At 45.8% G+C, this 71,701-nt stretch overlaps 6 protein-coding genes across 6 annotated transcripts; 1 reads left to right on the top strand and 5 right to left on the bottom strand.

The window, feature by feature from the left end:
- Positions 1-31,881: 31,881 nt before the first annotated feature.
- CLAFUR5_11230 (uncharacterized protein) lies at positions 31,882-32,950 on the bottom strand (the record flags this gene model as incomplete). The annotated part of the gene is made up of 5 exons (XM_047910378.1): positions 31,882-31,949; positions 31,991-32,170; positions 32,223-32,280; positions 32,314-32,522; positions 32,572-32,950. 5 exons carry the CDS (start codon positions 32,948-32,950, stop codon positions 31,882-31,884), a joined length of 894 nt encoding a protein of 297 aa, XP_047765632.1.
- Positions 32,951-33,772: 822 nt separating this feature from the next.
- On the bottom strand, positions 33,773-35,127 carry CLAFUR5_11229 (uncharacterized protein; the record flags this gene model as incomplete). The annotated part of the gene is made up of 4 exons (XM_047910377.1): positions 33,773-34,077; positions 34,149-34,484; positions 34,540-34,713; positions 34,767-35,127. The coding sequence occupies 4 exons, from the start codon at positions 35,125-35,127 to the stop codon at positions 33,773-33,775; spliced, it is 1,176 nt and encodes a 391-aa protein (XP_047765193.1).
- Positions 35,128-35,786: 659 nt separating this feature from the next.
- Positions 35,787-36,110, bottom strand: CLAFUR5_11228 (uncharacterized protein; the record flags this gene model as incomplete). The annotated part of the gene is made up of 1 exon (XM_047910376.1): positions 35,787-36,110. One exon carries the CDS (start codon positions 36,108-36,110, stop codon positions 35,787-35,789), a length of 324 nt encoding a protein of 107 aa, XP_047765192.1.
- Positions 36,111-36,449: 339 nt separating this feature from the next.
- Positions 36,450-37,018, bottom strand: CLAFUR5_11227 (uncharacterized protein; the record flags this gene model as incomplete). The annotated part of the gene is made up of 2 exons (XM_047910375.1): positions 36,450-36,886; positions 36,943-37,018. 2 exons carry the CDS (start codon positions 37,016-37,018, stop codon positions 36,450-36,452), a joined length of 513 nt encoding a protein of 170 aa, XP_047765187.1.
- A 255-nt stretch (positions 37,019-37,273) lies between these two features.
- CLAFUR5_11226 (uncharacterized protein) lies at positions 37,274-38,134 on the bottom strand (the record flags this gene model as incomplete). The annotated part of the gene is made up of 3 exons (XM_047910374.1): positions 37,274-37,761; positions 37,818-38,018; positions 38,074-38,134. 3 exons carry the CDS (start codon positions 38,132-38,134, stop codon positions 37,274-37,276), a joined length of 750 nt encoding a protein of 249 aa, XP_047765186.1.
- Positions 38,135-39,521: 1,387 nt separating this feature from the next.
- Positions 39,522-40,136, top strand: CLAFUR5_11225 (Putative glutathione-dependent formaldehyde-activating enzyme; the record flags this gene model as incomplete). The annotated part of the gene is made up of 2 exons (XM_047910373.1): positions 39,522-40,072; positions 40,130-40,136. The coding sequence occupies 2 exons, from the start codon at positions 39,522-39,524 to the stop codon at positions 40,134-40,136; spliced, it is 558 nt and encodes a 185-aa protein (XP_047765185.1).
- Positions 40,137-71,701: the final 31,565 nt, after the last annotated feature.

The raw sequence follows: 71,701 nt of genomic DNA, 5'->3' as shown, positions 1-71,701 counted from the left end.
GTAGGGACAGAAGAGCCTTAGAGTGCTTAGAAGTCGTTAAGAAGTGAAAGTCTAGCTTAGTGTATAAGCGCTAAGAATCATATGCCCCGTAATAGTTACTACGGGACCTAGCCCTCCAAATTTACTACTCTACCGAACCTTAATAGATTTACTTCGGCTCGTAACTATATGACTTACGGCACTCCCGCGAGTACCCGCGACTACGCTAGACCCTAGAAGAAGTACGTAGAAGACTCGGAACGTAGGGCAGGTTAGAATAAGGTTTTGAGCAAAGCTACTAAGCGCGGCTTCGCACGGGTTAGCCCTATTAATACGGGGACACGTACTCGCGAGGGTCGCGTATAAATATCTAGCCTTCCCTAGGCCTCTCTTACTTTCTTCGTCTTTCGTTTTGTATAGCAATTATACTATACCCTTTATATCTGTACTTCGTACCTATATTCTCGCTTTTACTCTTATATCTTATAGGCTAGGCTCTCGCCCTAACAATAGCCGTTTACGCTATACAAATAGGGTATTAATAGGCCCTACCGGCTGTACCGAGGGCGTAGGCCTTGACTTAGCTCGAGGCTTAGGTGCCCTTCTTCTAAGAGTCTCCTCTAACGCTACCGTTAACTAGCTTCTACTAGCCCTAGAACCGGCGTCTCTAATTATCTCTACCTCCTACTAACCGAGTTCTTCCTACCGGATCTCCTCTTCGAGTTCTTATCGTATAGCTTTAGCGGCCTCGGCTCATTCCCTTAACACCTATATACTAGACCTAGTTCGAGGATTCGGGTTCTTTATAATTCCTACTAGAGCTTTACCTCGAGATTTGTTACTCTAGATTAGGTAGGCCTTAACCTTAACCTCGTCGTAGTTTATAATCCTATACCCTTATAGAGCCGGTTCTTCTTCTTCCTCAAACTAGATCTAGTAACTACTAGCGGCCGTCGGTTACTATCTAGATCTAGTATCATAAGGGCCGTATTCTATAAGGTATCGGTTATTAGGTAGAGGTTTAGAGTAGTTAGGAAGCTTTACGCTTAAGACACTAGTATAATCTCGACCTATCTATTGTTTCTAAAGCGTAGGGATTTTTATGTCCTTATTAAATAGAATCGGGCTATAGTGTTCCTTAAGCTACGGAAGTATAAAAAGGAGCTTCGGTTTACTATAGTCCCGTCGGAAGTTAAACTTAGGGGGATTTCGATCGGTCTTCTTTCCTAGGTACTACTAGTTATTCGTCGCTAAAAAGACATACCCTTATAAGATAAGGAATAGTATCGCGGGGCACCTATTAGCCTAATATTCCGTACTACTATAGTTATAATAGCACCTATTAAGCGCTTTAGACTGCTCGCAGTTCTATAACTACGGGCGCTATATTAAGTAAACCTACGGTTTAGGCACGCGATCGGGGTTCTCTAGTTACATAGACCTTTGATTTTCACTAGGGTTAAAGGATCTAACCTCTACCGCGCGACCTCGTTAGTAAGCCCGAATACTTATTTCTACTATTTTCTAAATAAGGTCATTGTCGATAGTAGCGGAAATAGCTAGTTTGTTAAGTATATTAATCTTAGGGATTAAGCGCGGTATCTGCTTTATAACTAACCGATAGAGCTACGGTAAAGTAAGTAGAAAGTCCGTATATACGGCCTTCTATCCTTCTTTACTATTAGCGATACTTGTCGCCTTGTCTAGTATCTTTTAAAAGCGCCGAAACTTCTTAGGCTACTTCGGATAGAGCCTACATTTCTTATAAACTACCTTAGTAACTAACTCTAGGAGCCCCTAAAGTAGAAGACGGCTACGGGAGCTATTATCGAGGTCTTCGGGATTAATTAGGTTACTAGAGGCTACGAAGAGACGGATAAACTCCTTTATATCCTATTCCTTAGGGCTTTTCCCTTACTCGGCCCGGACTATCTCTTCTAGATATTCTCGACTTCCTAATATCGAATAGGTATCAAATCTCGAAAATTTAGCTAAGAAGGACCTCCTAAAGGTGCTCCGCCTTACTTACTATCCCTCTAACCTTATTCCTAAACGTCGGATAGTAGTCTCGTAGTTACGCTCGAAACGACCCTAGAAGTTGTCTTTCTTAACTAATAGCCTTAGTAGATACTAGTCTATAAGATTATTAAACTTCTCCTAGAACTTAGTAGCGTCCCTACTATTAAAGAGCGGGTTTTCCGGACTCCCTAGAGTAGGGAAGCGAGGTCCTACATTTTCTATAGTAATATATAGATAGATAGATAGATGATTCATTTACCCGTTGTGGTGCCCTTCGGCCTATGCGGGTTTATGTCTATATATATTGCTGCATAAGGTAGGAAACCTGTTCCTAGGTAAAAACCTCCTCTCCTTCTCTAATAGCTTCCTTGCCATGAGTTCTCAGTTTTCCTTCCATTAGGGTGCACTAGTGTCATGGTGGTTAGCCTCTGACTACCTTGTCTGCAACCCTAGAGTTGTCCCCCTCTTCCTGCTCTCCTCCTCCTTCTTTCTCTCTTCAATCCATCTCTCTGTTTCCCTAGTAAGAGAGAACTGCTCCAAAAATCCTTGGTGGATGATCCACCTTGTAATTCTCTGGAGGTCTCCCTTATTGCTGATCATGGCTTAGAAGTTTCTGTTCCTTGCCCTTGCCCTCCATTCACCTCTCCCTGTACTCCATTCTTTGCAAACCAGAAGTCTATGTTCGACATTCTGGGACAGGTAGCCGCATAGGCAACTCTTGTCTTCGATACCTAGGACTTTTCTCTGATGCAGGTATGCCCTGACTCCGATGTGTTCAGAGCGGATTTGTATTGCTATGCTTGCTTCTGACCTGGTCAGGTCTGAGTACAGTAGGTAGTTGTGGCTACCAAACTGTTGGAGTGCCTTTGGGGTTCCTGGCCTCTGTGGGGTTCTTGTCCATTCAGTCTTCCAGAGGAGTCCTGCCATCCTTTCAGCTAGAGACTGTTGCTTCTTCCCTTGGCTGGCTGCTGATCCTCTCCCTTGAGCCCTTCTGTCCTGTTCCTGCTGGGCTAGGTGCAGCTGTTCTGTTAGTTCTTTGAACTTCTGCAGGTCCTGCTGCTTCTGTGGGGCTGGATTGGGTCTTGCTTGTCTGTGCCTTCTTGTGCACTGGCTCCTGATTTTGTTGACTGCCTTCTGGATTACTAGCTAGGCTGGGTATGCAGACGTCTTTCCTGCATACTGGTATCTCAACCCTTGAAGGTAGAGCTTGGCTGGTGGGGAGCCAGACTCCATTTCGACTACCCTTGTTGGAGTTGACTTATATGCTCCAAGCACCTTTTTCAGACAGGAGGCTTGGGCTCTGCTGATAGGATCTGCAATTCTCTTTGGGATCTTGTCTTAGGCTGACCAGATCTGGGCTCCATATAGCATGGCTGGCTTCACAATGGCCTTGTACATAACCTTTGCTTTCGCAAATGTGGCTCCCTATGTGGAGGCTGTAAGCCTGTCAATTGATTGCCTGTTGTTGTCTGCTCTTGCCTGTGCTTTCTTGACCTGTGGTCCCCAGCTAAGCTTTGGATCCAGCCATATTCCTAGCACCCTTAATTCACTTGAGGGTTCTGTTGTGTGTCCCTAAATAGTGATTGGGGCTTGCATATTGTGTCTGTTTCTGGCTCTACTGAAGTGGATGAGTTGATACTTCTCTAGGGCAAATCTGGCTCCATGTTTCCTGGCCTATTCCTCACATTCCTTGTGTTTCTTCTGCAAGATTCTACAGTTCTCTTCTGTGCTGTCTGACCAGGCTAGGATGTTTATGTCATCCACAAACCCTGAGGCTGATGTGTTTCTAGAGTTTAGCTTTGCTGGCAGGTCTGCTATAAAGAGGAGAAACAGGATTAGAGACATTGTTGATCCCTGTGGGATTCCTGTCTCTGTAGGCATGCTGTCAGATTTGTATCTGCCTAGTCTTAGTCTTGTGGTTCTGCCTCTGAGGAAGGACTAGATGAACTGGACTGTCTAGTTGGGGATAGCCTTCTGTTTCAGGATGTGGATCAGCCTCTGGTATAAGACATTGTCAAAGGCTCCTGATATGTCCAGTAAGAGGAGTGTGGCTGCTTTGTTGTTCCCAAAGTGCCACAGGGTCTTGATCTGCTCTGTGATAAGTTCTACAGCTGTTAGTGTTGATCTTTGTTTCCTGCCTCCCATCTGTTCTCTAGGAAGGATTCTATGTTCTTCAGCTAGGTTTGTCAGCTTTTCTGCTATGATCTTTTCCAGGAGTTTGCCTAGTGTATTGAGCAAGGCAATAGGTCTGTATGCCTTTAGCTTTGTGTAGTCCTCTTTCTGTGGTTTTCTCAAGACCACAGTCAGTGACTCCTTAAAGTGTTTAGGGCAGTGTCCTTGGGCCATGCACTGTGAAAAGATGTTTGACAGTGCAGGGGAGATCTAGTCCTTACATGTCTTGATGAACAAGTTTGGAATCCCATCTGGTCCTGGGGCCTTGTTTCCTGAGAGTCTCTTAATGATGCTCTTGATCTCTCCCTCTCCCACTATGCAGGATTGCTCTAGTGGTGTTGGATACACACTGCCCTCTAGATCCTGCAGGTCAGCTTCTACCTGTGTGCCAAAGAAATGTTTCCCCAATGCCTGTGCCTTTCCTAGGAGAGTGTGTTAGATTACTCCTTCCTGGTCTTCAATGTTTGGAAACTGGGGCAGCATGTTTCTGTCCTATGTGGGTTGTCTTGCCCACTTTGCTAGTTTCCACATCTTCTCAGGATTCTGGGTAATGGATCCAACTGTTGACCTCCACTCTAGCATCTTGTCCCTCTTGATCTGGGCCTTCTTGTCTCTGGTTGCCTGGTTGTATCTGTCCCATGCTTCCTGGGAGTGGCTCTGGGTAAGGGCTCTCCTGGCCTGCCTGGCTGCCTTGACCTTCTCTGAGCATTCCTTTGTCCAGAATGGCTTCTGGTACAGTGACTGTTTCTTTTCTCTGGTGTGAGCTGCTGCAGTTTCCTGCATTGTTCTAACCAGTTCTGCCACTGCTTGGTCTATGTCTAAGGCTGTTTCCAGTCTCCTGGTCTCTAGTCCAGCTAGCTTCTGTTCCAGGTCTTGTCTGATCTGTTCCCAGTTGGCTGCCTTATAGGCCAGCTGAGGTTCTAGGTCTCCTTCCTGCTGTGTCTGTGTTTCAAACTCCACCTAAATTGGGAGGTGATCTGATGAGGACTCCAAGTCCTGGTTAACCCAGCATCTGGTGACCTTCTGCTGCAGGTCATGTGATGCAAAGCACAGGTCAATGGTGCTTGAGCTTGCTCTCTGTGACCAGGTAGTTAGGCCCTTTGGGGTAACTAGGTGCATGTTGTTGCTTTGGGTAGTGGAGAGGAGTCTGTTAGCTAGGAAGTGATGGGCAGGTGCAAAGTCTGATCCCCATGTAGGATGGTGCAAGTTGAAGTCTCCCAGCACGATGTGTTGGGAGTCACTCTGCAAGATGTCTGGCAGCTGTTGTAGTGTGCCTAGCTAGGTGCTGCTTCTGGAGCTGGGGGGTGGGTTGTATACACTGTGGATGTGGATGCTGCCTTGGTTAGTGTTGAGTCTGACTGAGGTGATGTCTCCCCCTTCCTGTTGGATTTGTTCCTAGCTGTCTGTTGCCATCTCTTTGCTCATGTACATGCATGTTCTAGGGGTGCCTTGTTTGGCTAGGAGTGTGTGATACCTTGGGTCGTTAGTAGTAGATGGTCTGTTAGATTTGCTGTTGATCAAAGGTTCCTGGACTGCAATGACTAGGTGTTTCTTTGGGTCGAGTGCTTGGAGAAAGCTTCTCTAGACCTTGTGCTGGCTTTTGTTGACATTGTACTGGATAGTGGTAAGATTAGGTGTCTCAATCATGACTCATCCATGCTGGTCTCCTGCTGGTCTTCTCGTGCTTCCTGCTGCTGGCTGCTATTTGGGATTGTGGTAAGGTTGAGCCTGCTTTGTGACGGGTCTCTTCCTGCAACCACAATTGATTTTGGTCTACCCATAGCAGGGTGGCCTTGGGCCTGTGTGGTCTCTTCTGTTCTGCCTCTTTTCAGAGGGTTGTAGACAGTCCTTAGGGGTTCTTGGGTGATTGTCCCTGTCTGGAATCTGATAGGGGTGTTGATCCTGGCTTCTCTTGCCCTCCTCTTTGCCTCAATCCTAGCTGTGCAGTCTTGGGACCAGGAAGGGTGTTTCTTTCCACAGCATGCACATCTGGCTTCACTCTTTGGGGCTGTGCAATTCTGTACTTTGTGGCTACCAGCACAGTGGGAACAAGTGTCCTTTTGGCTTGGGCATCTAGTAGAGATATGACCATACTGTTGGCACTTGAAGCATTGCAGTAGTCTGTGGGTGCTTCTATAGATTTCTGTGTCCATTCTTTCATATTCCCAGAAGATGCCCTTGTCAAGCACGGTGTTTGCCTGTTCTACAGTGCCTATCTAGAGCACTAGAGAAGACTCTCTCTTTGTGTCCTTTGTCTTTCTGTTGACCTATGCTGCTTTTGTGATCTGTAGCCCTGGGCATATAGGCTGGTTCTGGTCCTGTAGCCTCTTAAGGTCTCCTTCAATGTCAAACTTTGTGGTCATCCTATAGGCAATAACCATATTTTGTTGGTGTGAGACCTTAGCCGTCTTGCCTAGTTTGACTGTCCACTCCTTCTGTGTCTCTAGCCTCTTCCTGTCTTGCTCCTGTGCTGTGAACAGCTTAAGGACACCTCCCTTCTCTTTCCTGGCTCCAATGATGCCTTGTATCCCAATCTTCTGTATGATCTCCTTGCCTGACAGGCCCTCAATCTCTTTCTGCTCTTGCTGGTCGGAAATGTAGACCTTGATAGCTGTTTTCTGGGGGGGAGGGTTTTGGGATGCAATTGCTGCCCAGGTTGGTTAGCTTGGTTTCTGGCCTTCCTGTGTCCTCTTCTTTGCTGCTGCTGCTACTGTCCTGTTAATGATCTGTCCTGTTTGGCTCCTTAGTGCCTTTAGCCCTCCAAGGAGCTCCAAAATCATCCCCTTAAGTGCTCTTTCTGGGTGCTCGCCATCTCCTGCCATTGCCATTGTTTCTGCCTTCCTGCAGACCTCCTTCCACTCGTTACTCTCCTGCTCCTGGTCGTTTCCTACGATCGCTATCATCGTGTCCCTTCCGTTTTTATAAATATATAGATAGATAGATAGATAGATAGATTATTCATTCGCCTGTTTTAGTGCCCTATGGCCTATGCAGGTCTCTCGCTATTTAGGTCTATTTGTGTAGGTAGGAAACCCGATTAACGGATGAAAACCTCCTCGTCTTTGCCCTCCTCGTTCTTTCCTGTCTTGTCCTTTCGTTCTCCTTCCTTCAGGGTACGCTAGTGTCATGGTTGTTACCCTATGACTACCTTGCCCGTAACCCTAGTGATGTCCTCCTCTCGATTCCCTTTCTCCCTTCTGTTTCCCCGGCTCTTCTCTCTCTCTCCCTCCTCTCTATCCACCTTTCCGTTTCTACTGCTAGGGAGAATTGCTCTAGGTAGTCCTCGTTAAGGATCCATCTTGTCACTCTCCTTATATCTTGTCTGTCCTGGATGATGGCCTGGTATTGCCTGTCTCTTGCCTTCGCCCTCCACTGGCTTCTCCCTTTTCCCCACTTAGTACAGTTCAGCACTATGTGCTCCGGGTTTTGGGATAGGTAGCCACAGGGGCAACGTTTGGAATCGTATCCTGGGACTCTTCTTTGGTGCAAGTATGCTCTCAGCCCAATGTGCTCAGAGCGAATCTGGATAGCTATGCTTGCTTCCGCCCTCTTCAGGTCTTTATAGATAAGGTAGTTATACCTCCCGAAGGTCCTGGCCGCTGGTGGGGCTCCTGGCCTCACCGGTTTTTGGTTCCAACGCGTTTCCTATAGGTGACCTGCGATCCTTTCTGCTTGGCTTTGCTTCTTTTTCCCTTTGTCCCCTGTGTTAGCTTGCTCCCTCAGAGCTTCTCTCTGTTCAAGGGCTGCTAGGATTTCCTGTGATGTTTTTAGGTCTGCTTCCTTCTGTGGGATCATGTGTGGCCGGTTGGGTCTTCTCCTCCTCTCCCACTAGGTTCTTATCCTTTGAGTAGCTGCTTGGATGGTTCCCTAGGCTGGGTATGCTGATGTCTTCTCTACGTATTGACACCTCATGCCCTAGAGGTACTCCCTAATGGGGGCTGTACCTGATTCCATTTCTATTGTCCTGTGAGGGGTTGACTTGTATGCCCCTAGTACTCTCTTTAGGCAGGCTGCCTGCGCTCTGTTGAGGGGGTCCTCAATTCTCTTCGGGATGTGTTTTTCCGCTGCCCAAATTGCTGCTCCATATAGCATTGCGGGCTTGACAATGGCCTTGTACATAGTCTGGGCCTTTGTGAAGGTCGCCCCCCAGGTTGACGTAGTGAGTCTCTCGATTGATTGTCTGTTGGTGTCCGCTCTCGCTTGCGCCTTCTTCACTTATGGTCCCCAGCTGAGTTTCGGGTCTAGCCATATCCCAAGGACTCTGAGTTCCCTTGTAGGATGGGTCTCGAACCCCTGGATTTTTACTGGTGCTGCCAAGTTGTGTTTTGTCTTTGCCTTACTAAAATGGATAAGTTGGTACTTGTCCGGTGCAAATTTTGCCCCATGCTCTCTTGCCCACTTTTCGCATTGTCTATGTCTCTCCTCTAGGAGTACGCAGTTTTCCTCTGTGGACCCCGACTACGCTAGGATATTTGTGTCATCCACGAACCCCGATGCTAAGGTGTTTGCTGTTTCTAGGAGTGGGGTCAGGTCGGCCATAAAGAGGAGGAACAGAATTGGGGAGAGTGTAGAGCCCTGTGGGATGCCCGTGTTCGCAATTAGGGTCTACGGGGCTTTGAAGGACCCTAGGAGGATCTGGGTTGTTCTGTCCTTAAGGAATGACTGCACAAAGTGTACTATCCAGGCTAGGATGCTTTTCATTCTGAGGATGTGTAGGAGCCTTACGTAGGACACATTGTCGAAAGCCCCTGATATGTCTAGTGAAAGCAGTGAGGCTACCTTATTGTTGCTATAGTGCCAGATGTGTCTGATTTGCTCTGTGATCAGTTCGACTGCTGTGAGGGTAGATCTCTTTTGTCTCCCCCCCATTTGCGTTACCGGGAGGAGGTTGTGTTCTTCTACTATTCCGGTGAGCCTTATAGCTACGACCTTCTCTAGGAGCTTCCCTAGTGTGTTCAGCAACGCAATTGGTCTATATGACTTCAACTTGGTATAGTCTTCCTTTTAGGGTTTCCTTAGGACGTAAGTCAGTGATTGCCTAAAGGCCTTTAGGCAATACCCCTGCTTTATGTACTAGGTAAAGATTGGCGCAAGCACTGGAGTGATAAGGCTACTGCTAGCTTTTAGGTAACAGTTAGGGATCTTGTCTAGGCCTAGGGCTTTGTTGCCCTTCAGTTTCTTAATAATATTTCCGATCTCTATAGCAGACACTTGCCAGTTAGCCTCCCTTAGTAGAGGAATGTGTGTTCCTAGGATGTTGCTTAGGTCTGCCTCTACCTAAGTCCCGAAGAAGTGGTCTACGAATGCTTTCGCTTTCCCTATCGGAGTGGTTTGCGTTTCCCCGTCTTAGTCCTATATTGAGGGAAACTAGGGCGGGGAGTTTCGTTCCTCGTCTAGTTTCCTAGCCCATTCTGCTAGTCTCTAGATTTGTTCCGGGTGTTCTGTGATCATCCCTACAGTTGACCTCCACTCCTACGTCTTGTCTCTTCTGATCTGCGCCTTCTTTGCTTTGTACGCGTTGTTATAGGCTTCCCAGTTTGCTTAGGTACGTCGTTACTCCCATCTCCTTCTTGCTCTCCTTGCCTCCTTGACTTTGGCTATGCACTCTGGTGTCTAGTATAGCTTCTGGTATAGCGACCATCTCTTCTTAGGTATATAGGCCTGGGCTGCCCTTTGTATAGCTTCTATCAGCTGCTCCACTGCTTGGTCAATCCCCTCCGTTATGTGTATGTTGTCAATATTCACCTGTTCTAGTTCGCCTTCTAGCCGCTGCTGTACTAGTGTCCACTCGGCCTGCTTCTAGTAGAGCCTCCTCTTAGGTTCCCTCTCCTCCTTAACTATGAGTTGGATGTCGGTTTGGATTGGATAGTGGTCTAATGAGGACTCTAGTTGGTCATTGACTATGTAGCTTTCTACCCGTCGTGTTAAGGCGTAGGACATAAAGCATAGGTCTAGCGTGCTAGAACTGTTGTTTCTAGCCCAAGTTTCTGTTCCCTTTGGCGTGATCAAGTCCATTTGGGCTGTTTCCATCTGACCAATAAGCCTCCCTGCTAAGAAGTGGTGTACTAGGGTGAAGTCCGATCCCTACTTTAGGTAGTAGAGGTTGAAATCTCCTATCACGATATTGTGGTTTTGTTGGTTCATTGCTTCCGGGAGCCTTCCTAGCGTATGTAGTTGTGTGCTGCTTCTAGACTCTAGAGGTGGGTTGTATACGCTATAGATCAGGACTTGGCCTTAAGTTGTTTTGAGCTGCACTATAGTGATATCCCTGTCGGTACTCGGCCAGGCCTGCTAGTCCTCTGCTAGTACCTTCTTACTGACATAGATACAAGTTCGTGGGACTCCCTCGGTTCTATTTATTACTACGTGGTATCTCGGGTCTCGTATAGTTGATGGAATCCTAGAGTATGGGTTGATCTATAGTTCCTATATTGCTATAATGTAGTGTTCCTCCGGGTCTAAGGCTTGTAGAAAGCTCCTTTAGACCTTGTCTTTGCTTCTGTTCACATTATACTGAATGATTGATAGTCTGTTAGTATAAGGCATTAGGACATGTTTGTGTCTAGGTCCGTTTGGTCTTGCTGTTAGTCTTGCTATTGGTTTTCCCGTCCCTCCTCCTGTTCTTCCCTTTGGGGTTGGCTCCCTATCATTTAGTTGATTCTTATTTGTCTATTGCTCTACGCTGCCTTGTACAAGAACGTTGGTCTCCCTATTGCTAGCACTATTTATGGCTCCTCTTATAGCCGGGGTCTCTTATTCGGGTGGGTGGTTCTCTCTAGTTGTTTCTGTTCACCTACTAGGAACCTAGTTAGTGTTGTTACCCTTGCTTCCCGCGCTCTCCACTAGGCTAATAGTCTAACTAGGTATTGGTTTGACTATGCCGGGTGTTTTCTCCTATATGCTACGCATCTTGTGTCCTCCTTCCGTTTTTGGCACTCTTAGGTCGCGTGATCACCAGCACAGTATGAGCAGACTAGTGTAGCTTTGCTACACTTTGGGGCAATATGTCCGTACTGTTAACAGTTGAAACATTGAAGGATTCTGTGGTTACTCTAATGGATTTCTACATCTAGCCTTTCAAAGTCCTAGTACAACCCTTGGTCTAAGACCTTGTTCGCTTACTCTAGTGTTACAACCTATAAGATCAGCGAGGAGGCCCTCTTGCCCTCCTCTATCTTCTTCTTGACCTACGCTGTCTTTATGATCTATAGTCCTAGTACTGTTACCTAGTTTTGCCTCTAGAGGTTTGGTATATCCCTTTGTGTATCAAAGGTTCGTAGGACCCTATACGCAATTACTATGTACTATTGATGGGAGACTTTCGCTGTGCTCCCGATCTTTAGTGTCCACTCCTTATTTATTTCGAGGGCCTTCTTGTCCTATACGTATGCTATAAACAGCTTGACCCCTTTGTTGTCTACCCTTGCCCCTACTATTCCCTTTACTCCGATCTTCTCGACTATCTCCCTCCCGGTCATCTTTCCTATCTCTTCCTTCTCTTTCTAGTCCGTAATATAGACTCGTAGTACTATGCTTTAAGGGGGGGTAGGTTGGCTCGCGATTATTGCCTAGGTCGTTAGGCCCTAGGTCTGTCTCGGGTCTCTTTAAGGGTTGTTTCTTGCGTTTCGTGTTGCTGCCTCGATTGCTATATTGATCGTAGTGCTTGTTTGTCGTTTAAGCGCCTTTAGTCCCCCGAGCAGTTCGCTTATTACTCCTTTTAGTGCTCTCTCCGGAAACCTCCCTTCTTCTGCCGCTACCATCTCTTCCGCCTTCTTGCAGAGCGTCCTCCACTCGTCTCCCCCTTGCTCTCGGTCGTCTACTGCCGTCGTCGTCGCCATTTTTCAATCCGTTGTCATATACCGAGCTCCCTAATACTTATATAGTTACGAAGTTAGCTTTTATAAATATATAGGTTTGGTGTCTACACTATTAGCATTTAAAGTATTAGAGGACACGAAAGGATAAGGAGTACTTTTCGACTATCTTAAGGCTATATTACTAGATTAGGCCTTGTTCTATTACTAGATCCGCCGCTTTCGCGTCTTATAGCTATATAATTAGCGCCGAGGCCTTCTTACCTTCTAGCCATTTCCTATAGAGCCAAGTCGCCTTCTAGATTAGAGAGTTAAGAGTGACCGGGTTGTCCTCTTAGAGAGCCCGTAGGTCACCTTAGTTAGTTAGGTCGAACTCCTTAGGCATGTCGTAGACTAGGATCGTGAATTGCTTCGTTAAGACCTTCGCTAATACCGTAACCTTAGATGTCTACTATAGCTATGCCTCTAGGTACCTCCTAGTAGTAGTAGAGCTAGTATAGATCTATAGAGTACCGTTAGACTATTAGTTCACTACGACTACCCCTAGTTAATTAATCGCTAGGCGAGCTCCTTCTTTAATAGCTTCGTAACTTCGGCCAAGTCTTCCTTTACTATAATACGGATCGTAACTATATCGTGCGTTAGGTAGGGGCCTAGTATCGATACCGCGACCGATACCTAGCTATAGAGGTATTGATTCCGGGTGGCCTTATTAATTACCTAAGACGTCGTCCTTATTTCTTATTACCCTCGGTAATACGATAATACTAGCGCTGTACGTAGCTAAGTAATTATTACCTATAGAGACCGGTTTAGGAGCTAATCGTTAGTTTCTATACTTTTTACGTCCTCTATAAGTTGCTACTAGTTGTCTTAGGGGAGCTTCGCCTATAGAGCCGTAGGCGCCGGTAGTACCGTAGTCTAGGCTAATATTACCTAGGAGTTACCTAATATAGCTAGGTACCTCCGCGGCGTTTAGAGCTAAAGAAATAGGGTAAAGAGAACTTTAAGCTATCTAAATCAAATAACGTAGAACTTCCTTAAATCTAGGGGTAATAGCCTCCTTTAAAGATCGTTAGAATAGCCTTAATAAGGGCTTTTATTACAAATATAGGTCAGTAGGCATATCGTACGGTACTAAGACTAACTTAGTATACACTAAGCTAGTCGAGACAATAGTACGGTAATACTACCGAGACACCGTACAAATAGTAGAAGCGACTTAGAGGACCTAAAGTCGCTTAGCTAGTTAGTATAAGACTGTCGGAGGAACTGCCGTCGTAGGATAAGATATAGGTAAAACCGATAAGGCGTAGTGAAACAGAACTAGGACTAGAGCAATATCCTTCTATATAGGTATAAGAGACGTAGTCTCTATACTAATAGTAGAGACACCTTTAGTACTAAATACCGTTCTACTATATACCTTCGTATACTATATTAGTCCTTCCTCCTTCCCTATTACGCGTCCTGACTTCCGTATATATATATACTATACCTATTTAACAGGTTATAAGCCCGAGTTTACTTAATAGGATATCGATATACTAAGGAAGTACGACGTAGGATACTATACCCTATACCCGGAATTTATACGGTAACGTACTAATAGACTCGGGGAGTCTAAGCTTATTTTAACCACCGTAGTCAAGTAGAGCTTACTATATATCTAAGGGATACTAGCGGTAGAGCACTCTTTCGGGTACTAGGACGAGGACCATTCAATCGATAGCCCTTATCAAGACGAGCAATCTACTCAAGCAGTAGCGACCCGCCTGCGCTGGCGGCGGCGCAATTGTGATACAAAAAAAAACCCCAAAACCGAGGTCCCCTTCCCCTGAAGGCAGACCCTAGAATTGCGGAGTTGCGGAGGACAACTGCCCAATTAGGAAGCGCGACCCCGAACAACAGCGAAGGATGGCAACCAACGAGAGCCATAGCCTTGCGAACATTCTGCACCAAGAGTCAAACCGGGGAACAAACCAAGAAAAAACCCAGGGCACAAGCCAAGGCCCACTATACAGAAAGCAGAGGCCAACGACAAACAACATAGCGTGGACGACCCTATATACGGAGGCGGAGAACTTACTAGGGGATGACGAACACCCAGCCCGGGCATATAAGAACACCATAGCACAGCTACTAGGAGCGCTAAAAGCGCTATCATACCAAATCCCGAAGACAATCCAACAAGTAACACAGAAGGCAGCCCAGAAACCAACTACATAGGCAACAGTAGCAGCAGGCAAGAATCAACCCCCTCCGAAGGAAAGTAAGGCGGTACGCCTATACATTACTGATCCGGCGGAGAAACAAGAAATCGCAGCCCTAACAAGCAAGGAGATTGTCGACAGAATCGGCCAAAAGGAGGTAGTTGGGGCGAGGGTAGAAGCAACAGGCGTAGTAAGACTCTTTACCGCACAAGAGTCTGATAGACGAAAGCTGGAGACCTATAAGGAGTGGACTACTAAAGTCGCGAAGTCGGCACGAGTCTCCCACCAACAGTATACCGTCATCGCCCACGGGGTCCCTAGGACATTCAAGGTCGAAGACCTTCCCCACCTCCAAGTACAGAACCAGAACACCTCCCCAGGAGTACGACTAACGAAGGCGGCATGGCTGCACAAGACAGTAGACCGAGAAAAGACGCATTCATCGCTTATTATTTGGGTAGAGACAGCGGAACAAGCTAACCAGATATTAGACAATGGGCTATTCTGGAACTGCGAGAGAATGGACACGGAGATCCATCAGAGCAGCCACAGGGTACTACAATGCTTCCAATGCCAACAGTACGGTCACATAGCCTCAAAATGCGGGGAGAAGACCCCAAGGTGTCCTCACTGCGCAGGCCCACACCAGGGAAGGGAATGCCCAAAAAAGGAGAGCAGGTGCGCATGCTGCGGCAGAAGGCACCCAGCGTATTCAAGCCAATGCCCGGCTAGAATAGCAGCACAAGAACGAGCGAGACAAGCAAGGATCTCTACACCAGCTAGGTACCCCCAACGACAACAGGAGGGACCTACCGTGTACAAGGGCTTCGAGCCGAGCAAAAGGAAGAGGGCAGAAGAGACGAACAAGGGAACCCAACCGCAAACGCATCCACCTCCCGGTCGGCCTCGACACCTTAACCGGGCAGCCAACGAACTAGGCCAAATGCGAATCTTTGGGGCGCCCCAGCGGCCCCAGGGCCAGCCGGACAGCGAGATACAGGCTCAGGAGACACAGCAGGTCAGCACGGAAATGGACCTCACGGATAACGAATGATACTATACGACGACATCACTATCGTACAGTACAACGTAAACAAAAGTAGGGACAAGGTCCAGCGCCACTTTCTACAAGAGCTAGACCCGCTACGGCACCACGTTATTGCGGTACAGGAACCATGGATCAACCCCTACGTAGGACTCCCAGCCACTTGTAATGACCGGAGATACCACACCGTAATCGCGGGCCAACGAGGCGTCATCCCGAGGACATGTATATACGTAAGCAAGACTATAGACCTTGAGTCGTGGAAGGTTATACTACCGCAGCAGGGCAACCTAGGAGACATAACATCAATCCAGATCGACACGACACAAGGCCCTATCCAGATCCATAACGTTTACAACCCGCCACCGCGGGGTCGGACGAGTAGGGAACTAGGAACCCTCGCCCACCTAGAGCGGACCCTAAGCCAAGACACGAAGCAAGTACTCCTCGGCGACTTCAACCTCTACCACCCACAGTGGGGACTCGAATTCACTCCCCCGCACGCATTTCTAGGGGGGAAGCTACTGGACATAACCGCACGCTACGGAATGGCCTTAGTAACACCAAAGGGAACAGAGACGTGGAAGGCCCGTACTAGTACAAGCACGATCGACCTATGCTTTCTATCACGAGAACTTGAAGAGAGACTAGTCCAATGCCGACCGAACTACGCGCTAGAAGCCTCCTCAGACCATATCCCTATCCAAACGACGCTAGGGGTGAAGGCGATAGAGGAGCCAGCAAACGAACCACGCCGTAACTGGAAGAAGGCACGCTGGGACGACATAAGAGGCTTCCTAATAGCGAACCTACCACAGCATAGAGAACTCGAGACGACAGCTCAGCTAGATCAAGCAGCGGAACAGATTACCTCGGTCATATGGCAAGCAGCGGAACAATACACGCCGTTACTCCGGCCCTCAACGCAGCAGAAGGCCTTCTGGACCCCTGAATGCTCTACGAAGGTAAGGGAGGCTAGAAGGGCAAGGCGACAGTGGACGAAGGAGCACACCCAAGAGACGTGGGAGCAATACTGCCACGCGACACAAGAGAAGAAGGCACAGATAAGACGCGATAAGCTGCAGGACTGGAGAGCGACGATCGGGCTCGTTACAGAAAACCCGGAACAGATGTGGAGACTTGCTAAATAGGCACGACTACCTGAAGAGCAACAAGCCCCTCACTTCCCCCCAATCGTCGACCGCGAAGGGATTGCCCAGGCTACGCCCCGGGGCAAGGCAAAAGCGTTAGCCGACCATTTCTTTTCGACGCAAGTAGAGGCAGACCTTACGGACATCGACCCGAGCACATACCCGGAACCCCTGGACATGGATTGGGCGGTTAGCCCTAACACAGTAACAGGAGTCATAAGTAAGCTAAAGGGACGAAAAGCCCCAGGCCCAGACAGGATACCAAACGTACTGCTAAAAGAGTGTAGAGAAGAGATCGCGCCGAGCCTTGCAAACCTATTTACCGCGTGCCTACGGCTAGGGTATCACCCGAAGCCGTACAGAGAGTCTATGACAGTAGTGCTACGCAAGCCACAGAAGGAAGACTATACTCAGCCCAAGTCGTACAGACCAATAGCACTTCTAAATACGATAGGGAAGGTCCTAGAAAAGATAGTAGCCCAGAGACTTACGCAGCTTGCCGAGGACAACCACGTACTCCCAGCAACACAGATGGGGGGAAGAAGCCAGCGATCGACACTAACAGCAATGGAGCTAATTACGGAGCAAATCCAGACCCTCTGGCACTACGGCAGGAACCGAGCGGCGTCCTTACTATCCCTCGACATCGCAGGGGCCTTCGACAACGTCTCACACCAAAGGCTAATACATATCCTACAGCAGAAAGGCATCCCCCAGTGGGCAACGTCGTTCGTCTTCTCCTTTCTCCAGGAACGGACGACATACCTAGTCCTAGGAAGGTACACGTCCGACCCGGTGAAGGCAGAGACTGGAATACCTCAGGGATCTACTCTCTCCCCTATCCTGTTTCTAATATTAATGTCGGATCTAATCCCCCTACTCACCTCTCCGCAAACCTCAGCATCGGGGTTCGTAGACGATACAAACATCCTAGCCTGGTCAGACTCGACAGAAGAGAACTGTCGCCTCCTTGAAGATAGGCACAAGAAATGCGAGGAGTGGGCAAAGAAGCATGGTGCCCGGTTCGCCCCTGAAAAGTACCAACTTATACACTTCAGTAAAGCGAGAACACACCATAATATGAAGGCGGCGGTAAGAATCCAAGGCTACGAGACCAAGCCATCAGCGGAGCTACGAGTACTAGGGATCTGGCTCGACCCGAAGCTAAGCTAGAATGTACAGATTAAGAAAGCCCAGAGTCGAGCGCAAGTCAATGAAGCCTCGATAAAGAGGCTTACGGCATCTACATAGGGAGCAACATTCGACAAGGCAAGAGTAATGTATAAGGCGATCGTCAGACCAGCTATGTTGTACGGGGCACAGATTTGGGGAACAGGAGGCGCAGGCAAGCCGATCCCGAAACGGATAGAGCAACCCCTAAACAGGACACAGGCAGGCAACCTACGTAGGGTACTAGGCGCATACAAGACAACGTCAACAAGCACGGTAGAAATGGAGACAGGAATACCACCAATCGGCCAGTACATCCGGGGAATGAGAATTCAATACGCGGCAAAGACGACAGGTTACCTAGCACAAACCACGATCCAGGAGGCAAAGAATAAGATAGAAAGCCGCTACCGGAGAGGGGCAGGATATAGGACAAGCAAAAAAGAGGATGACCTTACGACCTTTACGGCCGTACAGACAAGCACCGAATGGCTAGCACGAAAGGAGGAGGAGCGTAGGACTCGCCAGGCCGGCGGGAGCAAGGCTAAGACCCAAAACCTAGCGGAACAGATAGCGAGCTGCCTATGGGAGCAGGACTGGAAAAGGAAGCCCCCTAAGACAACAGGCCCGATAGCGCTCCGAGCCTTCCAGAGACACAATTACCAGCTATATAGGGACCTGACAAGGGCCGAAGCAAGCATAGCGATCCAAATCAGGTCCGAACACATTGGATTAAGGGCCTACCTGTTCAGAAGACGCGCACTAGACATCTATAGCCCAGCCTGCCAGTGTGGCTACCCATCGCAAAACCCAGAACATATGCTACTACGATGCCCGCAGTGGGCGAGAGGCAGGGGAAATTGGAGGCACCAAGCGGGAAGGAGAGACTACAAGTCAATTATTAGGGACAAAGGCAACATTCGCCGAATCTCTCGGTGGATACTACAGCAGGGATACCTCCAGCAGTTTAGCCTCGCGAGCGAGACGGAGGAGTGGATAGACAAGAGGCGGAAGCGAGGGGGGTTGCAGATAGGGTAGTCATCAGGGCAGGCCCATGACACTAGCGTACCCCTAACAAGGGAAATTTAAGACGACAACGAGGAGGAAAAGACAGGCGGGAAGGAGGAGGGGTTTTCACCAACACGGTTTCCCCTCTATATATACAAAAACAAGATAGCATAGCTGCATAGGCCAAAGGGCACTACAACAGCTTAATGAAATATCTATCTATCTATATATCTAAGGCTACCTTTGCTATAGAAGACTTAACGAGTTACGAGGGCCCCTAGAAGGTCGGCCCTACCCTTACTCGTAAGAACTAGAAGCGCTAGTTTGTTATACTACGAGACTATCTCGAAAGCCGGGAGGTATTCTTAGTTATTAACGACTCGTTAGCTAATCTCCTAGAATCTGTTACGCCTAAGATCACTTCGAAGGCGAACGGTATAGCGAGATATACTATCTTAGTATATTTGTCTAAGGAGAACAACTAAGAAATCTTAGATATACGAGATACGAAAGAGATCTAGAAACTTCTATAGAAGAAGTATAGTAAGGTCTATAAGGTATACGTAGTAGCGCTTATAAAATAGCTAGTATTGTTTAAGCTACCCGACGATTAGACAATTAGATAAGGGTAGATATATCTAGGTAACTAATCTATATAGATTACCAAAACAGATAGTAAAGAGACCTACTATAAGGACCCTATCCGGAGGTTTAAGCACCTACTAAGTAGCCTCCCGGACGTCTACGCTAGTACTAGGGACACTATCCTAGCCTAGCTAATACTAGGCTAAGAATCCGCTATAACCTTGCTTAAATCCTACGAATTACGGATCTAAGAGAGTAAGAGCGAGACCGCTCTATACTCCTAGAGGCAAGGGGGCAAGAGCGGCTACTTTATCTACGATAGTAACTACCTCGTTATATCGTGCCCGGAACTAGATTCCGTAAAGGAGTTTATTAAAAAGAAGAATACCTAGAAGTAACCGGAGAAGAAGTCCTACGAAGAGCTAGTCCGGGATCTAGAGAAGGCCTAAAACGCCCTTAAGAAGTCTAGGAAATAGTAGAAGGATAGGAGAAGCCAATCCGATAATAAGACAAAGGTAAAGGCGATACGAGCCTATACCTTACGAGAAAGCGATACCGAGGAAATATACGACGACGAAGTCGTCTATTCTACTACCGAAGTAAAAGGTAAGTTTCCTACCTCCGAATAGTTACTAGACTCCTATACCTCCTTATATATAACTGATAATAAGTCTCTATTTAGATCGCTTAGGAAACTAGCGAGAAGGAAAGTAAATAAAGTTGGTAGGGGGTACCTAGATATATTCTATAAAGGAATAGTAACTATAGGAGGCCTAACGGGGAAACAAATTACGCTAGAGAAAGTCTTATTTGTTCCTAACCTCGGAGTTAATCTAGTTTTATAGAGGTAGTTTAGTAAGTAATTCGATATCGAACCTCTAAACTTTATACTTAAGTATAATAGCGGAAAGCCTATCGTACGAACAGTACTACGAGGGGGGGTACCGGTAGTATCTTTAATATCCGACTCCCTAAACTAGATAGATAATAGACCCCCGGAGATGCTATACGAGGAAGCTCTAGCCGCGGTAACTACCGAGGATTAGTAGGAGCTTTAGTATAGAAGGATCGTATACCTAGGTAAAGGATTACTCCGGAACGTCTATAGGGTAAGTAATAAGAAGGACCCGATTCCTATCCCGGACGAGTATAACTATAAGGTATACTCTATCGCGAAAATATAGAAGTTTAAAGGCGCTATCGTAGAACGAAAGAACGAAAGACTTACGCTTATATCTATCGATATCTACGGACCCTTCGAAAATGCGACATCTAGGCTAGGTTTTAAATACTAGCTAGAGATCGTAGATAACTTCTTTAGAAAGAAGTAGGTATTCCCGCTTAAGAACAAATCCGACGTACCGTAAGTACTACGATAATAGCGGCTTACTATAGAGAAAGTATCCAAATACTACGTAAGAGTAGTATAGAGTAACAATATACCTAAGCTACTAATAGTTCTAAAGAATAGGAGAAAGAATCGGGTATTTAGTACGATACGACGGATACTTATTACTCTATACAAAACGGAGTAGTAGAAAGGTCAATCTAGGTATCGGAGAACGCGATCCGCGTAATACTCGAGGAATCGGGGATGCCGGTAGAATTCTAGCCTAAAGCGCTAGAGGTATAGGCGGTTATATATAACCTACTACCGAACGGACCGTTACTTAACGGCGTCTAACTTTTGCCGGAAGAAGTATTTACTAGCAAAGTACCGACGGTAGATTACCTAAGAGTATAGGGTTATAGGGCAGTAGTTTACGTAGAACCAAAATTATATCTAAAAGAGCTACGATAGAATAAGTTAATAAACCGGGGTAAGGAAGCTATTTTTATTAGATATAGTCAATCGACTAAGTAATAGTTGTTCTAGGAGCTAGATATACGAGCTATTAGGCAGTATAGCTAAGTAGATTAGTTCGAAAACGAAAAGGGGGGAGATCTAGACTTAGGTGTCTCCTTTATAAACTAACCTAGTAGGGTACCTAAACGAAGGCTAGTCGGTCGACTACCGGCGGTCTCGCGACTACTACTAGTTCAGTAACTAGCGGATGCCCCGATAGCAATCTTACGATCCTCGGGTAGTATAATACCCTAACTTTCTACTACTAAAGTAGCCGAGTCCTCTATAGAAGAACCGACCTAGCTAATCCCCGCTCCCTACGTAGAGACCGAACCCGCTACGGCTAAGGACAAAGGACTAACTGTCTTAAGACCGCTCTATATCCAACTTCCCGGTAGACTAGATACCGAGTCTTTTAAGTTGTTCCTTACTCGAATATAGCGTTCTTCGCGCTAGACCCGGTATAGTCTACCTATAATAGCTTAATCGCTTTACTAGACTCTCGTATTCTAATATAGTTATAGAGCTTAACTTCGTCCTTACGTCTGAATACCCGGGTAGCGTTATTAAATATACTAGGGTATAACGGTAGTATGTCCTTATAGTACCGATTATATATAAGTAGTCTCTTCTACTAATTATTAGTTATAGCGTAATAACGTATACCTTCTAGTATCTATAAGAACTTAACGTCGCCTTACTATCGAACAAGCTATTTTAAATCTAGAAAATAATCAAACGATCGATATATATTCCGCCCGTCTACTTCGGCCTATATCGACACCTTACTACTAAATAGTACTCTCTTATTAACCGGTAGTAGTTACTAAAAGTCTCTAAATAGAAGGACTGTTAAGCTACTAAATAGTAGCGATATACGGGCTTTGATCTCCTTTAAGCGTTTGTCAATATAACTAAGCATCTTTACGCTAAGTATAGACTTCTTATTAATTACGATATACTAAATATACTCGAAGAACTTTACTAGCTCCGCTAACTTTGCTTTAGACAGTCTAGTAAACGCGCCCCGAATAGGAATCTTAGATAGGCGGTATATATTCTAGCTATCGATACTAAAAGCTACGACACCTATAGGGGTATATCTTAAGATAACTAACCCTAGGTTAGGGTAGCTAGCCTATATAGCTTTACGCTAGAGGTACGCCGAGATTATCTAAATAACGTAAGACTTACCCGTACTAGAACGGCTATCGACGTTAATCTATAAAGGTATAGGCTTCTTATTCTGACAAACCTTCTAGTAGTAGCCGAGGACTACTTTATATAGTATCTTTTGCTCGTAATTTAGCTTATCGTATTAAGCTTATAATTATACCTAAATAGCGAGCTCTATAGGGTATTTCGCGATCTTATTAGCCTACTAATCTTAACCGAGGGTATAGATGTCTAAGCTACTATATTTACTAACGTGTTTAGTCTAGTTATAAGACTTGTCGATGTCGCGTACTCCTAAATCGTTAGTATCTTCGGTACGTATACTACGAAGAATGTTTAGAAGCTCCTTCGTAAGATTGTTCTAATAAACCTTATCGCGTTCTTTAGGCTTATCTTCCTCTTTATACGCTAGAGTAGTATTAGTAACTAGAAGGGGATCGTAGTAGTCGAATAGATAACTATAATTGTTCTTATTCAATAGGTACGGGTAGATAGTAGCGGAGTAGAGTAAGAGATCAATCTTTAACTAACTAATAGTACGAGTATATAGCAATATATTGATTGTGTTAGATGTCTATCTAAGCTAAAGGGGAGAGAAGGTATCTCCCTATAAGCTAAGTTATCGTAGATACCTTAGGCTACTAGATCACTTCCTAATTGTTGACTCCCTTTAAGATAGTACATCTTAATAGTTCTTATACTATTCAAGAGCGCTAACGAAGTTAGTAAAGGGAGGTAGATCGCCTAGCTAATCTTTAAACCGAAACGGTAGCGAGGGATATATCGTGAACGGGTAATATCGGGCTAGGTATACTTACGTATATTGCTCTACTTACTCCGGACCGTATTAGCGGTAGCGAGGGAAATAGTTAATAATACGATCTAGTATATCTTTAAGGAGTAGTTAGATCTCTCTTATGTTATCTAGGTTATAGCGTATTAATAGTATAAATATAGTCTCGTCCTTTAGGTGATCCTAACTATTATTATACCGAGACATATACTTCTTAAGCTATAACTTGCCCCTCTTAACAATCTCTTAAGCACTATCGCTAATATTAATAAGCGAGCTCTATTCTTCTAGTAGACGATAGTTAAGGGTGATAATAGTTCGCGAGTTAATAACTAATAGCTACGATAGTAAGATATAGTATACCTCCTACTATAAGAAGTCTCGCTCTCCGATAAACTTATTTATAGCTCGCTAAATAACAGACAGTAGCGGTACTTATAGATCGTCTTTTAAAGTATCTATTAGCTCCTTTATTATATCCTTATATAATTATGTAGGAACCTTATACTTCGTAGCGTACATTACGAGCTAGACTATAATAGCTTAAATGTCTATATTTCATATCTAAGTGAACGTTAAACCGCGGTTATAGTTGTTTATACGCGGATCGTAAGAAGGTAGAATGTCGAGCAAGTCATTATTATTAGTATTAGGGTAGACGGTCTCGAAGTTATTACGCGGCTCGAATATCTAGTACTTACTATTACGGTTCTTCGACATAACCGCCTCCTTATACTCCGGCTTAGGTTATTTAAACCGGTACTTACGAGGCCCGTTAGGGCTACTAGTCTTTTACTTAAGACAGTATAATATAGTATAATCTACGTATCGCTATACCCGGTTAAGAATATTCGAAAGGTTAGCTTAGGTATTCTCTAGGCTCAATCTATTTATAGCTAAAGCAGTACTCTTAGTAGCTAATACTAAAGTACGTCCGGGCTTAGGATTAATAGCTTGAACGTATTAAGCCTATAACTATATAAATTACTTAGGGTTAGCTAGATCTTCTATATCGAATACTAGAAGGCTATTAGTCTAAACGAAGCCGTAGATATATATACTACCTCGCTCCTACTACTTAACGCGAAACTAATAGTCGATAACGTTAGACTTTAGCTTAATATAGGCCTCGAAGAAGATCTCGAAGTAGCGTATAATATAGTAATCTACGATATAGGGAAGGTCGCGTAGGTTATTACGGGCGATACGCGCTTTGTCCGCTAGAGTACTATTTAACTACTCCTAGTAGTTCGGGTAGTATTATATTAGGGATTCCTAGTATATATTAGCCGCGGAGTGTGTTAAGAAGAGTAATAGTATACCTAGCGTATAGTAGAAAGCCTTAAGCTAATAAAGTATACCCTTCTAATAGGCGCGTATAGTACGAAGTGTAGTAGACTAGCGGACGATAGACTAGATAATAGATTGCGCTATTAGATTAGACTATATAGTAAATATAGCTTAAAGTTAAGCGCTAGTTAGGGAAGCTTACTATAGATATTACTTAACGTAGTATATTAAATAGCTACGGGCCTATTTCCTTATCTATATATTAAAGTAAGCGAAGCGGAAGGTCGGATCAGATATAAAGCGGGTGTCTTTATTAAGGAGTATCTACTATATCTACTATAGGAAGGTGACCCTACGCTATCGACTATTTACGTTATACTCCGCTTAACCTTAATAGAATAGCTATAGATACGAGAGAGATAGTATTAGCTTTCTCTTATACTCTAAGACCGGGGTACTACTAAGAAGAGGGTAGGTAATAAAGTATATAGGTCCTATACGAGGATTAACGCTATCTATATTAGTAGCTATACCTCCTTAAACGCGGGCTTAAAGCTACTCGAAGCCTATAATATCTATAGTTAAGTCTAGTACTATTACGCTTTCTAGTCCTAATATAACCTAACCGGCGGGTACGGCTATGACATTACTAAGCTTATACTAAAGTATAGTAACACAATTAGAGACATCCTCGCCGTCCTTACTATTAGAAAGACGATCGAGGTTATACTAGCTAATCGTAATATTATAATAGCCTAGATAATTCTCTTTTAAGAAGAGAAGCTACTAAAGGATAATAGCCCGATAGACCTTAAAGCTATTCTCGAATTGACGTTAAGTATAATCGTTAGTAGCATTACTTAGTCTAATTATAACTATTCGAAGATCTTCTAGTAGTAGTAGTAGCTCCTTAAAGAGAGAGCCTTAGTCCCGAGAGAAGTAATAGATATAACCCTTGAACTTATACTAGACGCTACGTACTTAATATATATTAATAAGTATTCCTATTATTACGCGTCAAGACGACGACGGCGCGACCGAGGAAGTCGCCTATTCTACTACTAAAGGTACCTATCTTCGAGGCCATATCCTACTATTAGGGTGGACAGCTTGAAGTTTTCTTCACCCTGTTTCTTTAGCTCTAAACGCCGCGGAGGTGCCTAGCTACATTAGGTAGCTCCTAGGTAATAGTAGCCTAGGCTACGGTACGGACGGCGCCTACGGCTCTATAGGCGAAGCTCCCCTAAGACAACTAGTAGCAACTTATAGAGGACGCAAAAAGTATAGAAACTAACGATCAGCTCCTATACCGGTCTCTATAGGTAATGATCACTTAGCTACGTACGGCGCTTATACTGTCGTATTATAGAGGGCAATAAGAAATAAGGACGACGTCCTAGGCGATTAGCAAGGCCACCCGGAATTAACACCCCTATAGCTAGGTATCGGTCGCGGCATCGGTACTAGGCCCCCGCCTAACGTACGATATAGTCACGATCCGCATTGTAGTAAAGGAAGACTAGGCCGAAGTTACGAAGCTATCGAACAAGGAGCTCGCCTAACGAATTAACTAACTAGGGTTGGTCGTAGTGAACTAATAGTCTAACGGTACTCTATAGATCTATACTAGCTCTACTACTACTAGGAGGTACCTAGAGGCATAGCTATAGTAGACATCTAAGGTTACGGTATTAGCGAAGGTCTTAACGAAGCAATTCACGATCCTAGTCTACGACATGCCTAAGGAGTTCGACCTAACTAACTAAGGTGACCTACGGGCTCTCTAAGAGGACAACCCGGTCACTCTTAACTCTCTAATCTAGAAGGCGACTTGGCTCTATAGGAAATGGCTAGAAGGTAAGAAGGCCTCGGCGCTAATAGTATAGCTATAAGACGCGAAAGCGGCGGATCTAGCGATAGAACAAGGCCTAATATAGCAATATAGCCTTAAGATAGTAGAAAAGCACTCCTTACTCTTTCGTGTCCTCTAATGCTTTAAATGCTAACAGTATAGACACCAAACCTATACGTGTATAAACAAGTAGGCCTACTCGAACTATATAGGAGACTATGTTGAGAATATGCAGGTCATAGGGTCAACATTGAGTGCTTAGGGGGATTAGTAATCAGGGCTTGCTAGTCAAGTCCTGAGTACAGCTGTCCCTCCTGAAACACCTATACCAACACCGGCGATACTGTATGTAGATACACGCTATCCCATTGGGTCCTTCTTCGTCTTTGGTGTGATCCGCCGTCTTCCACTGCTGCGCAACTCGTACCTGTTTAACAGACTATATATCTAGGGACTGTATATCGGCTACGAGACCGTACGCGAACTGTCCGGGGTACTACCTATCGTATAGCGCGGAATGCCTATAGCGGAAACTAGCGAAAAACAAGGCAATCACGAACAGAACCGTCGCCCTAAGATTCTACGGCGACCGTAAGGCTAGCCTACACCGGAACTAGTTAGCGGCGGTCGGGTATAAGCGCCCTAGGGCCGAGAACGATATAAAGGATACGTAACCTAGGGCGTACGGGAGGCTACGTGCCCTACTAGCTACGGCGAGGGAGTCTAACTAGGCCCGGCTCCCCTTTAGTACATAGCCGATAGGCGTAGACTAGGACGTATAAGGTAGTAGGACATAGGACGCTATAGAGGAAATAATTGTCGATACCGATAACTAGCCTCGACACGCTTAGTATTATCTAGTATAACGTCAACTATAGCAAGGATATAGTCTAGAACCATTTCCTACACGAGGCGGACCCGTAGTCTACTACGTCCTAGTAATCTAGGAGCTATAGATTAACCCGTACTATAAGAGACTAACGACCTATAAGTTACTAGGCTATACGACATGCCTACGAGGCGACGGCAGACCCCGTATATGCTTCTATATTAGCAAGGACATACTAGAATCCGACTAGGAGGTAGTGTACTACGTAGACGAAGAAGGCGGGGGCAATATTACCTCCCTCTACGTAGGTAGTATCTAGATATACAACCTATATATATAACCGCTAGCCTCGAGGTCTAGCCGTACTCTATAGCTAACGAAGTACTCGACTTGATAGCGAGTAACGTAATTGCCCTTAATACCCCGAAGGACCTAGGCACCTAGAAGAGAGGGGGACTCTAAGGCACGATCGACCTCTCCTAGATCTTAGATAGCTACTACTATATAGTAACCTACTATAGGATCGAATATATACTCGAGGCGTTATTAGACTATATGCTAGTCAGGACCTCTATTACGATATAGATATAACGTATACTAGCGAGAACCCCTAAGCTAAACTAGGGAAAGGCCTACTAGGCTAATATCTAGGCGTGCCTCGATAATTCCGAGAGGCTAGTCTAGATCGCGTAGTAGTAATATATTAGTAAAGACGAGATAGACGAGGCAGTCTAAGGGTTAATAGACGAGATAAGAAAAGCGACCTTACTTCACGTTCCGCTTACCTAACTAACGACATAGTCTAAACTATACTAGACGCCGAAGTGCGCTACGGTAGTAAGAGAAGCAAGGAGAGCCCGCCGGGTGTAGACGAGTAGCTATAGCGAGGAGGCCTAGAACGTATATAGGGAGGCATACTAATAGAAGAAAGCTATAATACGGAGGGAGAAAGTAGTCGGCTAGAGGGCTTTAGTAGAAGAAATGGCCGGCAAGCTAGAGAGGATGTAGAAGCTAGCGAAATAGGCCCGATAGGACCCTATATAGGGCCCCTCCTTCTCTATCCTAGCGCTATAATCGCCTAGTAGCCCGGTTAGCGACCCCGAGGCCAAGGCGCGTCTACTAGCTAGCAAGTTCTTCCCGCCCCTAGTCGAGGCTAATCTAAGCAACATAAATAGCTCTACTCCCCTAGCCCCTAGTATCGCGGTCTAATAGGAGGTGTCCGAGGGAGAAGTTGCCGCTATACTTAGGAAGTTACCGGCGAAGAAAGCCCCGGGGCCGGATAGGATCCTAAACGAGCTACTAAAGAAGTGTAGAGATCAACTAGCCCTAGTAGTTATAGCGATCTTTAACGCCTGCCTATAGACCGGATACTACCCGATAGCATTTAAACAATCGACGACAGTGGTCCTACGTAAGCCGTAAAAGGAAGACTATACGTAGGTAAAGTCGTACCGCCTAATTGCGCTCCTTAATACTCTTAGGAAGGCGCTTAAGAAGCTAGTTATAACGAGACTCTCCGAGGCGGTAGAGGAATACTCCCTACTCCCGGACACCTAGATAGGTACGCGCCTATAGCGATCGACGCTATCCGCGATAGAACTTATCACCTCTTAGGTAAAGGCTATCTAGTATAAGAATAGGGACAAGGTAGCTTCCTTGCTTAGCCTAGACATATCGGGAGCCTTCGACCACGTGTTATACCCGCGGCTACTCTATATCCTAAGGTCGAAAGGACTCCCTAAGTGGCTTATTAACTTCGTACGGTCCTACCTCTAAAACCGTAGCACGTCGATCCTAGTCGGCTAGTACAGAAGCCTATTTTAAGTAGTCTATACTAGAATCCCGTAAGGCTTAACGCTAGTACCTATTCTATTCCTCTTCTTTATAGCGACGCTACTCCTAGCCCTAGAATCCTAGAACACCGCTACGAGCGGCTTCGTAGACGACACGAACATCCTAGCGTAGTCTTCCTCGACTAAGGAGAACTATAGGCTACTAGAAGAGAAGTACAAGATCTACGAGGACTAGGCTAGGAGGCACGGGGCTCGGTTTGCCCTAGAAAAGTACAATCTAATACACTTTACGCGCCGGCCACGATTCTATAATATATAAGCTTCTATCTAGATATAGGGGCATACGACTAACCCGGTAGATTAGCTTATAGACTATAGGTAGAACCCGGCGCTACGGTAGAGGAAGTACGTATAGGCAATATTACGGAAAGCTAAACAGAATATAGTATTATACTAGAGGCTTACTACGTCTATATAGGGCGCGGACTTCCGGTAGTTACGACTCCTATATACGGCTATAATACGGCCAGTCCTTACCTATAGTAGCCAAGTGTAGTCCTTAGGCGAGAGGGCCTGCCTATCGAAGGGACTCGTCGCGCCGCTAGCGAAGATCTAAAACCAATGCCTAAGGAAGGTCACCGGGATATACAAGTCGACGCTAATAAGGATGCTTAAGCACGAGACCGCTATACCGCCGATCAACCTATATATCTAGGGACTACGGACCTCCTACTTAGGCAAGTCGGCACAGTACCTAGTATAGAAGGTTATCGCTAGTATAGTCGTAAGGGCCCGCGAATTAGTACTAGCGTATAAGGGCATTCGACCCGGAAACGAGCCGAACTACCGGGTAAGGGACGAATAGCTAGTAATACGGTAGGAAGGTAAGAAGCCGTTTATAGAGCAACTATAGAAAGAGAGGTGGAACAACTAGGGTGTAGGGCATAGTAGACGCCCTTAGCTAGCGGGACAACCTAAGGAATAGTTAGCTACAAAATCCGCGGTCAAGTACCCCCCGAAGCTTATCTACTACCGCCTTACGAGGGTATAGAGTAGTATAGCAACCTAACTACGAAGCGAACACATCGGCCTCTAGGGGTACCTATTATAGAGGAAGGTTCTAGGATACACGAATACTAGCTACCCCTACGGCTATCGCTCCTAGAACGTACGGTACGTACTCCTCGTCTGTCCGAGGTAGTCGCTAGGAAGGGGGGAGTAGATAGCAAAGGCGAGGAACCGGACGATTAGGGCACTTCTTAATAACGCTAAGGACCTACGACGTATTACGAACTAGATACTAGAGAAGGGCTAGCTAGAACAGTACCGCCTAGTAGGAGTAGTATAGGAAGAGAGGGCACGACGTAGCGCGAGAAGACCGGCTAGGAGCGGGGGCTAACGGGGTAGTGATATAGACTACGTACGTTTAGGGGGAAAGCTAATCTAGACAAGGAGTAGTCGGGGGCGGGAAGGGTTTTCACCTATTCCTTTGTATATAACAATAGATATATACCTATATAGGCCGGATAGGGTCCTAGAACAGTGGAATAACAAATCTATCTATCTATCTATATATTAATATGTAGCGGTTTATAGTCGTGTCAATATAAAGTAGCTAGGTACGTAGGAAAGAGTAGCGCGAGGTACGCCGAGGCTGTATATAAGCCGAGGTGTCACGCTAGTGCGCGCGGTCACGTGACCTACGTACTAGCTATCTATTTACTAGGCCTAGGGCCGTGACATAATGAATATATATACTTATACAATAAGCTTCTTCTTAATAGGCGTAAGCTCCGGAAGACCGTCTATAGTAGGTCTAGGTCTAGGGTCTATATTATTGTCCGAGGACATAAGATATAGTAGGTCTAGTATCTTAGCTCTGTCTATAGAGATGTACCGGCTATATACTCCGTAGCTATTAATATTAAGATAAAACTAGTACTTATAGTAGCGTATATATAGCTTTATCTTTTCTTCTTCTAAGTAAAGGCGTTCGTATATAGCTTATTAGCGACCGTAGTCTATATTACCTAGCGCTATACTATTAAGGTCGTCTATTAAGGTAGGCTTAGTATACTCTATAAGATCTACGAGTTAACCTATAGAGGTAGGATCGAAACGCTAACTACGACGTTATAGTTATATAGCGCGGCCGCTAGTGTCTTCCTCGTTGTCCAATTCATTGCTACTAACACCTCTACCGGTTAGGCTAGTAATAATTCGGTAGCTAAGATAAGTAGTAGTATTCTCGACCCTATTATAGCCGAAACTCGTACGTACGGCTTGATGACTTCCTACGATACACTACTAGTGCTCTATTGCCCGAGTTAGGTCTATAATGCCGTCCTTATAGAATATATAGAGATCTTCTTAAGCCTTGACATCCTTTTTACGAAAGTCGCGGTGTCGAGGATACTAGTAGTAGTAGTAGTAGTAGTAGTAGTAGTAGAAGTAGATAGGGCCCTTCGGAGCGAGGGCTAGAAGAGTAGGAGGCTTCGTTTCGAGAGCACCGCTAGCTATCCGGGTACGATAGTTATGTGTTGATTGCTAAGTAGCGGGACCTTGAGTAGTAGGCCGTGTGTTATTTAGTCGAGCGGTATTCGGCTTCGTAGTAGGAACAGGCTTACTACGATATAGCTAGCACTTGTTAGCCTGCTTGTAGTTCTTCTTGCTCCGGTAGTCAATAAAGTACTCGTTACTACGTGTCTGCCTATACTGTCTACTACACTTGTACGTACCGGGCGGAATAGTCATGCCCTAAGGGACAGGAGGCTAGTCCGTCTGATCTATCTAGTCCGCCATAATGTGCGCGCTGTTCTAAGAGATGAGATGTGCTATAAGACGACACGAGACGGGTCGCGAGTTGCAGTGCGAAGGTGATGTAGGAAGAAGGAACAGGTTGCCTAAAGAAATGAGGTTTAACTACAAAATTTGCGGTGGACGGGTACCTACGGTAGGAGACGCGTTCTTTGTTTCCGGCAAACACGAAAAGAACGCGCTACACGTCATTATTCATGACTCACTGCCCGCATTCAAGGCCCACTGTGAGGTGAATGCTTTCACAACTTGCCGCTAACATTATCCACGCAACACTACCTGTTTTACGCAACACGCAACACCACCTCTTTTGAGCAACATCACCTCTTTTATGCCAGCTCGAACCCCTCATACCGCTTTGAGTCGTACACGTCGCGCTTATCGATGGTGTCGTAGCCTATGAGATGGTTATTGCCCGTCTGTTGATAGAATACTGACTTGCCAGTCGGGCTTCTGGCTTGCCAGCCGGGCTGCCTGCAGCAGGCTGCACATACTTCGCCAACCTCACTCGAGTGCTCGCAAGCTCGCACATTGTTACGGCGCGAAGTTGCGCGGTGCTATCGCATCTACAATACTGCAAGCTTGAGATGAAGCGTGAGGTCGTTGAAGCCTCAGGCTCTATTCGGATTGATTAACGACCAATGAGAAGACGGCTTGGCACTTCCCTCACCTGAATATAGCACGCTCACCATGGCCTTCAGCACTACTGCTCGAACTACGTCGTAGACCTACGGTCGCAAGCTCCCTTCGGTACGACTAACGTTCGAACGTAGCTTCAGGAAATGGTTCACTTTGCTAATCATGCGCTTTGCGAGAGTGTATTGTTTGGCGTCTGGCTTGCCAGCTTCTCGTGGGTCTGGGTCTGTGGGTTTGAGGAACTTGATCCAGTCGTCCCGGCAGCGGATGTGGTATTTCGGTGTAGTCGTCTTCTCTGGTACTTGCAGCCGGCTCAGGTACTTCTCGAAAGTTTCTGCATTTCATCAGCCTGCACTTTGAGATGCCTTCGCGAGACAATGTACGTCTAACGGCATTCACCTCCTGAGCTAGACCGCCTGCTGCAGTCCAAGGATCAGTACCAAGCACTTTCTGGTAAGTCTGTCGGACTCGAAGCCAATTGTTGTACAGCTCCTTGTTGCTTGATGAAGGTGCTTTCTTGTGCTGGGACAACCAGTCTATCGAGCCTTTAGCGGCTGTCAGAGTCGATATTGCTTCAACATGGGATGTCTGCAGTTTGTCTTTGTGGGACTTGCAGCCGCCGTTTGCATCGGTGGAGAAGTCGACACCGAACACGGTGTCGAAGGCGAAGGTCTGTCCCTCGTTGGCGGGCGGGAGCTTTGCAGTCGCTAGGACTTGAGCTACTAGTCCCACCACCAGTCCAGCAGCAGTACGAGGCCTCATCGTGGGTGAGGATAGCGCAGTATCGATACTGGCCAGTGCTTGGTACACTCTGGTCTGAGAAGTAAGATTCAGATCTTTGGTCTCTAGTTGAGGCACGGAGAGTAAAGTACTCTGCGTGCAACATGAGGCACGATATACGCCGGTGTCCACGAAAGGTCCGACACATGATCTTGCCGCCTGAATCTAGCAGCGTACATGGGGACCTAGTGCTGATGATGTTCTTTGTGCTGGAGGACACTGCTGGCAGTCTTGTGGCGGCGTTGTAGTGCTGAGAGCGGTGGTAAGCACAAATTTTCGTTGGCCTAAGGGCCTCATCGTGGCAGTCCGCTGATTCAAGCGTCCTGCTCCCTCTCGCTGACCGCGAAACGATCAAATAGGTCTGCTGGCACATTGATTAGTGAGGTGGCAGACCTCCATCGCCCAGCTTGGCATGGCAGCATGTTGATAAATATCCTTCGGCGACTTCGCTTCGTGATCTCCGCGAGCGACTGGTCACTCTGCGCTAACTCTCCAACGATGACCAAAGTTCACTCCGCTACAGTCAAGACGCATGCTTCGGATCGCCCTAGGCATGCAGAAGTAGCAGTGCAGACCGCGCGTTTAACACTTCGCTAGGAATCTCGTGGCAGCTGAGTCGAAGAATGTGCACACTTTGTTGCCCTTGGTTCGGGTCGACATCCTTGACATAGTCAGGTCGATATCATCCCCAATGTCTCTCAAAAGCAATATCAAGCAAAAGTTCCAGCCCCCATCGAACCACGGATTCCGCTCGTCCAGGCAGTCTCACCCACCCGGCTCACACCAGGCACGCAATCGAAACATTCAATGCTCTATAACGCCCGGCTCAACCAAATCCCTCAGCATCCTACTGCCCCGCTTCATCCTTGACGGCCCTGCCATCCCACCCTCCGCCTCAGGTTCCTTCTTCGCCTTTCCCGTGGCCCAGAACCACTCATTCCAATACATCGCCACAGCAAACATCCTGTAGCACTCCGGATTTTCTGGCACATCGTCAACCCTACACTTGGCAAGATTCACCGTCATCTCCCAGTGATAAACATTCTCGTACCCTCCCAGTGGATGTTTGATCTTGATGCCGTCCTTGTCGAGGGCTCTTTGATCTCGGACTAGGGCATAATGTTAGTCAGTGGATGCGGCGCGAAGGGGGTCTTCGCTAACGCTCGGTGGACAGACTTACGGTTTTTGAGGAGGTGGCCGAACTCATGTAGCCAAATTGGGTTCCCGGCAAAGCGGGCGAGATCAATGGCCGCACCGACCTTGATTTGGGACGTGAGGTCGGAGAGCGTAGCTACGACACCCTTGTTAACGAGCGGTGTCTTGCAAAAGACTATGAGACCGGTAGGCGGATCGACCATGGCGCCGGTCGGTCCGAGACCTGCGTAATCATGTCCGCAGATAGGCTTCTTTTTGTTCTTGAGTGTGACCCATTCTTTGCGGATCATTAGGCTGCGTGATGGCTCTAGATTTGTGCCCTGGAAAGCGCCTTTGGGGAATGCTTTCTGGCCTTCACGAGCTACGGGCGAGTTCAGTAATGGCTACGGTGCGAGAGAATGGTCTGGTGGACTCACGTTTCTCGAGGGTAAACTTCTTTGCGTCCGGTTTGCCGGCCTCCCTTGGATCAGGATCTGTAGGCTCTAGCCACTCTAGCCAATCGTCTTCGCAGCGTAGGGTGAACTTCGGGGGCTCTTTCTCGCTGTCTTTCTCTGGAGTCTGGAGGCTGGCGAGATACTCATCGTAAGTCTCTGGAGGCTAATAAGCATTTGCAGCGACGACAACGGGCCGTCACGGAACGTACTCCTGATAGGACTGACGTCCTTCGTCAGACCACCGGCAGGGGTCCACGGGTCGACGCCGAAGACCTTTTCATAGGTCTGTCTCACCCTGAGCCATTCTTTCTTCGCAATGGGATCATGATCCTTAGACTTCTTGGTCACTTGCGAGACAGATTCGATCGCGTTGAGGGCGCCAGTTAGAGCAACGATCGCATCGTAGTAAGAGTTCGTCAGCAGCTCTTTATATGACTTGCAGCCACCTTGCGCGTCGGTAGAGAAATCAACTTCGAACACCTTCTCGATCTCGAACGTCATGCCTTTCTTAGAATCTGGCGCCTTGACAGCCAGGACGGCGGACGGGAGTGCAAGCGTAAGGAAGACCATACCAACAGGCACTATGATAACTGCTGCTTTGCGAGAGGCTCTGCGGGATTGAGAGGGACTGGCGAGCTTCGGGTGTCGATGAGGTCCTTGCTCAGATGATCAGTAGTGAAAAGGTAGTTGTGAAAGTAGAAGATGGAAGACGTGAAACTTGTAGCCAGAATATATCATCAGCCGTCTGCGTCTGCTAGCGACCTGCGCTGCTGCCACTTCATACGCCAGCTGTGCATGCGAATATAGATATCGGCTGCCCAGTGCTGAGCCTGCTATGGTCATGACCTGCAGAGAAGCGTGTCAACGCTACAGACCATATGGCTCGTCCATAGCACCGTCCATAATGACCCAAACAGCTGGACAGAATCTGTTTGCCTGCCAACATCTGCTAGCGGCCGAGTGACTGGACGCCTGTTCTGCTTCGACAGGTAATGTAGCGTGCCAGCAACTCCAAAGATGCACTTTGTCATGTGACCTCCTATCACACATCTCAGAGAAGAGCAGATCTGTACGAAGGTCTCTTCCTGAATGTGCGCATTATGCATCAATCATCAACCGCCCCCGGTTTGGTCGTAGTCGGTGGCGTGCTGTGCAAACTTGACATGCCGGGGACATCTTCATGGTACCAGAACATTCTTCTCAAGCATTCTAGCCATATCAAAATCGTCTTATATCAACCTGAACATATTGTTCTTAACACTCCGCTTCTGCGCCACAGGCTTGCCATCCTCGTACTCTACTCCTGCAGCGCCGCCTTCATCCGAATGGCCAGCGAGCTTCTCCATCAGCTCTCGATCCTGCTCAGCAATAGTCTTGTGAGATTGTGTGGTCTTCGGAGACTCTGCTGCATCTTGTGCCTTCTTTGCTAGGTCTTGATCGTCCTTTGATGCTAAAGTGGATGTTGTGTCTTTCGAAGTTGCCAAGCCTCTGGAAAATGGCAAGGACGCTCGGGCGCTCGGGCGATATAATCGTACAGCTTTTGATAGGAGCATACTGTTGATCTGCTTGCGTGAATGTTGATGTTATCATAAACCAGACGAAGGAGGTGAGGTATGAAGATAGATGGAAGTCGTCAAAGTTGCGTCATTAGAGTTTCACTAGCGCGTGATAAGCCACGCCATGTTGCATGTGGACGTGTGGACGTGTGGACATGTGGCTTCTGGAACACGATATGAAATAAATCGGATTGACTTCAAAGCGATATTACATCCTCCTCATGAAGCCCAGCCGAGTCGCCAACTTGTACCAGCTTACTAATAGCTGTGCTCCAACTGGTACGATAGCTCTCCAGCTACCAGAGCACTAGGATCCCGCTACCAAAACTTATACAATTATTGCACCACACATTTGGGTCTCTTAGCCTCCTTCGCCACCCTCTCTTCCTGCTCTGCCTTTCTGGCAGATTCCCAGTTCCAGTAAAGCGGCGCAACGCTACTCTCTACTCTCAGCGTTAGGGCCCTGTTCTCCATCAGGAGGTTATAACAAGCTTGCCAATTCCTCGTCGTCACTTCCACCAACTTTTTCGAAAACGTCTTGTCGCTGACATGGATGGCTATGAAGTTGAATCTGGTAGGATCGGAGAACTTTCGCAAGCGCAACTCGAACTGAACCATGTTATAGATTTCTGCGTATGTTGTTGAGCCACGCAACATGATCACATCGCTTTCTGAACGAGTGCATTTGCCGAAAGTCGTATGCCCCGGGTGTTCTGCCGCGCTTTTGTATTCCCAAGACTTAAGTATAACATGGACTGCTCTTTGTTCGCTGACTGCCGGCAAAACGTTAGCGCCACGTAGGTGAATCATGATCGATGGTAGCACTTACTGCCCGTGGTTGCCACTTCTGCGTCTGAATAAGGCGGTGGGATACTGATGCAGGCTTCCACGGCGTTCTCCATCATTTATGTGTTAATTTGTATTGCGAATTGTCGTTAGGAAAGGAAAATGAGGCAGGAGGGCGGAGGGGAGTGATCCTATCTGAGTTGCAAGATCGCGGCAATGCGAAGCTTTAGTGTAACCATTTCCCACTGGTCATACCTGATCTATACCGGGTCGTTAGCTTTTGCGCCAAACTTTAGAATGCATTCCGACATACCAGGGTCTTGGGTCAGCGATTGTATCTTGATGCCGAGCCATTTAGCCAGTCTCTGCACCACCTAACGACGCCTCCTGCAATTCGAGTTGTAGACATATTGATGCCAAGACCAGTCGTCCGGCAGCGGCCAAGCGCGGCAGTACAACGAATAGTCATCATGCTGCAGTAGCAGTTCTCGACTTGCCTCCCAGTTCTTGCCGTTGCTCACGATTCTCGTTACTGGCTCGAACGGTTCAGGTTTCCTGAATCTATTGGTAATCTTGTCCAATTTCGTGCCGTTCCGCGCTTTTCGAAGCTCAGTAGGATCTATGATGAAGAATTGTCTGCAGACTCTTCCAGGAGTTGAACGACCGAGATCGCCCACCCTCAGAGTCTCCATTACATCTGTAACGAACTCCGTGTGCGTTGTTGTTGAGGTGAGCATGACTACATATCGTTCTGTGAAGAGTGCCTTGCCGGCGAAGGAGTTAAGTTCTTCTTCCTTGTTTGGGCCGCCAAATTCGTGCCACTTCATTATGACAGGTACGGGTCTGTTCTTCAGATCGCCAGCTTTGAAATTCATGGTTAGTAGGGCACACAACATGATCCTCGCACACTTGACGCACTTTGCTTTGTCGCTGCTACTACCTCCACAGGCGGCTGAGCATAAATGGCCGCGGACGCCAAATCGCCATTGTTCAAATGTGTGGTTAGCATTGGCGGACAACTTCTTCTTCTTCTTCGCGGTTTTTGACGACTTTGGGTTGTCGCTGCTGCTTGCTCCACTGGAGGCTCAGCAGAAATGGCCGCGGGTGCCGAATCGTCATCTGAACATGTGTGGTTAGCATGGGCACGCAACTTCTTTCGCAACATTTGACGTACCTTGGGTTGTCGCTGCTGCTTGTCCTACAGGCGGCTGTTCAGCACCGGCTGCGGAATCCATATCGTCAATCGCTCGGTCTTGCGTGCAATGTTGATCGTGGGAAGTGAGTGTGGTCACCACTTTTGAGGGGAGGGTCGTGCTGCACCAAGATATTTCGACGCCTCGTGGGCTCTCAAGAGCTAAGTTGTGCTCTGTAAGCAAGCTTGTTCCGCGGGTCCACTGACGGCTTCGCTATATCGATAATCAAGCTTTAAGATTGGCCTGCCACAAAGATTTCGTGCGTCGTGCTCAAGCAGGCGCGAATTGTACCTCGTGACGATCCTGGAGCCATTAGGAAGCTCCCGGTATGTCAAGGAGAAGAGCGAACATGGCGTTTAGATAACGCTCTAGATGGTCAAGAGGCTCACTGTTGAGCGTATGGCACAGTAGCCCGGAGACTTTTGCACACTTGTCTTGTCGCCAGACGCTGTTATCGAAGCTTCGATGCGCAACGTGGCCAGGACGTAGCGATGTTGCAAGAACATATGTTGGAGCAGACCGGCAGATGTGTTAGCCGCAACAGGTAATCAAGGCTGTGGTGACGATATAGATGTCACGTTCAGTAATCGGGTATATCCGCTGTCGTCCATTAAGGTGACAGCAGTGGAAGCGGAGTATATCAACCTCACGTCTCCGCATGATTCTTTCCTTTCAACTTACGTGTCTTGGTCCGGAATGATCTCGCGATCTCACTGCCGCAGACTGGTCTCAGCGCTGAATACCTCAAGGTCCCTATGGCAAAGCCGTTTACTATAGTCCTCTACGGTGGCGCCAGGCATCTGCAGCTCCTGTTCGGAATTCTGAATCAGCACTGCAGCACCTTCTGCTCATACCAGCAAGTCCAAGGCATGCGCCATGAGGCATGCGATGCTGCGAAGTAGAATTGCCTAGAGTCATCAACTTGGTGGACCTTTCCGCTCGGCAGGGTCTCCCGTAGCGGCATCTGGACAACAGCACCGAAGGTATCGGCACTTCAATCCGGACTACTGGTCACCGAGCACGCCACTGCGAAGCCGTATCGACATATCAGCAGCGTTTGAGGGTCGAAAGGGTCTTCAAATGGTGTTTTGTGTTTCCCGATACCACGGATTGGCTGCCGAAGCGAGGAAAGCCCAGGAACGTACCTCTGCTTTCGGAATACAGCTACGACGCACTGCATCGCGGAATCCTCAGAACCCCACTATACCCATGTCAACACCGCACGAGGGGAACTGTTGATGTTACAGGCATGTGGTGACGATGGCGGGTATCATACCGATTTGTTTTCGAGCACGAATGCTGCCCCGCTTGAATGCCATAGATAGGTCCAGCTCCCATAATATCTGCTGAGCTGCTGCTGGAAGTTTCCAGTCACTTTTGCCAGCTCCTTCGCAATATCTCCAAAGTACTGCAACCGGGATCAGCAAAAATGGTTACCGGCCTCCACCCACTCATCGATAACGGCCTGACGAAGGGCGATCCGAACTTCAGTGGCGGAACTCTCGAATGTCACTGCCTGAACAACCGTGTCCAGGTCAAGATCAACGGCAACGTTGCCCACAACCACGCATGCGGCTGCTCTAAGTGCTGGAAGCCTTCTGGCGCCCTTGTCTCAGTTGTCGGTGTCGTCCCCAAGGAGAACGTGTCCGTGGTAGCGAACAAGCAGAAGCTCCACGTTATCGACCGCAATGCCGCGATTCAGCGAAACGCATGCAAAGAGTGCGGCGTGCACCTTTATGGACGCATTGAGCAAGCCCACCCGTTCAAGGGCCTCGACTTCGTTCACGCCGAGCTGAGCGATGAGCAAGGATGGCAAGAGCCACAATTCGCTGCATTCGTAAGCAGCATTATCGAGCAAGGATATGCTCCGGAGAAGATGGGAGAGATCCGAGGCAAGCTGAAGTCGGTGGGGTTGGAGTCGTATGACTGTTTGAGCCCGACATTGATGGACCTGATTGCGGTGTACACTGCGAAGTCAAAGTGAGTGAAGACGAGATGAGAATTGCAAGTGGCGAAACTAATGCTGACAAGAGCTAGGTTGTGAGTGCGTGTTACTCGAAACGTTGCCATGGTAGCGGATTGGCCAGGATATTTGATGCTAGCATAGGTCAGTCTATAGCCACGTCAGTGTCATTTTTCCCCATGGGCCATAGGTCGTGCAGTCCATCTACTGTTGCTGTAGGACTTCACCTAGTGGCTTTCCAGTCGGCATTCGTGAGACGCGTCCAAATGTTCTCATCCCGTCGGTGAATGCTTCGATGATGCTTCACCGACGCAGTCGATCCATAGCGTGCTCTCCGTACTACTCTCGGGGGGTGAAGTAAAGACACATGTTGTAGACTGTGATGGTGGTGTTGAGAAGAGGTGAATGTTCCTGGGAAGGTCGCGTCTGGTCTCGGATAGCCAGCCTCGGGAGTGTGCCAAGACTCAAAGCGGGGGTGTGATGCTATTCTGAGACCAGGTCGCGTTAGGGATGGCAAACTGACGACATATTGAGTATTGTTGACAGTGCATCATGATCCTTGGCGCGGTAGCGCAGATCCTAATGATTTCATTAGTTAGACGCTTACGCTAGCCGGATTTCGACGTCATATAATTAATTCTTTAATATTAGTTAATACGCGTATTATAAGCTATTTACTTACTTTTATTAACTTAATAAGTTAATAACTTATTCGTTCTTATAACCTATTTACCTACTACAATACCTACCCCTACCGAGCGATATCGCCGCGGAGGCCGTATAGCTAATTAGGAGGTTAAGCGATACTTTACTTAGCGCTCGTAGGCGCTAATCGCGATATCTATTAAGATATAGTACCTTAAAGGGAGTCAATAATTAGGAAGTGATCTAGTAGCCTAAGACATCTACGATGAGTCAGCTTGTAGGGAGATACCTTCTCTCCCCTTTAGCTTAGATAGACATCTAATACAATTAATATAATAGTTGCTAATATATTACTATATACTCGTACTATTAGTTAGTTCAAGATAAATCTCTTACTCTACTCCGCTACTATCAATCCGTACCTGTTTAACAGGTTATAAGCCCGGGTTTGTATAGAAATAAGAGTAACCTATATTAGTATAGGTTACTTATATCCCTTACTATCGTAGTAGAAAACATCTAGGAATTAGAAGTCTACCCCGTCTATCCTATTAAGGAGCTTGGTTCGCTACTAAGTAATAGGTAACCTAGACAAGGACTCTATACGGCTTACTTAAAGCTAATACCTTGTAGATACTCTATAGGTAGAACTATATCGAGATACTATTAAGAAGGACTTTAAGTAAGTCATTCAAAGCTCTACTAGGAGAGACAGACCTATGTCCTAGTAACGAGACCTTATACCGCTCCTTCTTTACTTTACTAAGTAGGCCTTAGTATCTATACCTACAAACTTTCCTATTCTATACTAGAAGCCTTAGTAAGATCTAAGCTACTACTTTAGAATATATACACCTTGTTTTATTATATCTAATCTATTACAGATTTATACTAAGAGAAGATAGAGGAGAAGGGAGGCAAAATCCTAATTCTTAGGAGGGATAATTAGAAGAGATAGTTTAACCTTTAGAGATAACTATAAGATAGAGAGCTAATTAGTATCCTTTATAATTGATGACCTATTAGAAGTGTCTTTTAATAACATTAAGGGCAAGACTTTAAATCTCTAAGAGGAGGCTATAACTAAAGAGATCCTTAATACGCTAATATAGACAAGACAAAATGTATTATATAACTTTAGTATCCTTAGTAGTATAAAAGAAGAAGATGAATTTGAGCTTAAGGGCTTATATAAATCTAGAAGAGCTACTAAGAAGTAGGTACATCTCTAGAACAAGTATGGCTAGGTGCTACTAACCTATATATATAAGCTTATAAAGCAATATATAACCTTTAAGATAAGTAAAGAGTTTACTATTAGATCTATATAGACACACCTAGTTTCTCTTAGAAAAAGGATTACTAATATTGACCTAGAGGGTTAGTATTACAGAAAAGCTAATATAAGGATGACCTAGCTCTTAAGCTTACTACTACCTAACTACTATAAACGAGCTAAGGGCCCCTTTAGACCCTAAAATTTACGCGTCGAATCTCGTTAACCTTTAACGGTTAATTACGTAGCGGGGGTGTATAGGGGTACTACTACGATATATATAGTTAGGAGGCGACCTTAGTAGGAAGGTAGGATTTATAAAGAATCTCTCTATAAGGCGAAAACTTAGGAATCTAAAAATTTCAGATTTATTATCTTTTAAGATCACTATAACGTGCTTTACTACCGAGCGGGCTATACTACCGAGCGGGCCACTTTTGCTAAGAACTGTACTACTTCTATAGATATAGCTATACAACTACTATTATAGCGTATATTATCTTCAAAGGAGGCCAAACTGACCTTAGCTGTCTAGGCTACGAAACGCGACGCGATAATTACAAATCGACTTACTATAAAGGTATACGACGCGTCTTAAACTATACTAGGGTATCGATTGAATAAACGACCTCCTCGGGGTAACTACGAGCCTAATTCGAAGAAGCTTATAGAGCTATAAGAGAGGGTAATACTTGAGTATATACTCGAGCTAGGTCTTGGCTATTAGCCGCTATTAAAGGCTAGTATATAAGCAATAGCCAATTTATTACTATTAGAGAAGGGTCTTAAGCCCGCTAGTCTTAATTAGATAGATAGGTTTATTAGGCGGCATCGTAAGCAAAAGGTTCGTATAACACGTAGATACGATCGTTAGCGAGCCCTAATAGAAGATCTAGACGTTATTAAGAAGTAGTTCTTACTTATACGTAATATAAAGGAGAAGTATAGCACCCTTAACTAGGACTCCTATAACTTCGACGAGATAGAGTTTATAATAGGTGTCATTACGTCTTAGAGCGTCGTTACGGGTTTAGAAAGGCGTAGTAGAAAGAGGAAGGTCGTTTAATAGGGCAATAGAGAGGGAGTAGAGAGATAGCGTATTAGATAGCTCTTATACGAAGCGAGATTAGTAAGCTACGTAAGTCTAACGAGGCCCTTATATAGCGGAAAGCACGAAAGCGTAAGTGTATTTAGTCTAGAGGGTCTCTAACCTTCGATAAGGCGTTATAATTAATACCTCTAGAGGATACTAGAAGGTAGGAAGTGAGTAGTAAGTCGCTAGATAGTGTTTAGCTAGTGCTAAGGCTACGACGCTATAAGCGATATAGTAAGTTTAGATATAACGTACGTACCTATTAAGTAGACTCGCTAGATAGCGAAGAATCTAAAGAGGAATTGTCCTCCTAGTAACGATTCTATAGGATGTCGTCGTGTTAAGATACCGTCGGAATTAAAGTGGAAGTAGTATAGTTCTTAGTAAAAGTAGGCCGCTCGGTAGTATAGCCCGCTCGGTAGTAAAGTACGTTATATATTTTACGGCCCGTAGACTAGTAAGTATATACACCTACGTATAAGCTATCCTAAGGTCACTAGGCGAGCCCTTACTTACTAGGGTAGTTAGTCGTCTATATTTTAATAGTTAATAAGGGGGGTTCAAGTATATACCCGGTAGTATTACTAGTACATTTTAGTAAAATTAAGGTTAAGGTCGACTTGAAGTCGAAATCTTAAGGTATTAAGGCACCTAAGGTTAAGGTTCTTAGTATTAAGTAAAGTAAGTATAACGTTACGAGTAAGGTTACGGTTACAAATAAGGTTATAAGTTTTAGTTATATCTTTATCGAGGTTCGAGTCGTTTACTAGTATTAGAGCTAGCTAAGAGTTACTAGAGAGTCTAACGAAGGTATATAGGCCTTATAGAGAGGCTATAATCCTAGAAGGGATAGAAGACTTAGATAGTAACGAAGACAATACTCCGGAGACTTTAAGCTCTAATAAGGGTAAGGAAAGAGTACGACGAAATAACTAAGAAGAAGATAACTTATATAAGGGCACTATAACGTTAGGAATGCCCTATAGTCCGGATGCGATAGTAGCCTTATTTAGCCGTCTTACTATTACTATAGAAAGACTTTAGCGGAGTAGTTAACGCGTTAGCCTACTAAGCTAATTCCTTCGGGAGCGTAGACGAACAAAAGATAACGGTACGGTCTAAGGGCCTCGTACGACGTACTATTCGAAAGCGCCTATTAAGGCTATTACCTAACGAGAACAAGAGTAGCGCGCCTATACTAGCGGCCGCGTAATTGCTACGGAAAGCGACTAGAAAACAGGAATCTACCTCCTATCCGATAGGACCCTAAGATTACGGAGCCGTAGAGGTGAATTGCCTATTTAGGTAACTTCTAACCTTAGCCGTAGCTAAAGGGTAGCGACATAGAGACTAGATCCTAAGCCTAACTCGCGAGCATTAGGTAGCTTACGAGGGACACCTAAATCTCTATAAACGGGGACGCGATATAGGAACCTAGCTAGTAGTAACTAACCTATTAATAGCTAAGCTAATAACTAACCTAGTAATAGTAAGACAACGGCTAACGACAACAAGCTAAGGGCCTAGGAAAAGTATAACGGAACCTAGCCGCCCCCGGCCCCTCCGCGTAGATAGAATTATATAAAGAAGCCTAGGTAATACTAGACGAAGACAAACACCTAGCCCGAGTATATAAAAAATATAATCGCGTAGCTCCTTAGTATACTTAAGGCACTCGAACACTAGACCCTAAGAACGATCTACTAGACTATATAGTACGTAATATAATAGAAGAACCCTATATAGGCTATAATCGCCGCGGGACACTACCCGGCCTAGCCCTAGAGGACTAATAACGCGATCCGAGTCTACGTTACCGACCCGGAGGAGAAAAGGGAACTCGAGGGCCTTACGAGTAAGGAGCTCGTAGATAGAATCGGCCGGAAGGAGATCGTAGGAGCGAAGGTAGAGCTAAGGGGGATAGTAAGGCTTTTTACCGTATAGGAGACAGACCGACAAAGACTCGAGACGTATAAGGAATAGACAACTAAAGTAGTAAAGTTAGCGAAGGTCTCCTACTAACAATTTATAGTAATAGCCTACGGGGTCCCTAGAACCTTTAAGGTCGAAAACGACCTCCCCTAGCTATAAATATAGAACTAGAGCACATCCCTAGGAGTACGCTTCTCTAAGGCCGTCTAGCTATATAGAAGCGTCGAACTAATAAAGACATACTCCTCGTTAATCGTCTAGATAGTAAATACGGAATAAGCAAACCTAGTCCTAGACAAAGGACTATACTAGAACTATAAACGTCTTAATACGGAAATCTACTAGAGTAGCTATAGAGTACTCTAATGCTTTAACTACTAATAGTACGGACATATCGCCCCGAAATGTACAGAGAAGACCCCGAAGTACCTATACTACGTAGGCCTATACTAGGGAAAGTAATGCCTACGAGAAGAAGTAAGGTACGTATACTATAGCCGGAAACACCCGGCGTACTCGAGTTAATACCTAACCCGGATCGCCGCGAAAGGGAAGGCTAACTAAGCATAAATAACGACCCTAGCGAGGTACCCTACCCCGTAGTAAGGTAGCGCTTAATATAAAGGCTTTAAGGCGGCAAAAAGAAAGAGAACGGAGGAGGTAATAAGGGGTATCCTACCGAGTACGTACCCGCCGCTAGGACGGCTAAGGGGGCTAAATAGGGCAGTAAACGAGATAGAATAGATACGGATTTTTAGAACACCCCTACCGGCCGAAGGCCTACTAACCTAAGAGGAAGATATAATAACCGTAGGTACTACCTAAGCCTAGAGCACCCCTATAGACATTATCCTAGCTAGCCCGTAATAGTAGTATAGGACAACCTTACTATTATATAGTATAACGTTAATAAAAGTAAAGATAAGGTCTAACTCTACTTCCTATAAGAACTCGACTACTAAAAGTACTACGTCGTAGCGCTATAGGAATCTTAGACTAACCTATATATAAGCAAACCGGTAACCTATAACGACTAACGATACTATATAGTAATCGGTAGGGGTATAGGACACACCCTAAGAATATATACCTACGTAAGTAAGGCTATTAGTATAGAAGTATAGAAGGTCGTGCTATAGCCGGAGGGCTACTAGGGGGACATAACGACAATCGAAATAGTAATAGGCTAGGGAACCGTCCGAATCTATAACGTCTATAACCCTCCCCTATAAGGACGAACGAGTAGAGACTAGGAACCCTAGCTACGCTAGACCGGATACTCGAACAAGGGGATATATACTAAGTACTAGTAGGCGACTTCAACCTTTACTACCCGTAATAGGGTCTAGACTTCACCCCCCTATACGTATACCTAGGAGGCAAGTTACTAGAAATCACCGCGAGCCGCGATATAGAACTAGCGACCCTAAAGGGTATAGAGACGTAGAAGGCGAGATTAAGCGTAAGTACGATAAACCTATACTTCCTCTCGAGAGAGCTAGTAACGAGACTAGATAAGTACCGCCCGAACCTCTTACTCGAAGTAGGATTAGACTATATCCCGATCTAGATAACAATCGAGGTAGGAGTCGAGGAGGAACCTATAGCGGAGCTACGCCTAAACTAGAAGAAGGCCTCGTAGGAAGAAATCCGAGGTGAACTAGCGGTACGACTATACGATAATAGAGCAAATACGGGACTAGAAGTAGGAACAGAAGTAGAATAAGAAGCCGAGCTCGACAAAGAAGCCAAACGGATAACGACAGTCGTATAGGAGGTATCTCGTTAGTATATACCCTATATTCGACCTTCTTAAAGACAGAAGCTATTCTAGACCCCGGCGTACGCGGAAAGGGTAAAGGAGGCGAGGAGGGCTAGACGAGAGTAGACGAAGGAGTATATATAAGTAATATAGGACGTATACTAAAGGGCTAGCTAAGCTAAGAAAGCCTAGATACGTCGGGACAAATAGCTAGACTAGAGAACGATAGTCGGGCTCGTAATAGAGAATCCTAACTAGATATAGCGACTAGCGAGGTAGGCGAGAGCTAGAGGGATAGAGAAGACGCCTTACTTCCCGCCTATAGTCGATATAACGGGGACGCTAAGGTTAACGCCGGAGATAAAAGCGAAGGCGTTTACGGACCACTTCTTCTTAATATAAGTCGACGCGGACCTAACGGATATAGTAGGCACGTCGTACCCGGAACTACAAGATATGTACTAGACAGTCTAGCTAGGCGAGGTTAAGGCCGTAATAGGATAGCTTAGGGGAAGAAAGGCCCTAGGGCCCGACAAAATCCTAAACCTCCTACTAAAGGAATATAAAGAGGAAATCGCCCCGAGCCTAGCTAAGCTCTTTACTACTTATCTACGGAAAGGCTACTATCTAAAGCCGTATAGAGACTCCCTAATAGTAGTTATCCGGAAGCTATAGAAGGAAGACTATAATAGGCTCAAGTTATATAGACCGATTACGCTCCCAAATATAGTAGGGAAGATCCTAGAGAAGGTAGTAGCCTAGAGACTTATAAAACTAGTCGAGGAGAACAACATCCTCCCGGAGACATAGATAGGAGGGAGAAGCAACCGCTTAACCCTTACGGTAATAGAACTAATAACCGAATAGATCTAAAACCTCTAGTACTATAGACGGAATAGAATAGCATCGCTACTCTCCCTAGACATCTCCGGAGCATTCGACAACGTCTCCTACGAAAGACTACTCTATATACTCCGATAGAAGGGAGTCCCCGTATAGGCCACGAAATTTATACACTCCTTCCTTAAAGAGAGGACTACGAGAATAGTCCTCGGGAGGTATAAATCCGATAGGATATATATAGAGACCGGAATCCCCTAAGGATCTACGCTATCCCCAATCCTATTCCTAATCTTTATAGCCGACCTTATCCCCTTACTTACGTCCCCTTAGACTTTAGCGTTAGGCTTCGTAGACGATATAAATATCCTAGCCTAGTCCGTAATAACGGAGGAAAACTATAGACTACTTACGGAGAGATATAGAGTATACGAGGACTAGGCTAGACGCTACGGCGTCCGTTTTGCCCTAGAGAAATACTAGCTGATCCACTTTAGTAAAGCGAGGACCTACTACAATATATAGGCAACTATAACAATCTAGGGATACGAGACGAAGCCCTCCCCCGAACTCCGAGTACTAGGAATCTAGCTAGACCCGAAGCTAAGCTAGAACCTATAGGTTAAGAAGGCCTAGAATAGAGTATAAGTAAACGAGGCATTAATAACACGTCTTACTAAGTTAACGTAGGGAGCGACCTCTAACAAAGTAAGAATAATATACAAAGTAATCGTTCGACTAGCGATACTTTACGGGGTATAAATCTAGGGTACGGGGGGAGTTAATAAGCTAGTACCGCGACGGATCGAACAGCCTCTTAATCGAACCTAAGTAGGTAACTTAAGAAGAATTCTTAGAGCGTATAAGACTATACCGACGAGAGTAGCCGAGATAGAGACCGGGACACTACCTATCCGTTACTATATCTAAGGGATAAGAATCTAATATACGGCGAAGACGATAGAGTACCTAGTATAGTAAACTATCTACGATAAGACAGTACGAATCGTATAGAGATATAGCCGGCTATATATAGGACCGTACGTAAGGAGGTATTAGAAGCGGGACGACTTATAGGTTTTTAGGAAAATATAAGGAACGCTAGAGTAGCTAGCGAGGGAGGAGTAGGGACGAAGAACCCGGGAAAGGAAGGGGAACAAGGGAAAGTCCTAGAGCCTCGTAGAGTAGGTAGCCGGCTACCTATAGGAATAGGAATAGAACAGTAACCCGCTAGCGAGAATAGGCCCCCTAGCCCTACGAACCTTCTAGAGACATAACTACCTCCTATACCGCGACCTTATAAGGGTAGAAGTAAGCGTAATAATCTAATCCGGTCCGAATATATCGGGCTTCGGGCTTACTTATATAGAAGGAACGTCCTAGATATAGATAACCTAGCGTACGAGTATAGCTACCCGTCGTAGAATCCGGAATATATAGTCGAACGGTGCCTATAGTAGGTAGAAGGGCGGAGTATATAGAGAGCGAGAGTAGCTAGACGCGACTACTAGTCGATCGTTACGAATAAGAGCGACGTATAGAGGATAGTACGTTAGGTCCTAAGATAAGGATACCTTACCTAGTTTAAACTAGCTAACGAGACGGAGGAGTAGATAGAGAAGAGGAGGGAGACTAAGGAGATGTAGATAAGGTAGTCATTAGGGTAGGCCTATAACACTAGTATACCCTCTATAAGGAAAGCGGGAAGGCAAATAACGGATAATAGTAGTATAGGAGAGGAGAGGAGTTTTCACCGCGAGCGGTTTCCCCTAATAAAGACAGAAGTACGTAGAATAGCTATATAGGCTAGGAGGCACTATAACAGCTTAATAGATAATATATATATTACTATAGGTCGACGACGAGAATCACCTATACGTAGTGTCGGCTACGAACCTCTCGTCTAGCTACGAGAGAGCTAAGTATTCTCACGCTAGAGCGTCGTAGGCGCGACGGGCGCGTAACGTAGGCGAAGCCGCGGCGAATAGAGGACTACTAGTAAAACGGGTATAAAAACTATCCGACGAGCGTGTACTCGTGTCGGGAGCGAGTCCCTCTTCTTTCTACGTATAAGAAGGGCGCGGAACCGTAGCCTATACGCTCGATAGGACACCTCTAGTATAAGTACAGAATTTTTACCTCCGGAGACTATAAACCGAGCGGGCTAAGCGACGAACATTAGACGAGCGGACTATAGAACAACAACTAAGCGGACTATATAACGGCGTCGAGCGGACTACGAAACAATCTAGTGTTTACTAGCGGGCAATACGGTAGGTAGGTAGATACGCGACGAAGCCTATAAGGGCCTATTAAACACCCGGTATAGGAACGAGGGTTTTGCCTAAGGCACTGCCTATCCCGCTACATAACGTACCTAGTCTGATATAGTAGATTACGACGAGGAAAAGACGATAGCCTAAGTAAGGAAAAGACGGCTATTAGGACGGGGAAAAGACGTATAATACAAGTAGATTAGTTCTATAATCGGGGAGGATCGAGGGCAGGGTAATAAGGAACTTTATATTAGTTAGTAGGTAGAAACGTAAGGAGTACGCTGCCCGGCGTAGTGTGTGCCCCGAGCAAACCTACGAGGTATAGACGGCCGCTTTCTAGAGATAGGCTACGGTAACGCAAAGGGCGTCAAAACCTAGGGCGTAGTATACACTAGTAGCGACGGCTAACACTGTCTATATAGCCCGAGAGGACGGATGCGTATATCGGTCAATAGAGAGCACTAAAGGGCTTAGGCCTATAGAGGTAGATATTGGCTTAAGGAGCAAACAGGGAGGGAGGGCGTAGAGGGAAGCTTTTACTCCGGGCTAACCTCTCGAAACGAGGCTATACGGTAGTACTAGATAAGTAGGAAAGCGCGGTTAAGACTTGTTACCTTATCTCGTAGCTAGCTTACTAAATTCGATTCCTTCCTTACCTTATAATCTAGGAGCTATAGATTAACCCGTACTATAATAGACTAACGACCTATAAGTTACTAGGCTATACGATATACCTACGAGGCGACGGTAGACCCCGTACGTGCTTCTATATTAGCAAGGACATACTAGAATCCGACTAGGAGGTAGTGTACTACGTAGACGAAGAAGGCGGGGGCGATATGACCTCCCTCTACGTAGGTAGTACCTAGATACATAACCTATATATATAACCGCTAGCCTCGAGGTCTAGCCGCGACCTAGGGGTCTATAGACACCTAGATAGTACGCTCAAGAGACAAGGGTACCACATCGTAGTAGGAGACTTCAATATATACTACCCTTCCTAGGAAAGCCTTATATAGCCGCACCCTATAGCCGACGAAGTACTAGACTTAATAGCGAGCAACGTAATTGCCCTTAATACCCCGAAGGACCTAGGCACCTAGAAGAGAGGGGGACTCTAAGGCACGATCGACCTCTCTTAGATCTTAGATAGCTACTACTATACGGTAACCTACTATAGGATCGAACATGAACTCGAGGCGTCGTTAGACTATATACTAGTTAGGACCTCTATTACGACATAGATATAACGTACACTAGCGAGAACCCCTAAGCCAAACTAGGGAAAGGCCTACTAGGCTAATATCTAGGCGTACCTCGATAACTCTAAGAGGCTAGTCTAGATCGCGTAGTAGTAATATAATAGTAAAGACGAGATAGACGAAGCAGTCTAGGGGTTGATAGACGAAATAAGAAAAGCGACCTTACTTCACGTTCCGCTTACCTAACTAATAATATAGTCTAAACTATACTAGACGCCGGAGTACACTACGGTAGTAAGAGAAGTAAGGAGAGCCCGCCGGGTATAGACGAGCAGCTATAGCGAGGAGGCCTAGAACGTATATAGGGAGGTATACTAACAGAAGAAAGCTATAATACGAAGGGAGAAAGCAGTCGGCTAGAGGGCTATAGTAGAAGAAATCGCCGGTAAGCTAGAGAGGATATAGAAGCTAGCGAAATGGGCCCGACAGGACCCTATATAGGGCCCCTCCTTCTCTATCCTAGCGCTATAATCGCCTAGTAGCCCGGTTAGCGACCCCGAGGCCAAGGCGCGTCTACTAGCTAGTAAGTTTTTCCCGCCCCTAGTCGAGGCTGATCTAAGCGATATAAACAGCTCTACTCCCCTAGCCCCTAGTATCGCGGTCTAATAGGAGGTGTCCGAGGGAGAAGTTGCCGCTATACTAAGGAAGTTACCGGCGAAGAAAGCCCCGGGGCCGGATAGGATCCTAAACGAGCTACTAAAGAAGTGTAGAGATCAACTAGCCCTAGTAGTTATAGCGATCTTTAACGCCTACCTATAGACCGGATACTACCCGATAGCTTTTAAACAATCGACGATAGTGGTCCTACGTAAGCCGTAGAAGGAAGACTATACGTAGGTGAAGTCGTACCGCCCAATTGCGCTCCTTAACACTCTTAGGAAGGCGCTTAAGAAGCTGGTTATAACGAGACTCTCCGAGGCGGTAGAGGAGTACTCCCTACTCCCGGACACCTAGATAGGTACGCGCCTATAGCGATCGACGCTATCCGCGATAGAACTTATCACCTCTTAGGTAAAGGCTATCTAGTATAAGAATAGGGACAAGGTGGCTTCCTTACTTAGCCTAGACATATCGGGAGCCTTTGACTACGTGTTATACCCGCGGCTACTCTATATCCTAAGGTCGAAAGGACTCCCTAAGTGGCTTGTTAACTTCGTACGGTCCTACCTCTAAAACCGTAGTACGTCGATCCTAGTCGGCTAGTACAGAAGCCTATTTTAAGTAGTCTATACTAGAATCCCGTAAGGCTTAACGCTAGTACCTATTCTGTTCCTCTTCTTTATAGCGACGCTACTCCTAGCCCTAGAATCCTAGAACGCCGCTACGAGCGGCTTCGTAGACGATATAAATATCCTAGCGTAGTCTTCCTCGACTAAGGAGAACTATAGGCTACTAGAAGAGAAGTATAAGATCTACGAGGACTAGGCTAGGAGGCACGGGGCTCGGTTTGCCCTAGAAAAGTACAATCTAATACACTTTACGCGCCGGCTACGGTTCTATAATATATAAGCTTCTATCTAGATATAGGGGCACACGACTAACCCGGTAAATCAGCTTAGGATCCTCGGACTATAGGTAGACCCGGCGCTACGGTAGAGGAAGCACGTATAGGCAATATTACGGAAAGCTAAACAGAATATAGCATTATACTAGAGGCTCACTACGTCTATATAGGGGGCGGACTTCCGGTAGTCACGACTTCTATATACGGCTATTATATAGCCAGTCCTTACCTATAGTAGCTAAGTATAGTCCTTAGGCGAGAGGGCCTACCTATCGAAGGGACTCGTCGCGCCGCTAGCGAAGATCTAAAACTAATGCCTAAGGAAGGTCACCGGGGTATATAAGTCGACACTAACGAGGATGCTTAAGTACGAGACCGCTATACCGCCGATCGACCTATACATCTAGGGACTACGGACCTCCTACTTAGGCAAGTCGGTACAGTACCTAGTATAGAAGGTCATCGCTAGTGTAGTCGTAAGGGCCCGCGAATTAGTACTAGCGTATTAGGGTATTCGACCCGGAAACGAGCCGAACTACCGGGTAAGGGACGAATAGCTAGCAATATAATAGGAAGGTAAGAAATCGTTTGTAGAGTAACTATAGAAAGAGAGGTGGAACAACTAGGTTGTAGGGCATAGTAGACGCCCTTAGCTAGCGGGACAACCTAAGGAATAGTCAGCTACAAAATCCGCGGTCAAGCACCCCCCGAAGCTTATCTACTACCGCCTTACGAGGGTATAGAGTAGTATAGCAACCTAACTACGAAGCGAACACATCGGCCTCTAGGGGTACCTATTATAGAGGAAGGTTCCAGGATACACGAATACTAGCTGCCCCTACGGCTATCGCTCCTAGAACGTACGGTACGTACTCCTCGTCTGTCCGAGGTAGTCGCTAGGAAGGGGGGAGTAGATAGCAAAGGCGAGGAACCGGACGATTAGGGCACTTCTTAACAACGCTAAGGACCTACGGCGCATTACGAACTAGATACTAGAGAAGGGCTAGCTAGAACAGTACCGCCTAGTAGGAGTAGTGTAGGAAGAGAGGATACGACGTAGCGCGACGAGACCGGCTGGGAGCGGGGGCTAACGGGGTAGTGACATGGACTACGTACGTTCAGAGGGAAAGCTAAACTAGACAAGGAGTAGTCGGGGGCGGGAAGGGTTTTCACCTATTCGGGTTTCCCTTTGTACATAACAATAGATATATACCTGCATAGGCCGGATAGGGTCCTAGAACAGGGGAATGACAAATCTATCTATCTATATATTACTATAAGACTTCTTAAGTATAGTTAAGCGTGACACGATGATAGCGATCGCAGGAAACGACTAGGAGCAGGAGAGTAACGAGTGGAAGGAGGTCTGCAGGAAGGCAGAAACAATGGCAATGGCAGGAGATGGCGAGCACCCAGAAAGAGCACTTAAGGGGATGATTTTGGAGCTCCTTGGAGGGCTAAAGGCACTAAGGAGCCAAACAGGACAGATCATTAACAGGACAGTAGCAGCAGCAGCAAAGAAGAGGACACAGGAAGGCCAGAAACCAAGCCAACCAACCTGGGCAGCAATTGCATCCCAAAACCCTCCCCCCCAGAAAACAGCTATCAAGGTCTACATTTCCGACCAGCAAGAGCAGAAAGAGATTGAGGGCCTGTCAGGCAAGGAGATCATACAGAAGATTGGGATACAAGGCATCATTGGAGCCAGGAAAGAGAAGGGAGGTGTCCTTAAGCTGTTCACAGCACAGGAGCAAGACAGGAAGAGGCTAGAGACACAGAAGGAGTGGACAGTCAAACTAGGCAAGACGGCTAAGGTCTCACACCAACAAAATATGGTTATTGCCCATGGGATGACCACAAAGTTTGACATTGAAGGAGACCTTAAGAGGCTGTAGGACCAGAACCAGGCTGTATGCCCAGGGCTACAGATCACAAAAGCAGCATGGGTCAACAGAAAGACAAAGGACACAAAGAGAGAGTCTTCTCTAGTGCTCTGGATAGGCACTGTAGAACAGGCAAACACCGTGCTTGACAAGGGCATCTTCTGGGAATGCGAAAGAATGGACACAGAAATCCATAGAAGCACCCACAGACTACTGCAATGCTTCAAGTGCCAACAGTATGGTCATATCTCTACTAGATGCCCAAGCCAAAAGGACACTTGTTCCCACTGTGCTGGTAGCCACAAAGTACAGAATTGCACAGCCCCAAAGAGTGAAGCCAGATGTGCATGCTGTGGAAAGAAACACCCTTCCTGGTCCCAAGACTGCACAGCTAGGATTGAGGCAAAGAGGAGGGCAAGAGAAGCCAGGATCAACACCCCTATCAGATTCCAGACAGGGACAATCACCCAAGAACCCCTAAGGACTGTCTACAACCCTCTGAAAAGAGGCAGAACAGAAGAGACCACACAGGCCCAAGGCCACCCTGCTATGGGTAGACCAAAATCAATTGTGGTTGCAGGAAGAGACCCGTCACAAAGCAGGCTCAACCTTACCACAATCCCAAATAGCAGCCAGCAGCAGGAAGCACGAGAAGACCAGCAGGAGACCAGCATGGATGAGTCATGATTGAGACACCTAATCTTACCACTATCCAGTACAACGTCAACAAAAGCCAGCACAAGGTCCAGAGAAGCTTTCTCCAAGCACTGGACCCAAAGAAACACCTAGTTATTGCAGTCCAGGAACCTTGGATCAACAGCAAATCTAACAGACCATCTACTGCTAACGACCCAAGATATCACACACTCCTAGCCAAACAAGGCACCCCTAGAACATGCATGTACATCAGCAAAGAGATGGCAACAGACAGCTGGGAACAAATCCAACAGGAAGGGGGAGACATCACCTCAGTCAGACTCAACACCAACCAAGGCAGCATCCACATCCACAGTGTATACAACCCACCCCCCAGCTCCAGAAGCAGCACCCAGCTGGGCACACTACAACAGCTGCCAGACATCCTGCAGAGTGACTCCCAACACATCGTGCTGGGAGACTTCAACTTGCACCATCCTACATGGGGATCAGACTTTGCACCTGCCCATCACTTCCTAGCTAACAGACTCCTCTCCACTACCCAAAGCAACAACATGCACCTAGTTACCCCAAAGGGCCTAACTACCTGGTCACAGAGAGCAAGCTCAAGCACCATTGACCTGTGCTTTGCATCACATGACCTGCAGCAGAAGGTCACCAGATGCTGGGTTAACCAGGACTTGGAGTCCTCATCAGATCACCTCCCAATTCAGGTGGAGTTTGAAACACAGACACAGCAGGAAGGAGACCTAGAACCTCAGCTGGCCTGGAAGGCAGCCAACTGGGAACAGATCAGACAAGACCTGGAACAGAAGCTAGCTGGACTAGAGACCAGGAGACTGGAAACAGCCTTAGACATAGACCAAGCAGTGGCAGAACTGGTTAGAACAATGCAGGAAACTGCGGCAGCCCACACCAGAGAAAAGAAACAGTCACTGTACCAGAAGCCATTCTGGACAAAGGAATGCTCAGAGAAGGTCAAGGCAGCCAGGCAGGCCAGGAGAGCCCTTACCCAGAGTCACTCCCAGGAAGCATGGGACAGATACAACCAAGCAACCAGAGACAAGAAGGCCCAGATCAAGAGGGACAAGATGCTGGAGTGGAGGTCAACAGTTGGATCTATTACCCAGAATCCTGAGAAGATGTGGAAACTAGCAAAGTGGGCAAGACAACCTACACAGGACAGAAACATGCTGCCCCAGTTTCCAAACATTGAAGACCAGGAAGGAGTAATCCAACACACTCTCCCAGGAAAGGCACAGGCATTGGGGAAACATTTCTTTGGCACACAGGTAGAAGCTGACCTGCAGGATCTGGAAGGCAGTGTGTATCCAACACCACTAGAGCAATCCTGCACAGTGGGAGAGGGAGAGATCAAGAGCATCATTAAGACACTCTCAGGAAACAAGGCCCCAGGACCAGATGGGATTCCAAACTTGTTCATCAAGACATGCAAGGACCAGATCTCCCCTGCACTGTCAAACATCTTTTCACAGTGCATGGCCCAAGGACACTGCCCTAAACACTTCAAGGAGTCACTGACTGTGGTCTTGAGAAAACCACAGAAAGAGGACTACACAAAGCTAAAGGCATACAGACCTATTGCCTTGCTCAACACACTAGGCAAACTCCTGGAAAAGATCATAGCAGAAAGGCTGACAAACCTAGCTGAAGAACATGGAATCCTTCCTAAAGAACAGATGGGAGGCAGGAAACAAAGATCAACACTAACAGCTGTGGAACTTATCACAGAGCAGATCAAGACCCTGTGGCACTTTGGGAACAACAAAGCAGCCACACTCCTCTCACTGGACATATCAGGAGCCTTTGACAATGTCTCACACCAGAGGCTGATCCACATCCTGAAACAGAAGGCTATCCCTAACTGGACAGTCCAGTTCATCTAGTCGTTCCTCAAAGGCAGAACCACAAGACCAAGACTGGGCAGATACAAATCTGACAGCATGCCTACAGAGACAGGAATCCCACAGGGATCAACAATGTCTCCAATCCTGTTTCTCCTCTTTATGGCAGACCTGCCAGCAAAGCTAAACTCCAGAAACACATCAGCCTCAGGGTTTGTAGATGACACAAACATCCTAGCCTGGTCAGACAGCACAGAAGAGAACTGCAGAAACTTGCAGAAGAAACACAAGGAATGTGAGGAATGGGCCAGGAAACATGGAGCCAGATTTGCCCCAGAAAAGTATCAACTCATCCACTTCAGTAGAGCCAGAAACAGACACAATATGCAAGCCCCAATCACTATTCAGGGACACACAACAGAACCCTCAAGTGAATTAAGGGTGCTAGGAATATGGATGGATCCAAAGCTCAGCTGGGGACCACAGGTCAAGAAAGCACAGGCAAGAGCAGACAACAACAGGCAATCAATTGACAGGCTTACAGCCTCCACATGGGGAGCCACATTTGCGAAAGCAAAGGTTATGTACAAGGCCATTGTGAAGCCAGCCATGCTATATGGAGCCCAGATCTGGTCAGCCCAAGACAAGATCCCAAAGAGAATTGCAGATCCCATCAGCAGAGCCCAAGCCTCCTGTCTGAAAAAGGTGCTTGGAGCATACAAGTCAACTCCAACAAGGGTGGTCGAAATGGAGTCTGGCTCCCCACCAGCCAAGCTCTACCTTCAAGGGTTGAGATACCAGTATGCAGGAAAGACGTCTGCATACCCAGCCCAGCTAGTAATCCAGAAGGCAGTCAACAAAATCAGGAGCCAGTGCACAAGAAGGCACAGACAAGCAAGACCCAATCCAGCCCCACAGAAGCAGCAGGACCTGCAGAAGTTCAAAGAACTAACAGAACAGCTGCACCTAGCCCAGCAGGAACAGGACAGAAGGGCTCAAGGGAGAGGATCAGCAGCCAGCCAAGGGAAGAAGCAACAGTCTCTAGCTGAAAGGATGGCAGGACTCCTCTGGAAGACTGAATGGACAAGAACCCCACAGAGGCCAGGAACCCCAAAGGCACTCCAACAGTTTGGTAGCCACAACTACCTACTGTACTCAGACCTGACCAGGTCAGAAGCAAGCATAGCAATACAAATCCGCTCTGAACACATCGGAGTCAGGGCATACCTGCATCAGAGAAAAGTCCCAGGTATCGAAGACAAGAGTTGCCCATGCGGCTACCTGTCCCAGAATGTCGAACATAGACTTCTGGTTTGCAAAGAATGGAGTACAGGGAGAGGTGAATGGAGGGCAAGGGCAAGGAACAGAAACTTCCAAGCCATGATCAGCAATAAGGGAGACCTCCAGAGAATTACAAGGTGGATCATCCACCAAGGATTTTTGGAGCAGTTCTCTCTTACTAGGGAAACAGAGAGATGGATTGAGGAGAGAAAGAAGGAGGAGGAGAGCAGGAAGAGGGGGACAACTCTAGGGTTGCAGACAAGGTAGTCAGAGGCTAACCACCATGACACTAGTGCACCCTAATGGAAGGAAAACTGAGAACTCATGGCAAGGAAGCTATTAGAGAAGGAGAGGAGGTTTTTACCTAGGAATAGGTTTCCTACCTTATGCAGTAACATATATAGACATAAACCCGTATGGGCCGGAGGGCACCATAACGGGTAAATGAATTATCTATCTATCTATTAAAGCGGCTTAGTTATTACCTATAAGCTTGACTAGCCTTAGCTCGTTAATAGTGCCCTTGCTTACCCTTACACTCGGCTAGAAAGAGCTCTTTCCTACTAGTTCTAGGCACCCCATTTCCCTAAGGACAGCAGCAAGAAATTGTGACTACTTTACGGCTACGTTTATAGCTATGAACTTAGCTTCTATTATTAATGTTATAACAGACTTCTACTTCCTACTTATCTAGGACATAGGTGATCTATAAAGGAACCACACGTATCCTAGAATTGAGACTCTATCCACTGTGTCTATAGCGTAGTTAGAGTCCGAGTATCCCTAGAGATTGCCCCCTCCCTTTCTATATATAAGACCTAGGTCTAGGTACGACCGTAGGTATCGGGAGAGCTTCTTTAAAGCCTTTATATACTACTACGAGGGATTAGTAACAAATGAGCTAATTCTTCTAAGGGGGAATGCTAAGTCTAGCCTTGTCATTGTCATTAGCTATATCTAGGTACTATTATAGCTCTAGTAATCCTGTTTGTTACACCTCTTATCTATAGGTGCCGTAGGTACTAAATGCTTATAGCTCTCTATAGGTAAGTAGGTTAGCGTAGCCTTCTCTCTAGCTATGTTCATCTTAGCTAAGTTAGCGTAGATATAGTGTCCTTAATTAAGCTTTAAAGTGCCTTAGGCCCTGTCTCTTATAATCCTTATTCTAAGGATCTTCGTAGGTTTACTAAGATCTTTAATCTTAAACACTTTTCTAAGCTTAGCCTTAAACTACTGAACATCTAATAGCTTTGGAGCTATAATAGGTATGTCATCTATATAGGTAAGGACTATAAGGTCTCTATCCGTATAGATAAGTAGGTATAGATCTACCTAGGACTAGGTAAATCTAATCTTCTCTAGCTTCGTAACATAGAGCTTGTTCCAGTCTCTAGCTGCTTACTTAAGCCTATAACGGCTTCGTAGGACCTTAAACACTATATTTAGAGGTACTTCAACTCCTAGGGGTAGGATTATATAGATGTCTTTAAGAAGGCTACTTTAGGTAAAAGCATTATTCACATCTACTAGGTACATCTCGAGATCTCTCTTATATACTACTACTATGAATACTCGGAGAGTATTATGTCTAATAGTAGGTACAAAGGTCTCTTCGAAGTCAACCCTATATTTCTGTAAAAACCCTCTTATAACTAGTCTTGCCTTGAACTTCTTAATAGCTCTACTAATTATTCTTTTCATATTAAAGACCCACCTAGAAGTAATTAGATTCGTACCCTTTGGCGGTACAACTGCTTCCTAGGTGTTGTTGCTTACTAAGGCAATAAGTTCGTTCTCGATTGCCTCTCTCTATATATGTCCCTATTCGGGGTCTCCTACGGCTACTTTATAGGACTTTAGGATTAGCACTTCCTACTAATAGGCTATAGCCTGCCTAATAGTAGCAAATGTATATTCTTCTACGTCGTTTAGAATCTCCTCTACCTAGCTTATTATAGGGTCTAGATAGAACATCTAGGCGATAAGAGCCTTATAGTATTTGGCCTTATACTCTTTAGAGTTATTATCTCCGTTCCCCCTTGACCTCTTGTTGCCTATAACCTAAGGTAGCGCTAGGTGTTCGGATGGGTCGAACTGAACGACATCTTCTTTTTCTTTTATTAGAGTACCCTGATCTCTAAACTTCTAGTATTCCCTAATGTCCTTTAGGGGAGGGGGAAGTTGTATAAAGAGCGGTTGCTATAGTGTTAATGACTTGGGTAGGTTCTGTATAGATCCACCGTTATCGGCCTTCGATAGTGTTAAAACCGCCTTAATATTTTCTCCTAGCCTTCGTAACGGTGTCTCTAATAATCCCCTATCGGAAAATTTCGCCCTAAAGGGCTTCCTCCTAATAGGATTACGCTATAGCGCTCGACTCGGCTAGTTAGTAAAGGTGATACCAAGATCTATATCTCCTCCCTTCTTATTTTCAAACTAGTCGACGTGACTATACGCTTTTATTGCTTTTATGTCGGAATCCTAGAACAGCTATTGTTTTGTAGTGTTTTCTAAGTAGCCTATAAACACGGCTTCTTTTCCTCGGTTTATTAACTTGTCTCTCCTTAAGCCTTAAGGTTAGGCTCTTAGGTCTATATAGACTATAGCTTTGTATCCCTAGACGCGGAAATGGTCGACTGACGGTACTTAGCTAGTAAAGGCTTCTTCTAGTAAAAGAGCAATACTATCAATAATCGGACTATTAGGCAGTCTGTTTCTGATCACAGTCTGTACTTATAAGGCTTCTAGCTAGAACTTAACTAGCATACTAGAGTCTTTAAGTATAGCCCGGACTATATTCTTAGAGGCTTGAATTGACCTTTCTATAGGTCTATTTTGAAGAGAGTTGTAGGCATTAGTTATGTCTATCTAAGTGCTAAACTCCTTCTCCTACTCTTTTAGTATGGCGAGAATTTCCTTTATACTATTACTACGGATCGTAGATAGAAAGCACCTTGACTACCGTTCTGCCTAGACCTTCTAATCCCGTAGGGCTATAGGAGCGTCGCTCCTAGCCTTTAAAGGGATTACCCACTTCTTCCTAGAGAAGTTGTCTATAATCTTAAGCCAATATTTATATCCTAGCCTAGAGACTACGCCCTGAAAAGGCCTATAGATGTCAATAGAGATGAGGGCCAGCCTCTCCCCTTTCCTCTCTATAGTAGGTCCTTTAAACTTCCTTATGTTTATAAGGGAGCAGACCTTATAACTCTAGTGTTTAGAAGGAACAGGAATAGGATCTTTCTTATTAGTAACTCTATATAGGTTTCTTAGTAGTCCCTTGCTAAGGTGTACACATCTTCTATACTATAGCTCCTACTAATCTTCGGACTTAGTGTTAGCTATAGCGGTACCGTTACGTTCTTAAGAGAGTATACTAGTATACTATAGCTTAAGAATTTCCGAGATCGAGTAGATAAACGGTACTCCTCCTCGAAGTTTAGTCTAGACAACGGGTTTACTAGACAAGGATTTTAGGGTGAAACTAGGTGGTTAGATAGCAAACTATTAGCTAAACTAATTCTACGAAACAAGACTAACTCTAAGGCTAGGAACAAACAGGACATTTTCTAAGACAATATGCTATCTAGAAGGACTACCTATTACTACACTTCCTATATATATAGCTTATAGATAGCCACCCCTAACCTTGATCTACTTCCTCTTTTAAAGAGGCTTTAGTGTCCTAAATAGTGAATCTTAGTCAGTCATATATAATGATGTATAAGAGTTAAGTAACCACTCGGACGAGGGGTACTTACCTTTGGCTTCTATAGTAGAATAGGCAACGTCATCAACATTATCATGTTCTAATAGAATCTTAGAGTCTAATACATCTTCCTAGGTCGTATAGGCCCTTATAGGCTTACTAGAGGAGGCCTTTAGCTCGCGGCTCTCCTTTATCTACTTTGTAAGGTCCGTTATTACCTTAAGGACATCACGAAGGTTTAGTAATAATAACCTCCTACGAGGTAGTAACGGTTATCTCTTAGTAGGGTAGGTAACCCTAGCTAGTTTGTCCTTATTCCTAATAGCCTACTGAGCTATAGAAAGGTATAGGCACTTGCTTATAAAATAGTCACTATTATAGAGATAGTACGTAAGCTTGCCCTAGAAACCCTTCTTAGCGAACATAGCTATCCCTTAATAAATTATTGATTCCTGCTTCTCCCTAAGGATTATAAGAATGTCTTGTAGTAAGAGATTCACCTAGGCATCAATTGCATCGCGAATTGAGCTAAATAAGTCTAGTAGAGCTACTAAGAGTTGCTAGATCTTTCTGTCCTTAGTCTTGATGTCTTAGAACTAAGGCGAGATTGAAATAGCCCTCCTTATAATTGAGCTAAGCTCCTACTAGGCGTCATCTATTGACTAGTACTCTATTATCACGAAATTGGTGTATTGCTAAAGCAAACTTTTTCTAGTAGCTAGAAGTCTTCTCTTATATTTAGCTTTAGCCTATTCCTATAACTCCTTCGTATACCGGATCTCGTATATCATCTCTTAATTATCTGTCGACAGACAGATATATATCTTATATAGGGCCGTTACATTGTGCCGTCTATACGATGCCTTCCTTATCGCTTGATCTAAATGAAGGGATGACTCCGATAATATAGAGGGTGTCGCTATAGATAGGGTTGTAGCGGGAATGTCCGTAATGATGTCTTCGAGGACCTAGTCAACCTGCTTTAATACTAGGTGTATTCTTATTAGCTTAAACTATGTTTCGTAGTTCTCTCTTATTAGAAGAGATGCTGCTCTCTTTCTTATAAACCTAGTCTCGTTCTCTATTTTTTGTAAGTTAAGGGACAGGTTAGCTACCCTTAGGTAAAAGGATGTATTCGGTCGTACGCGATCGGATCGAAATGGGATAAAACGAACGCGAGGTTAATAGCGGAGAGGATAGCTATCCGCCGGGAAGGGGAGGAAAGTCGAAGAATCGTATTAGTACTAAGACACTATAGCGTAACTCTCTTAGTAGAGGGGGTCTCTAAGACACTACGGCTCTCTTAGAATAAATAGTCAGTCGATACGAACGCGATGTCCGGAGAGCGACTCTTCTTAGTAAGCTCGCCTACTTGTCTAAGGTATTAGTATAGGCTCCCTAACTCGGAGTCTAATAGTACCTTACTAGGCTCTTTTACGTCTTATATACACCTATAGCACGGCTATAGCTTCCTATATAAGGCGGGTACGGCCTCTAGTCTGCCTTCCTTTTGTTCTAAAGCGGAATAACTCTAATACGACTTTGTCGAGGGTGAAATACCGAGTTACTAACCCGGGCTTATAACCTATTAAATAGATACGAGTTACGTAGTAGTAGAAGACGGCGGATTATACAAAAGACGAAGAAGGACCTAATAGGATAGCGTGTATCTATATATAGTATCGCCGGTGTTAGTATAGGTAGATACTAGGTGTCCGGATACTTACTAGCCTATAGGCTAGCAAACCCTAGTCACGTGATCTAGTTATATAACATACCTACACCTATATGCTTGTCCTACGGCCTATATATTCTTAATATTATCTAATCTAATAACTCTTCTCTAGTCTTAAACTCGTTAAAGGACTACTGTCTAGGTATAGAGATCCTCGGCTTAATACTTCGCTAAGGATTACCTTACCTCTACCTATATACGAAGCGTAGACTATCTACCTTAGTACGGAAGGTTACTATAGTTAGCTTTAGGAGAACACTACTATACTAGCTATCGAAATTATGGTCGTTATCGTTCTTAAAGTGCTTAGGGTTAGGCACACCCTTACCGATCTCTATACTACGAGTAAGGGTACGGTTAATAGTAAAGAGACGTTCTAGAAGGTTAACTAGTAGTGTCTAGGTACGGGTATTACGTATTCTCGAGTAACGACTATTATTATTAGGTCCTAGTCGCGGAGGGTCGTTATTACGTCCTCGGCTATTATTACTACGGTTATCGTCGTCTCTATCGTCATTACTACTACTACTACCTCTACTAGTAGCTTCGCGATACCTACGTAATAGCTACTTAAGTAAGGTCTCGCGTAGGCGGGAACGAGAGGGTCGGCGGCCTAAGCGGCCCCTACCTCCGTTCTATATAGTATCTCCTACCTTAAGCCGAGCCTTTAGGTTATCGACTTCTTGTTATAGGGCCTAGTTCTTCGCCTTAGCATCTTGTGCCTTCTTCTTCTCCTTCTTATAGATCTCGCTAAACTGCTTATATAGGTTATTAGCTTCCTTATATTTCTTCTCTAGCTCTTATAACTTAGCTAGGTCGTAATCCTTCTTACTCTTAAGATCTGCTACCATTTTCTATATAACAAGCTCTTCACTTCGTAGCATCTTATAGATACGGTCGTATTCGGTATATAGATAGATAGATAGATTTGTCATTCCCCTGTTCTAGGACCCTATCCGGCCTATATAGGTATATATCTATTGTTATGTATAAAGGGAAACCCGAATAGGTGAAAACCCTTCCCGCCCCCGACTACTCCTTGTCTAGTTTAGCTTTCCCTCTAAACGTACGTAGTCTATGTCACTACCCCGTTAGCCCCCGCTCCTAGCCGGTCTCGTCGCGCTACGTCGTATCCTCTCTTCCTACACTACTCCTACTAGGCGGTACTGTTCTAGCTAGCCCTTCTCTAGTATCTAGTTCGTAATGCGCCGTAGGTCCTTAGCGTTATTAAGAAGTGCCCTAATCGTCCGGTTCCTCGCCTTTGCTATCTACTCCCCCCTTCCTAGCGACTACCTCGAACAGACGAGGAGTACGTACCGTACGTTCTAGGAGCGATAGCCGTAGGGGCAGCTAGTATTCGTGTATCCTAGAACCTTCCTCTATAATAGGTACCCCTAGAGGCCGATGTGTTCGCTTCGTAGTTAGGTTGCTATACTACTCTATACCCTCGTAAGGCGGTAGTAGATAAGCTTCGGGGGGTACTTGACCGCGGATTTTGTAGCTAACTATTCCTTAGGTTGTCCCGCTAGCTAAGGGCGTCTACTATACCCTACAACCTAGTTGTTCTACCTCTCTTTCTATAGTTGCTCTATAAACAATTTCTTACCTTCCTATTATATTGCTAGCTATTCGTCCCTTACCCGGTAGTTCGGCTCGGTTCCGGGTCGAATGCCCCTATACGCTAGTACTAATTCGCGGGCCCTTACGACTATACTAGCGATGACCTTCTATACTAGGTACTGTGCCGACTTGCCTAAGTAGGAGGTCCGTAGTCTCTAGATATATAGGTCGATCGGCGGTATAGCGGTCTCGTACTTAAGTATCCTTATTAGTATCGACTTATATACCCCGGTAACCTTCCTTAGGCATTAGTTTTAGATCTTCGCTAGCGGCGCGACGAGTCCCTTAAATAGGTAGGCCCTCTCGCCTAAGGACTATACTTAGCTACTATAGGTAAGGACTAGCCGTATAATAGCCGTATATAGAAGTCGTAACTACCGAAAGTCCGCCCCCTATATAGACGTAGTAAGCCTCTAGTATAATACTATATTCTGTTTAGTTTTCCGTAATATTACCTATACGTACTTCCTCTACCGTAGCGCCGGGTCTACCTATAGTCCGAGGATCCTAAGCTAATTCGCCGGGTTAGTCGTGTACCCCTATATCTATATAGAAGCTTATATATTCTAGAACCGTGGCCGGCGCGTAAAGTGTATTAGATTGTACTTTTCTGAGCAAACCGAGCCCCGTGCCTCCTAGCCTAGTCCTCGTAGATCTTGTGCTTCTCTTCTAGTAGCCTATAGTTCTCCTTAGTCGAGGAGGACTACGCTAGGATGTTCATGTCGTCTACGAAGCCGCTCGTAGCGGTGTTCTAGGATTCTAGGGCTAGGAGTAGCGTCGTTATAAAGAAGAGAAACAGAATAGGTACTAGCGTTAAGCCTTACGGGATTCTAGTATAGACTACTTAAAATAGGCTTCTATACTAGCCGACTAGGATCGACGTACTACGGTTTTAGAGGTAGGACCGTACGAAGTTGACAAGCCACTTAGGGAGTCCTTTCGACCTTAGGATATAGAGTAGCCGCGGGTATAACACGTAGTCAAAGGCTCCCGATATGTCTAGGCTAAGTAAGGAAGCCACCTTGTCCCTATTCTTATACTAGATAGCCTTTACCTAAGAGGTGATAAGTTCTATCGCGGATAGCGTCGATCGCTATAGGCGCGTACCTATCTAGGTGTCCGGGAGTAGGGAGTACTCCTCTACCGCCTCGGAGAGTCTCGTTATAACCAGCTTCTTAAGCGCCTTCCTAAGAGTGTTAAGGAGCGCAATTAGGCGGTACGACTTCACCTACGTATAGTCTTCCTTCTACGGCTTACGTAGGACCACTGTCGTCGATTGTTTAAAAGCTATCGGGTAGTACCCGGTCTGTAGGTAGGCGTTAAAGATCGCTATAACTACTAGGGCTAGTTGATCTCTACACTTCTTTAGTAGCTCGTTTAGGATCCTATCCGGCCCCGGGGCTTTCTTCGCCGGCAACTTCCTTAGTATAGCGGCAACTTCTCCCTCGGACACCTCCTATTAGACCGCGATACTAGGGGCTAGGGGAGTAGAGCTGTTTATATCGCTTAGATCAGCCTCGACTAGGGGCGGGAAGAACTTACTAGCTAGTAGACGCGCCTTGGCCTCGGGGTCGCTAACCGGGCTACTAGGCGATTATAGCGCTAGGATAGAGAAGGAGGGGCCCTATATAGGGTCCTGTCGGGCCCATTTCGCTAGCTTCTATATCCTCTCTAGCTTACCGGCGATTTCTTCTACTATAGCCCTCTAGCCGACTGCTTTCTCCCTTCGTATTATAGCTTTCTTCTGTTAGTATACCTCCCTATATACGTTCTAGGCCTCCTCGCTATAGCTGCTCGTCTATACCCGGCGGGCTCTCCTTGCTTCTCTTACTACCGTAGTGTACTCCGGCGTCTAGTATAGTTTAGACTATATTGTTAGTTAGGCAAGCGGAACGTAAAGTAAGGTCGCTTTTCTTATTTGGTCTATCAACCCCTAGACTGCTTCGTCTATCTCGTCTTTACTATTATATTGCTACTACGCGATCTGGACTAGCCTCTTAGAGTTATCGAGGTACGCCTAGATGTTAGCCTAGTAGGCCTTTCCCTAGTTTAGCTTAGGGGTTCTCGCTAGTATACGTTATATCTATGTCGTAATAGAGGTCCTAACTAGTATATAGTCTAACGACGCCTCGAGTTTATGTTCGATCCTATAGTAGGTTACCGTATAGTAGTAGCTATCTAAGATCTAGGAGAGGTCGATCGTGCCTTAGAGTCCCCCTCTCTTCTAGGTGCCTAGGTCCTTCGGGGTATTAAGGGCAATTACGTTGCTCGCTATTAAGTCTAGTACTTCGTCGGCTATAGGGTGCGGCTATATAAGGCTTTCCTAGGAAGGGTAGTATATATTAAAGTCTCCTACTACGATGTGGCACCCTTGTCTCTTAAGCGTACTGTCTAGGTGTCTATAGACCCCTAGGTCGCGGCTAGACCTCGAGGCTAGCGGTTATATATATAGGTTATGTATCTAGGTACTACCTACGTAGAGGGAGGTCATATCGCCCCCGCCTTCTTCGTCTACGTAGTACACTACCTCCTAGTCGGATTCTAGTATGTCCTTGCTAATATAGAAGTACGTACGGGGTCTACCGTCGCCTCGTAGGTATATCGTATAGCCTAGTAACTTATAGGTCGTTAGTCTATTATAGTACGGGTTAATCTATAGCTCCTAGATTATAAGGACGTAGTAGACGCGCGGGTCCGCCCCGTATAGGAAATGGTTCTAGACTATATCCTTACTATAGTTAACGTTATACTAGATAATGCTAAGCGTATCGAGGCTAGTTATCGGTATCGACAATTATTTCCTCTATATCGTCCTATGTCCTACTACCCTATACGTCCTAGTCTACGCCTATCGGCTATATACTAAAGGGGAGCCGGGCCTAGTTAGATTCCCTCGCCGTAGCTAGTAGAGCACGTGGCCTCCCGTACGCCCTAGGTTACGTATCCTTTATATCGTTCTCGGCCCTAGGGCGCTTATACCCGACCGCCGCTAACTAGTTCCGGTATAGGCTAGCCTTACGGTCGCCGTAGAATCTTAGGGCGACGGTTCTGTTTGTGATTGCCTTGTTTTTCGCTAGTTTCCGCTATAGGTATTCCGCGCTATACGATAGGTAGTGCCCCGGACAGTTTACGTACCGTCTCGTAGTCGATATATAGTCCCTAGATATTTAGTCTCCTATATAGTTCGAGTAGGCCTACTTATTTGTACACGTGTAGGTTTAGTGTCTATACTGTTACTATTTGAAGTATTAGAGGACACGAAAGGATAAGGAGTGCTTTTCTACTATCTTGAGGCTATATTACTAGATTAGGCCTTGTTCTATCGCTGAATCCGCCGCTTTCGAGTCTTATAGCTATACTATTAGCGCCGAGGCCTTTTTACCTTCTAGCCATTTCCTATAGAGCCAAGTCGCCTTCTAGATTAGAGAGTTAAGAGTGACCGGGTTGTCCTCTTAGAGAGTACGTAGGTAAGCTTACTTAGTTAGGTCGAACTCCTTAGGTATATCGTAGACTAGGATCGTAAATTGCTTTGTTAAGACCTTTGCTAATACCGTAACCTTAGATACCTACTATAGCTATACCTCTAGTTGCCTCCTAGTAGTAGTAGTAGAGCTAGTATAGATCTATAGAGTACCGTTAGACTATTAGTTTACTACGACTACTCCTAGTTAAATAATTCGTTAGGCGAGCTCCTTATTCGATAGCTTCGTAACTTCGGCCTAGTCTTCCTTTACTATAATACGGATCGTAACTATATCGTACGTTAGACGGGGGCCTAGTATCGATACCGCGACAAATACCTAGCTATAGGGGTATTGATTCCGGGTGGCCTTATTGATCGCCTAAGACGTCGTCCTTATTTCTTATTACCCTCGGTAATACGATAGTATAAGCGCCGTACGTAGCTAAGTGATCATTACCTATAGAGACCGGTATAGGAGCTAATTATTAGTTTCTATACTTTTTAGGTCCTCTATAAGTTACTACTAGTTGTCTTATAGGAGCTTCGCCTATAGAGCCGTAGGCGCCGGTAGTGCCGTAGCCTAGGCTACTATTACCTAGGAGTTACCTAATATAGCTAGGCACCTCCGCGGTGTTTAGAGCTAAAGAAATAGGGTTAAGAGAACTTTAAGCTATCCAAATTAAATGAGGTAGAACTCCCTTAATTCTATAGGTAGTCGCCTGCTTTATAGATCGTTAGAAGAGTCTTAATAAGAGCTTTCGAATGTTTTGTATTTAGCTATATAAGGCGAAAATTAGTCCTATTACTCCGGTCTACGGAGATATATAAGAGTAGCTATAGAGTACTCTTAATAGGCATTAATAGAGTAGCTATACTTCCGGAACTAGAATCTAAGCCGACGAGACTATAGGTACGGCCTTATAACCTTACTACGGAGGAGATAGCTATATTTACTAGGATTTAGGTTAAAGGAGGGATAGGATTTTATTGTTTCTTTTTCTTAGGCGTAAGGAGGTTACTAACTTATAGTTTACTAGCATAATAGATATATATTAGCCTTTTACCCCTACGGCTATTACTCCTAGAATATACGGTACGTACTCCTTGTCTATCCGAGGTAGTTACTAGGAAGGGGGAGTAGATAGTAAAGGCGAGGAACCGGACGATTAGGGCACTTCTTAATAACGTTAAGGACCTACGGCGTATTACGAACTAGATACTAGAGAAGGGCTAGCTAGAACAGTACCGCCTAGTAGAAGTAGTATAGGAAGAGAGGATACGGCGTAGCGCGACGAGACTAGCTAGGAGCGGGGGCTAACGGGGTAGTAATATAGACTACGTACGTTTAGAGGGAAAGCTAATCTAGATAAGAAGAGGTCGGGGGCGGGAAGCGTTTTCACCTATTCGGGTTTCCCTTCGTATATAATAATAGATATTTACCTATATAGGCCGGATAGGGTCCTAGAATAGGGGAATGACAACTCTATCTATCTTTATTTATTAGCCTCTAGAAACGCTTAGAAGGAGGCTCTTACTTCCTAGTCGTACCTCCTTTACTAGGATGTTCACTTAGTAGTTTTAGTTTCTAACCTTAATTTAACTAGTCTCTAGTTCCAGTACCTAGTTTCTAGCGTACTTGTCTCATTTCTAGGCTATATCCTTGATTTAAGAGTAGGCTTACTACGAAGACTAGACTTTGACTTAGCCTACTTAGCCCCTTATAGAATGAACTTACGATCTCCTTAATATCTCTAGACTAACTACCTATAAGGGCGCGCGTACTATAGGGTCCGAATGAGATAGTTGTTGTTCTACGAAGCTACGAAAGAGGAGCGCGAGGCGCGGCGAAGTTATAAAGTAAAGCCAAGCCGCGCTAACCCGATGCAGAAGGTCCGCGGTTCAGCCGGGCCGACGCAGCTACAGTGAGGGGTCGCGGGCTGCCCGTGACAGTACCCCCCCTCCCAAAACACGCCTCAGTCCTCTGAGCGTTATTCACCTTGTGAGGCCACTTGCCTGTCGAGCTCCATAATCGCGCGAACGCCGAATCATCCTCTAGTGCCCTGTCGTCATCCGATAACATCGCATTCGCTCTATCAAGACTATCCTCGACCGGCTTCCTTCGAGAAACATGTTGCCTAGTTAGCTGGCTTGCCCCAGATCTAAGTCTGTCTTCGGCTCGCACTCGCGTATGATCCTTATGACCAAAGTTGGGTATCATTGCAGGCTCTGTAGGCTCCACTCGAGTATCGAATATGTGCGGAGCAGATTCTATTAGAGGCAAGGCTCGAGGCGACTCATTCGTGACGGTGTCTTTCGGAATGACCCTGATCGAGTTGAGCCCGAGTATCTCAGTGGCTGGTAGGGACCAGTCAGATGGAGCTGCGAAGCCTACAGGCGTAGACAACTCCGGCCGGTTATGGTGAAAGTCTGCAACAGCGGCGGCTGCGTGTTCAAGCATGTCCTCTGCAGGTTGCCAGGTCTCACCATCCTCTTCGTTCTGATATCCAGCCCATTTCACCTTGTACCATGTATCTACTTTGCGCTTGTGCCCCTTCTTCACCTTGCCTGCCCGCTTACGGGTGTACATGTCAAGGATCTTTTCCACCTCGTACATGTGCGTAGGTGCTGCCACTACATCGGCTGCTGCATCAGCCTCGGTGGTGTCAGGTTCGATAGTTATCGGTGGTGGCGGCGCCAGATGCTGCCCTTCAAGTGGTGGGAAATCGGGGTGGTCGGCTCGTTGTAGTAGTGAGGTGTGGAAGCAGTTATCAAGTCCTACTAGAGCGTCTGATAGTTTCAGTCGATAAGAGAGTCTGGCCGGCATAACTTCCGTGATCTGG

This window comes from Fulvia fulva, chromosome 8, assembly GCF_020509005.1.
Source record: "Fulvia fulva chromosome 8, complete sequence".
Lineage (NCBI taxonomy): Eukaryota > Fungi > Ascomycota > Dothideomycetes > Mycosphaerellales > Mycosphaerellaceae > Fulvia > Fulvia fulva.
Note: the sequence above shows the minus strand (reverse complement) of the source record. Positions and strands in the feature narration are given on the sequence as shown.